Here is a 72,089-nt window from a genome sequence, read left to right as displayed (position 1 = left end):
GACGATTTTGGCTGGCTTTTGGAACCCAAAATGCCGAAGAAATATCAACGTCCTGCACCTACTGAATCCTGCTCGGTATTGATCCCCTGAAGCTATCCTTAACGCCGCACCGAGGTGAGTTCAGCCGGTGTAGCGCCTCGGTGTAACCACTCTCAAATTGCCAAAGAAATATCGACCTCCTGCACCGACTGAAATCTGGTCGATACATTCTCGCTTCATGACGTTTTTGTGGGCCTTTTTGGGGCCAAAACCTAGTTTGTCCTAGGTTGGCCCAGCAAGAAACCCTACCTATATATACGTTTTAGTCATTATCAGCAGACTAAGTCTTTTTCTATTTGTTTTCTTTGCCTCTTTAGTGTAAAAACGAGTTTGATCTTGATCAAGAGATATCTAGCAGATTTAATCATCTTAAAGCGGTTTCTTATCATTTCTTCATCTCATCTTTACTTCTAATCATGATTAACATCACCTCTTGCAAAGGAAATGGTGTGTTCATCATGATTAGTGAGTAGTTTTCTTTTAAGCTTCTAGGTGTGTAGATTAGGGTGCTTAGATGATTGATTTGTGATGTTTAGGTTCTAGATTCTCATTTCATTTCCTTAGTTAGCTGCTCCTAATGCCAGATTTCCTTGGGAAAGTGATATCTGGGTTCATAGGCATTTCATGCACCAAAAGTGTTTGATGAAATGCCTGCTAACTTAAGGGTTTATGTTTTAAATGCCATGGGAATGTTTGTTTGAAGCATAAATGACATATTAGAACTGTTTCTTAATGCTCATTGATTCATATTTCACAAATAAGAATTTGATTTGAAAATGGATTAGTGTAGAGGTTAATGTCTTCATGAGAGGATAAATCTAGATTAGAGTTCTAAGTTAAAATGTTTTGAGAACATGTGATTGCTTGTTATGTCTTTCTGTAAAAGATTCAGTCTTTCTTTGTTAAAGATTGTTTGGTCACTTATTAGGCTTGGAACATTATGCTTGCTGGTTGCTTTGTTATCTCTAATGGTTGTTAGACTTGATTAAGTGATTTGCAAAGGGATTTCTGTCTTGAGAGTGGATTAATCTGATTAAGAAGCCTAGACTAAAGAGTAGCAAGTGTTGCATTATGTTCTTAGCATCATGAATCAGTATATAAAGCACCCTAATCAATGATCACATCTAGAGGTTTATCTTTCATCATTTGTTTTAACATCATTTTGTTTGGTTGCTTGCTTTGTTTAGTAATTAATCATCTTGCTTGCTTGTTTCTTGTTTTATGCTTTCTTGTTACTTTGTTCACACCAAAATCTTTCTTGTCTCACTTGACTTAAGAACTTGTCACATAAACTTGTGCCTAACTACCACACATTTGGATTGATACCCTTTGTACTGCAAGTGACATAAGGGATTGATAACCCATCTAAGACCTAAAAACCTTACTTATCAATTGGCGCCGTTGCCATATTGTGTGGGCATTGTTACCATTAGTTTCTGATATAGTTTTTGAGATCAAGTTTCTTTTGTTTTACTGATCACCTTTCCAGTTCTGGCTTTGCTTTCAGGTTTATGATCACAAGAAGCCAAGCCAGAAGACAAAGAAAACGAGCTGTTCACTTGGAGAGGTTAGGAATGAATCACCAAGTTAGGAATGAGCATCAGGCTCAAGAAGCTGATAACGGTCAAAGAGCTGGTAATGGGATTGGAATTCAAGTTCAACAGGCTCAGGTCCATCAGGGACACGCTCAGGATAACCAGAACCAAGACCGACCTCAAGTTAACCCGCCACAACCCTTCCTCAACCCACCCATACGTCATCAGCCTCCACCAGTCTTTGTTGGTGAGAATGACCGAGCTTATGCACACCAGTATGGAGCAGGAATCAGACCACCTCCTGTCCAAAACAACAACTTTGAGGTGAAGGCCTCTTTGATCAATATGGTTCAAAATCAGAAGTTCCATGGCTTACCTATGGAGGATCCCTTGGAGCATCTGAATCAGTTTGACAGAGTTTGTGATCTCACTAAGATCAATGGGGTATCTGAAGACAACTTCAAACTGAGATTGTTCCCACTCAGCCTTGGAGATAAGGCACATCAGTGGGAAAAGAACCTCCCAAGAGGATCCATCCACACATGGGAGCAGTGCAAGCTTGCCTTTCTTTCCAAGTTCTTCTCAAGCTCAAGGACTGCAAAGCTAAGGAACCAGATTTCCAGCTTCACTAAACATTATAATGAGACCTTTGGAGAAGCTTTGGACAGGTTTAGAAGCTACACCAATCAGTGTCCACATCATGGCTTTTCAGAAGCCTCTCTCCTTAGCACTTTATATAGAGGAGCTGTCCCCAAGATCAGAAATCAGTTGGACACAGCATCAAATGGGAATTTCATGGCAAAAGAAATCAATGCAGCTATGGAACTTATTGAGACCTTAGCCATGACCCAAGACACCTATGGGGAAGATTATGATAGAAGCTATAGAGGAGAAGATTCTGGTAGACACCAAGGGCTGGAAGAGAAGATCCAAATGCTGAATATCAAGCTTGACAAAGCCCTAGCTGCCACTCAAAAGCCTATAAACTATGTGAGTGAGGAGAAGAGATGCTTCACAAATACCAATGAAGAGGGTCTCACTCAAGAGGAGTTGCACTTCATTGGGAATCAAAACAAGTTCTATGGTTACAACAACTTCAATAAACACCAGAACTTGTCTTATAGGAGCAACAATGTGGCCAACCCCCAAGACCAAATATACCCTCCTCAAAGCTTTGTTCAACAGAATCAGTACGAAGGTAACTCCCAAGGTCAACAGGGTTTTCAGCAACCAGCGGTTCAGAATCAAGGGAATAGCTTCATAAATCAAGTCAGCCTACAGCCAAAGGCTCCTCCTCCTGGTTTTGGCCCACCACCTGTTCAACAAAGTCCTGATTTCAATGTTGTTCTGCAACAGCTCTTACTAGGACAACAAAAGATGGTATCCAACCTGGAGACACTAGGCGCTGAACTAAAGGCTATTAAAAAGAACAAGGGCATCTGCACTTCTGAACCACAAGTCTCTCCTTCTAGTAAAGTTGTTCAAACCTCAAAAGATTACTGCAATGCCATCTACTGCAGTGATGACCATTCAGCTGCTGTGCAAGAAATATAAGACCTTCTCTATAGTCAATTCTCTAGTGAAACTTCACAAACTCATGTAGATGAGAATGCCATTATAGAGGATTTCATAGGCTTCTTACATGAACTCAATGAGGACATTGAGAATGAAATGGTGGGGGCAGCTGGTTCAGTTTTTTCTGTTCAGCAAGGGAATGCTTCAAGGTCTATTGCAACAACAGAGCTGCCAACTGGTCAAGCAAAGCCAACAGATAGTGCCTCCACCTCTGAATCAACTCAGATGAAGCCCACCTCCCTCCCAAAGCTAGGCAACCCAGGGAAGTTCACCATCTCTTGCACTCTTGGCAACTTTAGAGTTGAGAATGCTTTGTGTGATTCAGGCTCAAGTGTGAGTATAATGTCTAAAGATATGATGGAGAAGCTAAAGGTCCAGTCTATAACGTCCTACCCTTCTTCTATCACCTTTTGATATGATCGTGACCAGCTCATAGGAGGAGGAACCAGAGGTAGCTGGCAGGATCACTCGTTCCAGAGCTAGAGAGATGGCTAAGGAGGCTCACACACTCATGGCCGCAGAGGACATCGATCAACTGGAGGCTGGAGCTCACATCTTCAACATCTCTATCTTGAACGATGAAGAACCCAGTAACAATGACTAGGTAACTTAGGTGAAGATTCTGTACTCTTTTCCTTGGTGAGGATTTTGGAAGGCAAGGAGGTTCTTCTCCAAGGTTTAACGAGGCAGAAATCATTGCTACGTCGAGTTACTTAGAAGTTGTTACTAATGGGTAATAACGTGCAAAGTCACAATGACTTGTGCACTAGTTGTTTTAGGCGCACCACTTAGGATTTTGAAGGGACGCCTCGCTGTTTTATTTTTAAATCAAACTTCGTGTTGTTTTTATTTCAAACTTCATGTAGTTTTGTATTAGGGCTGCGATTTTCTCTCTTAGTCTATAAATTAGAGAAAATCGCCTAAGTGTTATTCAGTGAAGAATTTTGATCAAACTTTTAATGTGTTCTTCTCTCTTTGATTTCTGAGAATTAAAAACTCTGAAATTCGAATCTCTTAAATACTAATTTGTTTACAAGAGATTCTTCTATCTCTCCATTCCATCGATATCATCTCATCATCACCACACCATCAATCTATCTTCTCACCATCGCCACCATCTCAAACCATCGATCCGCCGCATCACACCACCATCTCCCTCCATCGATCCGATCCACCAGCCACCGTCGCATCTCATCGCATCATCGCTGCATTCCATCCATCATATCGCCACATCTAGCCCCTTGCTTCAGAGTTGATCACCTAGGATCGTATCACCTTTGGTGATTCCTACTCCAAGAAACCATATGGATTTTTAGAAGACTATCCACTTCAAGTTGGTGAATGTGTAATCCCCACTGATTTTGTCATCATGAAGATGAAGAAGACCAAAGAGCTCCCCTTATTGCTTGGAACTTCATTTCTCAACACCACTGGTGCAATGATTGACTTTGATACTCAAAGAGTGGTGCTTTCAAAGGTGGATACGGATGTCTTTTACCTTGTTACACCTCCTTTGGCTGAATTTTGTGGATCAGCTCTTCAAGAGATAGAACCCCCTAAGGTACTTGAGATGAAGTATGTGGGCACTGCTGGGATATTAGGTGGATCCCAATCTCTTTCAGATGTGGAAGATGAGAAAGAACCCCACATCAACTCTGGTTACAAGTATGAGAATAGAGGGCCATTGATCAGAGAAGAAGATATCTTTCTCTCATGGTCTCTGATGTGCTGTGTGTCGTGTTGAGGGTTGTCAAGTTTTACCCTAAATGAAATCAATAGCCGCAAGTGCACAGCTGATCGATTGTAGTACTTAGGGATCGAATCCACAGGGAAGGAGGATCTTTCCTGCAAAAGTCTTCGAAAGAAATATAAAGTAAGGAAGTCTAGAACCAAACAGTTTTGTGGGGATTTTGGTGGTGTGTTTAAAATGTAAAAACGAATCTTAAAGAGAAAATACGGGAATTAAAATGACTTAATAACTAAACTTAGCGAAAACGAGTAAAAATGAGAAAAACGGCTAAACTAATTGCTTAAATGAAAATTGATTGAAAGGGAATGAAAATAGTAAACTAAATCTTGAAAGAAAACGGTGTGAATCTATAAGAAAAGAGGTGCTGGGGTTCAGGGAAGTTTTCTCAGGGGTACGAACGATTCAAAACATTGCTAGAGAGTAAATTTGATAAGATCTTAGCTTAAACTTTTCGAACTGGAGTCACGGACGTATGAATACGCCATTGTCGTGATCATAGAAATCTATCTCTCTCAACCCTGACCAGTAGGTTTCCACTCTGGCCTTGGAAAAGAAGAGATGCGTTATGTTTAAGACTCGTCAGCATTCACAAATCGCTCATAGGTAGGTTTCCACTCCTATGTTTGTTTTGCTCTCCCAAACTAGATCTGACACCGGATGAACACTTTCGTGTCACCAAGCATCTGGATCAGATTGTAGTTCATGACGCTACTCTCATTCAGAAAAAACGAATTCAGAAGAAAAAGTTCTAAGATTTGGCTCAAAAGCTCATGGAATCCTCACCGAACATATAAATCCCCATCGAAAATCCCTTTGTCCCAACAATAAAACTACTCAGACATGATGAACGAAATCAAAAACATAGTATTAAAAAGTAGAATAGAAACCGAAATTGAAAAAGAAAGAACAAGGGTTCAAGAGACAAATCTCTCTCTCCTTAAAACCCAAAACTTAAAAAGTATTCTAAAAAAATAAGAGCATATGAGGGTATGATACGAATTAGGGTTCCTAAGGCATGTATTTATAGTGCTCAAGACATCTCTAGGCGTCACTTAGGGTTTCTCCAAATGAGGGAATCATTTTGGGCTTCAGAAATGGGCCTTCGGGCTCGGAGTTAGCTGGCCGCGGTCAGGATGAGTGTGACCGCGGGAAATGGGTGGCTGGCCGCGGTCGCGGTGCTTCTGACCGCGGGAAATGCTCTGTTGGCCGCGGGTGGAAACGCTTGCCGGCTGGTTTACGGGAAATCTTGCTCTTCGCGTATCTTTTGATTGAACCGTTGGATTGCCAAGCTGTAAAGTGTGCTGGAAATCTGATACTTCCATCTTTAAGATCTCCAAATTTGAGCTGAATCAGACGGTGAGAAGGCCTTCAATCGGGGGTGAACTTTTGACGGTTTGACTCTGAGCTGAAATCTGGTTTTCTATCCATTTTGTTAAGCTTTTTCCGTAAGTTACATGAAAAGAGTCTTGGAACTACAAATACTAGAAAAACGTAATGAAAGTACTTGAAAGCAATTAAAAACATAGAAAAAGTATTTCAAAACGATCCATAAAAGTGGTCAAAATACGGTGTTATCAGTCTCCTACACTTGCTGATCTAAAGATGATGAACACCATGACTGATGGCTCAGCATCAAAAGACAAGAGCATTGAACCTGACCCTTCTATTCAAGACTTCACTCTCACTCCTTGGACCGATGAGGATGGATCTCTGAAGTATAAGCTGGATTACAATGGGAAATCAGGACTGTTTGCTGAGGTCAGGGCATGTCTCACAAAGGCAATATTTGTAAAGACCCAGATGGTATTCAAGAGCTGGTGAGCAAAGGCCTCAAGATGGGATCTCAAGGTCAAGGGTCTAATGGTTCCAAAAGGCAGCAACATAACTCAGCCTCCTTGCTAAGGACCATTGAAATGCTGAAAAGGATCAGTACTCAACCTCACCCCAACTAAGAACAGGTTTTGCAAAGTCAAACTTAGTGACTTTAAACAAAGTGCTCTTGGGAGACACCCTAAGCCTATCCTTGTATATAGTTTCTTTTCTTGCTTTCTTTGGTTGTTTTTAGGATGTTTTAATCTTTTGTTCAAGTGTGTTCAGGTTTTAGAGAGGTCCAGGTGCAGTTTTGAAAGGATTGGAGAAGAGAAAAGATGAAAAATCGGCTGAGGAATGCATTCATATCGACATGATTTCTCTTGGTGTGTTTGCTCGGTGTAAACAAGAACGAGATGCCGAGAAAATATCGACCACCACACCGAGCAAAATGATGTCGGTGCAGTGCAGAAGGAGCCAAGCCTTGTTCCACACCAACATGATTTCATTTGGTGCACTTGTTCGGTGTAAACAGGAAGGAAAAGCCGAGAGAATATCGACCACCACACCGAGTAAAATGAGGTCGGTGTGGTGCATGAAGACTCCAAGTCTTGCTCCACACCGAGGAGATTCACCTCGGTGCAATACCTCGGGGCAAGAAAGGAGTAAACTTAGAAGCACACCGACCTTCACACCGAGTTGATTCACGTCGATATGACTGCAAGATCGCTTCAAAGATTGAACGCAACGGATGGTTTATAGACCGATTTGGCCTTTGACATCTTTAGCAGTATTGTAGAAAATTCATCTAAATTTCCAATGAAGTTTGAATCAGGCCATTCGAATCAGTGGTTAGAAAGTTACACCCGTTCGAACGCGCGCTTGTCTCTCAGCCGAAATACAGACCGAACCATTGTGACTCAAAGAACCAGTCAGAAGGGGGCATTACACTCAGAAACAGTCTCGGAGCTCTTCACAAAAGTTGTAGAAGATCGAGTCAGTGATCCAATGAAGCTAATCTCGAATCATTCTGATAAGTGGTTCGGAAGATAGGTCGATTCTCGCTGAGCATAAGTCGATACTACCTTGGCGCCCCCTTGTCTCAAGTTATCCATAGGACTGTCCAGGCAATTTCAAAGCTTCAGCTACATCCAGGTGTCTCACACTGACAATTAAGGAGTCTCATCTTCAACCAAATAGGCCCAAAATCTCCAGCCCAATCTCCAAGCCTTTAAAGAGGTAACACTCCAACTTGTACATAGCATTTAGAATAGCTTCTTTTCTCTTTTGCATTTTGAATTTTTGCTTTGCACTTCTCTCCTATGCTTTTATAATACAAGGGACTGTGTTATCTAAGTGTGGGGGAGGGGTTTTGTGTCTACTAATCATGTTTGTTCTTTTCTTATTTTTCTATTCCATTTTGAGTCTCATCTTGCATTCATCTATGTGCATATAAAAACCAAAAAAAAATTGAAAAACAAAATCTGAAAATTTTAACACAAAAAAATGATCATGTAGTTGCATTTACATCTTTTAGGATTGAGTCTAGTTTGCATCATATAGGTTGCATCTTGCTGGGAGTAATGATAGTTTTTCCTTGAGAGTACATCACTTTGAGAATTTGGACCAAATATGCTTGTGAAATGATTTCTGTGCTTGCAAAGCTTGAAATGATCTGAATCTGAGAAGCAAGTTTGAATTGAACTCAACTCTAATAAGTGAAAACCTTGAACTTGACTTGAAATTATCTTGTGATGCATTGTTTGAATAAGCTTGTGGATACCTATATATATATTTGAGCTAGAATCCTGTTTTTACCACCCTCTTCCTTAGCTCAAATAGCTGAATCCACATTTGGATCAGTTTTACCTCACCCTAAACCCATCCTTCTTTCAAGCCAATTGTTTGTGTGTGATTGAAAGGCCACCTTGGACCAAACTTAGCAGAAAGTGTTAGGTTTAGGGCGTGATGTCGTGTCAACTGCGTGAGGGAACAAGTTTTACCCTTAACAAAACAAATGAAAGCCGCAAGTGCACAGCTAATCAGTTGTAGTATTTAGGGATCGAATCCACAGAGATTTGTGTGCCTGGTATTCTTCTACGGTTTTTAACTTTATGTCTAGACTAGATTGGTTTTTAAATGTTGGTTGTTTGTCACGAATTAAACTAAAACAAGAGAAAGCAAATAAGTATATCCTAGAAAGCAAGTAAAGAAATCGAATGGAAGGCAAGTAAAGCAAGTAAAATATCGAATGAAAGGCAATTAAAGCAAGTAAAATATCGAACTAAGGAAATTGAAATGCAGGTCTAAGTAAGCAAATAAAAATCGAATGAATTGTAAACTATGGCTAAAACGCTGAGCTTTTGGGAACTCTAAGGGACCATAATCGGTTTCAACACTAAGGTAGATAGATTGGGATTGACGGATAACGATATATGGGTTCTAGAGCTAGAGTACGGCGGTATGACTACGTCATTGTAGTGATCATAACCAACTGTTTCTCGCAACCCTGACCAGTAGGTTTCCACTCTGGCCCTGGAAGGGAGAGAACGCAAGAGCTGCACAAGACTCGTCAATACTCACGATCTCGCCGCAGGTAGGTTTCCACTCCTACGGAAAAATCGCCTGTTTCATTCTAGGGCTGATACTTAATGAAAACTTTCACAACACTAACTATCTAGATCAGATACTAGGTGATCAATCAAGCATACATGCAATAAGAACAAGAATAAACAGAGAACAGGTCGAAATCTCAGATCTATAAACCTATATGTCTTAATCGATTATGAGAGCCCCTTCCGGGAACCCTAAGCCCAACTCGGGATCTACTCAGACATGGCTGAGGTCGACATCATCATTGGTTTTAATAAAAGTAATGAAAAACAGTAAAGAAAAGAGATAAAGAAAGCTTCTCTATTGAAGAACTCGGACTTGAACAATCTTCTACAAAAATCTCATAAAAACGGCTAAAGGAAAAGGGTTTCTGTAAAGTATCAAGGGTTCTCTCTAAAAACGACCTAAATGACATGTATTTATAGTCTTTAATACTCCATGGTCTCTAGGGTTCCGGAATTGAGGCTGAGAATGACTTTGGGCTTCAGATACATGGGCTTTAATTCGGAACTTGATGGCCGCGGTCGGGAGTGACGTGACCGCGGGGATTAAGTGATTGGCCGCGGTCGAGAGGCTTCTGACCGCGGGAAATAGGTTGTTGGCCGCGGTCGCATGACTTGCTGGCCAACTTCGAGTGGCTCCGGGGCTAATAGAATATCTTGAGATCCAACCGTTGGAATGTCTCCAAACCAAGTGCATTTGAAAGCTGGTTGATTCTTCTATAAGTTTTCCAATTTTGAGGGTGATCAGACGGTGAGAAGGTCTTCGTCTCTCCATGAAAGTTCTGACGGTCTGCATTTATCCAAAAGAGTCTTTTTGTTCTATTTTGTGCCTCTTTATCCCAAATTACCTGAAAAGTCTTTTAAAATCCGGAAACATAGAAATCCTTTGAAACCTTTGAAAATGGAGTAAAAACACCTGTAAAAGATATTAAAGTGATCCATAAAAATGATCAAAATCCGGTGTTATCAACTCCCCCAGACTTAGTCTTTTGTTTGTCCTCAAACAAAACAAAGGCTAAATCTCGGTGAGAGGTTTGAAAACGCAGGAACTAAACAAAATCTCAGAGACCAAACTTCTAGACCAATATCAATCAGTATGCATCAATCGGGAATAGCATAGAAAATTCTCACTAGCAATACAGGCGTAACTAGTCCGTTAATCCGTCATGCGAAAATCTATGCACTAGGATCTAACATCCAGTCAACTAGCTCTTAACATTCATTAAAATCTCGGTGGTTCTCATCAAAGAAAGTCTAGGCAAGGCAATCTAGGCTAAGTGTCAAAAAGGGATTACTCTAGGGGTAAGGCTTAAAGTGTTTACGGGTTACCTGAAGATCTGGAGGATGCAGGATATTATGAAAAACCGCAAGAGAGAGTGAAGCTGTTGGTATCCACAATTTTCAGTCACTTTCTTCTTGCCATAGATTCCTGGTCTTCTTCCTCAGGTTCTCTCCTAACTCCCCAGACTTAGATTTTTGTAAATCTTTCAAAACCATAGCTCCTTAAACGAATAGTGGTTGCTTATTGCTCCACAAATTTTGACAATCTAAGACTCATTAGGCTTTTTTTTTAGAGAAAAGGGAACACCTTTAGATATAGAGTCTTAGAGAGCACGAAATTACCAGTCAATATCTGTCTTGTAAAGCTTCATGAAGTTTCTGATACTCTTCCTTCCCGATTCCATTCAGTCTCCTTTGTGTGTGACTGAAAACTGCGTCGCTCCTCTTCTCTCCGACGTTTTTGCAAATATAAACCCATATAAACTAAAGAGAGAATGCATGAGGATTGAACACAAGGGTTTCGGGTTTAGGGTATGGTACCAGATAAAGATAAACTGGTCATCTAGGACGACAAAGAGTGGTAAAAGTGAGGGTAAAAGACGTCCTAGATGTGTATGTCGATGCCTGCCTAAAATCAATGATGAGAAAATTAGATATCAATATTAGGTACAAATAAAATGAGCTAGTATATCCTGTCAGAAAGAATCTCCATGAATAGAAGTCCTCTGGTGGGAGTTCGTAGTGCAAGTACTCTAGCTACCGCCTAGTCTAGTGCTAACCACAAATGAGCTATCATGCATAGTGTAGAAGTGTGCAGGTCTAAATCATCATAGTTTTGCGTCAAACATTCCTGAAAAATACTTAATGTCGAATAGGTTACATATTAAATTTTTAAAAGTACTTGGAATTTAAAAGCAAAAGCAAGAAAATGATTAGTACGGATAGACATCCTCCCCCAGACTTAAATCACACTGTCCCCAGTGTGAAAAAGTTAGTGAGAAGATGGTGAATAAAGGCGAAATAAAATAAGATAAAAGAAAAGAAAATGATGATAGAACCGTGATGGTAGTAAAGTGCTGATCAATCACTCATCCTCTGATATGTCGTCTGCGAACTGGTGCTGATCTTGTAGGAAGGTGACAACGCGCTCAAAGCGTCGTCCCTGTCTCTCAAATCTGCGCTCCAGATCGGAATGAGTGTGCGATGATGTAGATGATGAGGTGTGGCCGGTCGAAACAGATGGCTGAAAGTGAGCACGAGCTGCAGCTGCATCACGCTTCGCCTTGGCCACTATGTATTGGCCAATGGTGAATGGTAGACGAGGTACAGATGGCAGAAAATCATCGGGTTCCAGAGTCCATCGCGGACGTCCTCCGTTACACAATCTCGGGACAGATGCTGAAGGCAAGCTGACTCGGTGCTCCTCAGTGGCAGTGCAATACTTGTAACCAAACCTGTCTGGATCGAAAGCGGCACGAGAGATAGTGTGATCGCGAGAGAGATAAAGTAGATCATACCAGACATCGGGAAGTGGCTCATCAGATGAGAAATCGAATCCTACACCTGTAGTATCGCTGTAATAGCACTCCCGAAAGATGGAGTGATATGTTCATAATTTGCATCATTTAGGTTGCATATTTCATTCTAAATCATGTTTTATTCCATGCATTTTAGGTCCTTAGGGTTTGTTTTAGAACTTAGGAGATGCATTAGGTCCCAATGAGTCTTTGCATGTTTTGAGTGTTCATCAGGTGCATTTGGAGATGAAAAGATGAATCCAGGAGGTGGAATGGTGATCAAAGCTTGAAAAGTGGCAAAAATTGGGTCTATGGAGGTTATCGGCCATTCTCGCTGGCCAGGAAGGTTTTCTCGGCCATTTTCACGTACCACGGGTGGACTTTGTCGACCAAAACACGTACCACGAGTGAAGTGTATCGGCCAAAATCTCCGGGTGCAAGCATGTCTCAGAAATCGCCTGTCCGGGGAACCTTCCGATCCGATTCAGATGGCGGGTGCTTCATAGAAGTTGGAGAGCATTGGATCACGGTCTCATAGCAAGTGGAATCGTGGAATTCGGACGCGTGAGCAGAGAGTTAAACTCGTCGGAAAGAACCCCTGTCTCGCAGGTATTCCGGACCGAGCAGATCAGTTCTGAATGATGCGAAGGACGGTGCACTTCCAGGCCGATTCAGTTTCCGGGGCCTTCATGAGAATCAGAGAACTTTGAGTCTTCTTTCCAGAACGTCCAAGAGCATTTGATTCGGATCTATGAGCAGGAAGATACGGTCTCCGGAATGGACTCATGTCTAGACGCCTCTCTCTGGTCGTGTACATGCACTGCAAAGATGTGCCCTCCAGGAAGCCTTACACTTCCCAAGCACCGAAGCTTCCTTCACCAAAGTTGGAGATAATTGAGTCCTCTGTCTCCTGCGACCGAAATCATTCAATTCGGACAAGTAGCATAGAAGTTACACTCTCCGGAATGCGAAGTGGTCTAAGCTGCTCTGAATGCTGCGAGATGGTCTTGCGACTTGGTTAACCCGCAGGCCTGAAGAAGAACGCCTGAATGCTGATGCTGCGAGTTGAAATGTGCGGGTAAACTATCATTGGAAGAGGTCTGATGCTCCCGAGCAAGAGAAATGCTAAGTCCACAATCGTGCGACTTAGGCATGCGAGTTAGCCGCGCCTGGAACTAAGCCGCACGATCACTCGCAAATCACTCCGACTTGAGCCTGCGACCTAGGTGGAATAGAGACCAACCCGCACAGTTTGTACATTCCCCAGAAACCGCCTTAGTCCTGCGAGTTGGAGAGGAAGGAGACCAAGCCGCAGCAACACTCGCAAAACACTCCTACTTAGGCGTGCGGCTAAGACAAGGCGATTCAGGCTTCACAAGACAAGTCTTCATCTACTGCGACTTAGGTGTGCTACCTGGGACATACTGGACCAACCCGCAGTAATTCCCACCTTATCCATTAAAGCCGGGTCGGGGCCCGGTTTGTTCCGGGCTGACCCGGTTCGTTTTTAAGGAAGTATAAATACTTTTAGGGTTTTTTGGGAATGAACTAAGCTTTATTCCCTTTGTCTCTTGCCTCTTTTGTGAAAAAGACTCCACCAAGAAGAGAAATATCGATTTTTGGCCATTTAATCAAGAGAGTTTAAGAGATTTTTGTGTTTAAAAGCTGCTTTCTTCTTAATCTATCATCTCCATCTCCATTTCTCATCATTAATCATGCTAGTCTTCTCAACTTGCAAAGGTTTAAGAGAGATTAGTATGATTAGTGAGTAGTCACCTTAATGAGGTTCTAGATGTGTAGGTTAGGGTGCTTAAGTGTTAGATTAGGAGTGCTTAGGGCTAGACTCATTGATTCATTTCTCTAAACAGCTGTTCTCTATGCTAGATCATTGATAATCACTTGAGATCTAGATTCTGGGAACTTCATGCACCAAAAGTGTTTGATGAAATTCCTGAAAGAGCTGTATTAGAGGTTTAAGCATTTTCTGCATGATGATGTATTGTTAATTGCTTGAATGATCATTAAGAACTGTTTATTAATGCATATTGATTCATATTTCACAAATGGGAATTTGGTTTGAAAATGGATTAGTATAGGGGTTAATACCTTCATGAGAGGATTAACCTAGATTGGAGTTCTTAATCATTTGAATCATGTCTCATCATTGTCATTAGCATTTCTAGTTTAGCACCAAAGCACCCTAACCAACTATCATGTCTAGAATCTCATGCCTCCATCATATCATATTCACATCATTTGTCATTGTCATTAGTCTTTAATCCTGTTTAAGTTTGTAGTTGTCATTAGTTAACAAAAATCACTCTTGTTTGCTTGAATTAAGAACTTGATCACATAGCTTAGTGTCTATCACCACATTCTTGGATTGATAAACCTCTTTGTGCTACTTTGACAAGGGGATTGATAGCCCTGAGACCATAAAAAGTCTTGTCTATCAATTGGCGCCGTTGCCGAATTGTGGTTTATTTAGCATTAAGCTCTGATCTGTTCTTGAGATCAAGTGCTTACTTTCTTGTTATTACTGATTACTTTCAAGTTCTGTTTGTGATTTCAGGTGTATGAACACTAGGTCTAGATCAAGAAGCTGTGGCCCACCTTTCCCTCTCAACGACAATATCAATCTTTTGGTACCAAGGAGGAGAAGGGACAGACGTGGTAGACAGATTGATCAGGCTGAGATGGCAGAACAAGGAGATCACGTGGTAGACATAGAACAACCAGTTCATGAGCAACAGGCTCAAGGAAATGGAGCTGGTAATGGAGTTGGTCAAGGGTTTCATCAGGGTAATGTTCATCAGGAACAGGTGCACCAACAAGCTTATGTCCACCAGGGACAAGCTCAAGCTCATCAACAGAGGCATCAGGCCAATGTTCAGCAAAGACAACAAGTGCACCACCAACCCCACCCTTTCCAACAACAGCAAAGAAGATATGAGCAACCCCAAGTCTATGTTGGAGAGAATGACAGGGCCAATGCTCATCAGTATGGAGCTGGTATTCAGGCACCACCTGTGCAAAACAACAACTTTGAAGTGAAGGCATCATTGCTGAATATGGTCCAGAATTCAAGGTTCCATGGGTTAGCAATGGAAGATCCCTTGGAACACTTGGATCAGTTTGATAAGGTGTGTGATCTGACCAAGATTAATGGAGTTTCAGAAGACAGCTTCAAGCTCAGACTATTCCCATTCAGTCTTGGTGACAAAGCTCATCAATGGGAGAAGAATCTTCCAAGAGGCTCCATTCAAACCTGGGAGCAATGCAAGCAAGCATTCTTATCTAAGTTCTTCTCCACCTCAAGAACTGCAAAACTGAGGAACCAAATCTCTAGCTTCACTCAGCACAGCAATGAGAGTTTTGGTGAAGCATATGAGAGATTCAGGAGCTACACAAACCAATGCCCACACCATGGGTTTAGTGAGGCTTCTCTTCTCAGCACACTTTATAGAGGAGCTCTTCCCAAGATTAGAAACCAGCTGGATACTGCTTCCAATGGGAACTTTCTGGGTAAAGAGATACATGCTGCTTTAGAGCTAGTGGAGAACTTAGCATTGAGCAATGATACTTATGGTGAAGACTATGACAGATCAAATAGGTCTGAAGGTTCAAGCTCAGAACAGAGGCTCACCAGAGAAGTTAAGGAGTGAATTGGACAAGCTGAAATTCACCACTCAGATGCCAATGCATTTTGTTGGAGAGTATGATGAACCTTCTCAAATCTTTGAGAACATAAGTGAAGAGGGTCTTACCCAAGAGGAGCTTAACTACATTGGGAATCAGAGGTTCCAGAGATATCAGTATGGTAATGCCAATCCAAACCTTTCTTACAGGAACACCAATGTGGCTAACCCACAAGACCAGGTCTATCCCAATTCTCAAGCTCCAAAGAACTTTGTTCCCAAGAACAACTTTCAAGGGTCATTCCAACCCAAGAATCAGTTTGGTCAGAATCAGAGTTTTGGTCAGCAACAGCAACCATTTCAGGGCACTGGATACACCTCACAACAGCAAAAGGCACCACCAGGGTTTGGTCCACCACAGTTCCAACAGCAGGCGCCGGTTCAACAACAGTTTCAACCACAAATGGTTCAACAGCAGCAACAGATGGGTACAGATATGGTTGGTATTCTGCAACAACTACTTCAGGGTCAACAGATCTTTGCAAGTCAGAATGCAGCTATGCAGCAGGAAATCAAGGAACTGAAGCAAAACCAGGCATCAAGCTCAAGGAACCAAGGGCACCTACCTGGAAAACCAGAGCCCAACCCCAAGGAATATGCCAAAGCCATTACACTGAGGAGTGGAAAGGAGTTACCTGGTATTCAGAACAATAATGTGATCATTGAGGACAATGATCAAACTTAGGGGGAGGCAGCCTTAAAGGATGATCAAGTGGCTGAGAAACCAAGGACAGAAAAGGGTATAGAGGTAGCAAAGGAACCAGAACCAGAGAAGAAATATGTGCCACCACCTCCATACCAACCCAAGCTCCCATTCCCAGGGAGATTTAAGAAGCAACTAGTGGACAAGGCAAGAGCTGTATTTGAGAAGGCACTCAAGGAGACACCACTCACAATGCCTCTCATTGATGCATTCTTAATGATGCCAAAGATGGGGAAGTTCTTGAAGGATGCCATTCTGAACAAGACAAAAGAACTTCAAGGCATGGTAGTACTAAGTCATGAATGCAGTGCTATCATTCAGAAGAAGTCCATCCCAAGGAAGTTAACTGATCCAGGGAGTTTCACACTCCCTTGTGCCATTGGACCTCTTCTATTCTCTGGATGTCTTTGTGATCTAGGAGCATCAGTCAGCTTGATGCCATTCTCCATAGCAAAGAAGCTGGGCTTTAGAGTGTTCAAGCCTGCAAGGATCTCACTTATCCTTGCAGATAGATCAGTTAGATTGCCTGTTGGTATGTTGGAAGATCTACCTGTCAAGATAGGTGGTTTTGAGGTTCCAACAGATTTTGTTGTGCTGGAAATGGATGAGGAACCAGTAGATCCTCTTATCTTGGGCAGGCCATTCTTAGCAACTGCAGGAGCTATTATTGATGTGAGAGGTGGGATAATAGAGCTTCAACTTGGGTCTGAAAAGCTCAAGTTTGATGTGAATGAGATGATGAAGAAACCCACCATTGAAGGTCAATGTTTCTATGTGGAGACAATGGATCAGTTGGCTGATGAGTTGCTTGAGGAGCTGAACACTGAGGATCCTCTTCAAGCTGCTCAAACTCAAGAACAAGGAGACAATGGGCTGTTAGCTGAAGCAAGTGAAGGGTATAAGCTGTATCTGGACAATGCAAGAGAGCTGGGTCCTGAGACAAGGTTTTTGGAGCTGGAACAAATTGGCTCTGAAGTTTTTGCTATCAAGGAATCAGTCACCAGCCAAAGCAGCTTGGAACAGGATTGGAATGAGGCTGATGCACCCCCTGTTGAGCTCAAGCCTCTACCAACAGGGCTCAGGTATGCTTTCTTAGGCTTAAACTCCACATATCCTGTCATCATCAATGATAGCCTATTAGAGGATCAAGAGAGTGCATTGCTTAATGAAATAAGAAAGTTCAGGAGAGCCATATGGTATTCTTTGGCTGATATTAGAGGGATCTCTCCTGACATTTGCACCCACAGGATCCACCTAGAGGACCAATCTATGTCCTCTATTGAGCATCAACGACGTCTTAACCCCAACCTTAGGGAAGTGGTTAAGAAGGAGATACTAAAACTTCTTGAGGCAGGGATAATTTACCCAATCTCTGACTCAAGATGGGTGTCTCTTGTTCATGTTGTGCCCAAGAAGGGTGGGATCACAGTGGTGAAAAACGAAAATGATGAACTCATAGCTCAAAGAACCATAACCGGCCATCGCATGTGCATTGACTATAGGAAATTGAATTCTGCTTCTAGAAAAGATCATTTTCCTTTACCATTCATTGATCAAATGCTTGAAAGGTTAGCTAATCATCCTTATTTTTGTTTTCTCGATGGGTACTCTGGATTTTTTCAAATTCCCATAGATCCAAGAGATCAAGAGAAAACAACATTCACATGCCCTTATGGCACTTATGCTTATTGGAGAATGCCTTTCGGTTTATGTAATGCACCGGCCACTTTTCAAAGATGTATGATGCACATTTTCTCTGACATTATTGAAGAGAAAGTTGAGGTGTTCATGGATGACTTTAGTGTCTATGGCTCCTCCTTCTCGGATTGTCTCTCTAATTTGACACAGGTGTTGGAGAGATGTGAGCAACACAACTTGGTGCTGAACTGGGAGAAGTGTCATTTCATGGTGCAAGAAGGGATAGTTCTTGGGCATAAGATATCTGAGAAGGGTATTGAGGTTGATAGAGCAAAGGTAGAAGTAATGGTGAACCTGCAAACCCCCACTTCAGTTAAAGGGATAAGGAGTTTCCTTGGGCATGCAGGGTTTTATAGAAGATTCATAAAGGACTTCTCAAGGACTGCCAGGCCCTTAACAAGACTGTTGTGTAAGGAAGTGGATTTCATCTTTGATGCTGAATGTGAAGAAGCCTTTAAGTTGATCAAGGAGGCATTGGTTAGTGATATGTTCATAATTTGCATCATTTAGGTTGCATAAATCATTCCAAATCATGTTTTATTTCATGCATTTTAGGTCCTTAGGGTTTGTTTTAGAACTTAGGAGATGCATTAGGTCCCAATGAGTCTTTGCATGTTTTGAGTGTCTATCAGGTGAATATGGAGCTGAAAAGATGAATCCAGGAGGTGGAATGGTGAGCAAAGCTTGAAAAAAGTGGAAAAATTGGGTCTTGGGAGATTATCGGCCATTCTCGCTGGCCAGGAAGGTTTTACCGGCCATTTTCATGTACCGCGGGAAGCTTTACCGGCCATTTCCATGTACCGCGAACGAAGTGTATCGGCCAAAATCTCCGGGTTTGAACGAGTCTCAGAAATCGCCTGTCCGGGGAGCCTTCCGGTCCGATTCAGACGGCGGGTCCTTCATAGAAGTTGGAGAGCATTGGAGCACGGTCTCATAGCAAGTGGAATCGTGGAATTCGGACGCATGAGCAGAGAGATAAGCTTGTCGGAAGGAACCCCTGTCTCGCAGGTATTCCGGACCGAGCAGATCAGTTTTGAAGGATGCGAAGGACGGTGCACTTCCAGGCCGATTCAGTTTCCGGGGCCTTCATGAGAATCAGAGACATTTGAGTCTTCTTTCCAGAACATCCGAGATCAGTCAATTAGGAGCTTTGAGCAGAAAGATACGGTCTCCGGAATGGACACATGTTTAGACGCCTCTCTCTGGTCGTGTAAATGCACTTCAAAGATATGCCCTCCAGGAAACCTTACACTTCCCAAGCACTGAAACTTCCTTCATCAAAGTTGGAGATAAATGAGTCCTCTGTCTTCTGCAACCGGAATCACTCAATTCGGACAGGTCTCCAGGAAGTTACACTCTCCGGAATGCGAGATGGTCCAGACAGCCCAGGATGACTAAGTTAAACATGCCGCGATTTCAATGCCACGGTCCACACTTGGCCGTGGCAACTTTTGTGCACCCTCGCCCAATGACACGATCTTCTTGCCACGGTCTACACTTGACCGTGGCAAACACACACTTGGCTGAGAGAAACTTAGCAACCGTTCGGCGATTGACACGGCCTAAATGCCACGATATGAGGCTTGGCCGTGGCAACATCTTGAAACCTTCGGCGATTGGCACGAGCTTAATGCCACGGTCTGGGACTTGGCCGTGGCAAATGAACAAGTGGCTGGAGATAACTTCTACACAGTTTCGGCTTTTGACACGATCTCAATGCCACGGCCTGAGACTTGGCCGTGGCAAGCATATACTTGGCTGGGAAGGTCTTCACATGCATGCGGGTTTTGGCACGGTCTGAATGCCACGGTCTGGGGGCTTGACCGTGGCAACCTTTACACATCTTCGGCGTTTGACACGGTTAACTTGCCACGAGTCCCAGATGAAGCTTGATCAGACCGTGGCATCAAAAGGAACCAAGAACACAAGTAAAGACTTTGATACGGTCAGGAATGCCACGGTCACACCAAGGATGCACCAGACCGTGGCAAACCCTTCTTTGCCCATCAAGGCCGGGTCAGTACCCGGTTTGTTCCGGGTTGACCCGGTTCGCCCAAACCTCCTTTATAAGGTTTTTAGACCTAATTTGTAGAGGGGACTTAATCTACTTTTAGTCTTCTTTCCCCTTTTGTGAAAAAACTACTGAATACACTTTGTTTTAGAGAGTTTAAAATCGATTTGCAGTTTCTTTCCTTCTTGTTCATCATTTCTTATCATCAAAATCAACTTCTAATCATGATTAACAACACATCTTCCAAAGGATCTAGTGTGTTGATCATGATTAGTGAGTAGTTACCTTAATGAGGTTCTAGATGTGTAGGTTAGGGTGCTAAAGTGTTAGATTAGGAGTGCTTAGGGCTAGATTCATTGGTTCATTTCTCTAAACAACTGTTCTCTATGCTAGATCCTTGATAATCACTTGAGATCTAGATTCTGGGAATTTCATGCACCAAAAGTGTTTGATGAAATTCCTGAAAGAGCTGTGTTAGAGGTTTAAGTAATTTTTCATCATGGGAATGATTTGTTAAATGCTTGAATGATCATTGAGAACTGTTTATTAATGCATATTGATTCATATTTCACAAATGGGAATTTGGTTTGAAAATGGATTAGTATAGGGGTTAATACCTTCATGAGAGGATTAACCTAGATTAGAGTTCTTAATCACTTGAATCATGTCTCATCATTGTCATTAGCATTTCTAGTTTAACACCAAAGCACCCTAACCATCTATCATGTCTAGAATCTCATGCCTCCATCATATCATATTCACACCATTTGTCATTGTCATTTGTCTTTAAACCTGTTTAAGTTGTTAGTTATCATTAGTTAACCAAAATCACTCTTGTTTGCTTGAATTAAGAACTTGATCACATAGTTTAGTGTCTTGTGCCATTGGACCTCTTCTATTCTCTGGATGTCTTTGTGATCTAGGAGCATCAGTCAGCTTGATGCCATTCTCCATAGCAAAGAAGCTGGGCTTTAGAGTGTTCAAGCCTGCAAGGATCTCACTTATCCTTGCAGATAGATCAGTTAGATTGCCTGTTGGTATGTTGGAAGATCTACCTGTCAAGATAGGTGGTTTTGAGGTTCCAACAGATTTTGTTGTGCTGGAAATGGATGAGGAACCAGTAGATCCTCTTATCTTGGGCAGGCCATTCTTAGCAACTGCAGGAGCTATTATTGATGTGAGAGGTGGGATAATAGAGCTTCAACTTGGGTCTGAAAAGCTCAAGTTTGATGTGAATGAGATGATGAAGAAACCCACCATTGAAGGTCAATGTTTCTTTGTGGAGACAATAGATCAGTTGGCTGATGAGTTGCTTGAGGAGCTGAACACTGAGGATCCTCTTCAACCTGTTCTCTATGCTAGATCCTTGATAATCACTTGAGATCTAGATTCTGGGAATTTCATGCACCAAAAGTGTTTGATGAAATTCCTGAAAGAGCTGTGTTAGAGGTTTAAGTAATTTTTCATCATGGGAATGATTTGTTAAATGCTTGAATGATCATTGAGAACTGTTTATTAATGCATATTGATTCATATTTCACAAATGGGAATTTGGTTTGAAAATGGATTAGTATAGGGGTTAATACCTTCATGAGAGGATTAACCTAGATTAGAGTTCTTAATCACTTGAATCATGTCTCATCATTGTCATTAGCATTTCTAGTTTAACACCAAAGCACCCTAACCATCTATCATGTCTAGAATCTCATGCCTCCATCATATCATATTCACACCATTTGTCATTGTCATTTGTCTTTAAACCTGTTTAAGTTGTTAGTTATCATTAGTTAACCAAAATCACTCTTGTTTGCTTGAATTAAGAACTTGATCACATAGTTTAGTGTCTATCACCACATTCTTGGATTGATTAACCTCTTTGTGCTACTTTGACAAGGGGATTGATAGCCCTGAGACCCTAAAAAGTCTTGTCTATCAGTTAGTGCACCAATAGTTCAGGCACCAGACTGGTCACTTCCTTTTGAGGTCATGACAGATGCATCTGACTTTGCTGTTGGAGCAGTGCTTGGGCAAAAGAAAGACAAGAAGCTGCATGTGATCTACTTTGCCAGTAGAACACTTGACTCTGCACAAAAGAAGTATGCTACAACTGAAAAGGAAATGCTGGCAATAGTTTTTGCCTTTGATAAGTTCAGAAGCTATCTGGTGGGATCAAAAGTCATAGTATACACTGATCATGCAGCCCTCAGGTATTTGATGACCAAGAAAGATGCCAAGCCAAGGCTGTTAAGATGGGTTTTATTGCTCCAAGAGTTTGATATGGAAGTGCTTGATAAAAAGGGCATTGAAAATGGGGCTGCAGACCATCTCTCAAGGCTGAGGATTGAAGAGAAGGTCCCCATAGATGATGCTTTGCCTGAAGAGTCTCTGATGGTGCTCCATTCCTACTTGGAGTTTGAGGAAGTAGAGAGCATTCAAGAAAGGAGGATGCCTTGGTTTGCAGACATAGTGAACGATCTTGCATGTGGGGTGGAGCCTCCTGAATTAGATGCTTACAAGAGGAAGAAGTTCTTCAGAGATGTCCAGAGATACCATTGGGATGAGCCCTACCTCTATGTTCTGAACAAGGATCAGCTGTATAGAAGGTGTCTTGCTGAAGAGGAGATGCAACTTGTGTTGCAAGAATGTCATGGTTCTGCTTTTGGAGGTCACATGGGGGCGTTCAAAACTGTGGCCAAGGTTCTTCAGAGTGGGTTTTGGTGGCCTACAATGTTCAAAGATGCTCAGTTGGTGGTTTCAGCATGTGATGCCTGTCAGAGGCATGGGAACATATCAAAGAGGAGTGAGATGCCTCAAAACCCCATTCTAGAAGTTGAGATCTTTGATTGCTGGGGATTGACTTTATGGGACCTTTCATTTCATCCTATGGGAATCAGTACATTCTTGTTGCTGTGGACTATGTGTCCAAATGGGTTGAGGCCATTGCTTCCCCTACCAATGATTCCAAGGTTGTTGTGAAGCTGTTCAAGAGCATTATCTTCCCAAGGTATGAAGTCCCAAGGGTTGTTATCTCTGACGGTGGATCTCATTTTGTGAACAAGACTCTGGAAAGTTTATTGAGAAAGTATGGAGTGAAACAAAAGATAGCTACTCCTTATCATCCTCAAACTAGTGGCCAGGTTGAAGTATCCAATAGACAAATCAAAGCCATTCTTGAGAGGACTGTTAGCTCAAGCAGAAAAGATTGGAGCAAAAGGCTAGATGATGCATTGTGGGCTTATAGGACTGCCTTTAAAACTCCAATTGGGACATCACCATTCAGTCTGCTATATGGGAAGAGCTGCCACCTTCCTGTTGAGCTGGAATACAAGGCCATGTGGGCTGTGAAGTTGCTGAACTTTGATATCAAGACAGCTCAAGAGAAAAAGGGTCATGCAACTCCCTGAACTTGAGGAGATTAGGCTTGAGGCTTTTGAAAGCTCAAAGATCTATAAGGAGAAGACCAAGATTCTGAAAAGAGAGTTCAAAAATGGTGATTTAGTGTTGCTTTTCAACTCTAGACTTAAGTTGTTTCCAGGGAAGCTTAAGTCTAGGTGGTCTGGACCTTTTAAAGTTCTTGAAGTGAGGCCTTATGGTGCCATTGTCTTGGAAGGAAAGAATGGTCAGGAATTTGTGGTGAATGGACAGAGAATCAAGCATTACTTAGTTTCACAAGGGAAAGAGGAAGCTACAACAGTTCCTCTTCTTGATCCACCAGCCTGTTAAACAGGTTCTCAAAGTCAAACTTAGAGACTTTAAACAAAGTGCTCTTGGGAGACACCCCAAGCTTATCTTTCTACATAGTTCTTTTGATTTCTTCTCTTTTCTTTTATGTTTTAGAACTTTTTGATGGGTTTTGTGAGTTGGTCTCAGGTACTAGGTGATCTTTGGAAGACATAGCTCAGTGATGAATGGAATGGAGCATGTGAGAGAGCTGAGAGAAGTGTTTAAGGCCAGAAAAACTTGAAGAACGACTCAGTGCTACCTAGGTGTGCGGGTTAGTGCATGAAGAGCCCAGGCCGCAGCAAGACTCGCAATTTACTCCGGCCTGGGCGTGCTACCTGGTGTCAAAGGAACCTGGCCGCACGAAACCATGAGAAGCCCGAAATGTTTAAGTCCCAGTTACTGCGGCTTGGGAGTGCGGGTCAGAAGAGAGGAAGCTAGGCCGCACACCCATTCGCAATTTACTCCGGCTTAAGTTTGCGACCTAGAAGCATGGAAGCCGAGCCGCACCAGAAAGAAGAAGGCCGAGAGTTCTAAGTGCTAAACTGTGCTACCTGGTGCTGCGGCCTGAAACCCAAGGAGGCTAAGTCGCACGATCATTCGCAATTCACTCTGAGATAGTCGTGCTACCTGGAAAGAAGAAGGCCAGGCCGCACTAAACAGAAGGAGTCCAAAACGCCTAAGTCCAAAACTGTGCTAGCTGGTGCTGCGGGTTAAAAGAAAGGAGTCCAGGCCGCATGAAGACTCGCAATTCACTCCGGGTCAGCTGTGCTAGCTAGGAACATGGAGGCCAGGTCGCAGCATGAAGAGAACGGCCAAGGAGCTTAAGTGACAAAACCTGCGGCTTAGGTGTGCTAGCTGGGAACATGAACACCAGGTCTGCGGCATAGTCGCGCTACCTGGAAACAGAGGAAACCAAGTCGCACATGCACTCTCAATTTACTCCAAGTTGGGCGTGCCAGCTGGGAATATGAAGACCAAGCCGCAGCAAAAAGAGGAACGGCCAGAATGTATAATTAACAAAAGCTGCGGGATGGTTGTGCTACCTGGGAACAAAGAAGACCAACCCGCACATCCATTCGCAAATTACTCCGACTTGGTCGTGCTAGCTGGTTGCAATGGATTCCAGGTAGCAGAACTGAGAAAAGATAAAACTGGGCTGAAGGATCTTTACTGCGAGTTAGTCGTGCGGGTTAGACAGAGGATGACCAGGTAGCACAAAAATCTTTCCGGTTCTGCACCACGACGGTCACACGGCTCGATCCCGACGGTTCCCGGACGCAAAAAAGAGAGAAAGGAGGCCGGTCAATGAGAAAAGGACGGGTCAAAGCCTGGACTGGTCAAATAGATCTATTGACCACCAGTCCAAAGGCTTGACCCTGTCCCACACTCTCTCTTCACCACAACAAACCCGAGTTTGCAACCCTTTCACTCATTTCTCTCCATTGTTTTCATCATATCTCTCTCATTTCTCCACCAAAATTGTTGATTCAAAGTGCTCTGAGCTCGTTTTTGAATTGTTAACATCATCCTGATTGCATTTCGAACTCGTTGCATCTTAATCCCAAGGTATTTCATCCTGTTAAAACTCATCTCTTTCCATGTTCTTCAATGGTGATTTTTGAACTTTCAGGTGTGGAATCGATTTTGATAGGTTGTTTTAGACCTTGGGATTATTTTTATAAATGCTAGGGTGCTAGATAGTCTTGGAAAACAGAGCACTTTGTTGGTAATTCCTTGTTCTTCAATTTTGAAAATTGTTGCAAGTAATTAATGAAAGAAATCGATTTTTTTTAAAAAAAAAAAGAAGAAAAAAAAATAGATGAATTGGTTTCTTGCTGAGTCCCTGCTTTGCACTCTTGTTTTTGCATTGCTATGAACTTATTTGATTGATTCTTGGCTTGAGAAACTTGTTCATGTGCTGTTGATATCGATTCTTGCAACAATTTTTTCAAAATTTTGAAGACTTTTGTGAGGCTTATCCTTGTACTAACAATATTTTTGAGAATCTCTTGGCAGATGACTGAAAGAACCAACTCTTTGGCCAGGAATAAGGGTACTGCATCAAAAGGCAAAGGTTTGGTCTCAGGAACTTCAAAGCCAAGAGACAAAGGTCAAGGTGCAAAGAATACCACAAAGCAAGGAAAGTGTGATCCAGCGCCAATAAGGACAAGGCCTGAAGGAAGAGCCTTGATGGTTGCTTCTGGTTCCAAGAAAAAGGGAAACAGTTGGCTGTGGTATCTGAGAGTGAACAGACTGAAAGTGACTCAAGCAGCTCAGTTGGTGGTTCCCAAGGCACCATTGAAGAGGGATCAAAGAAGTTCAAGAAAACTGAACCAGAAACACTTGATTATCTGGCTAAGTTTCAGCAGATAGAGATCCAGCAAGGGAGATTCCCTGATTTGGACTTTCTGAAGAAGATTGGCCTCTATGAAGATGTCAAGACTTTGCTTGGGAACATGGGTGTTGAGTCACTTTTGGAGATGAGAGAAATCGCTTATGAGCAAGAGTCTCAAGAGTTCTTGGCCTCCTTTGAAGCTTTCATTTACTACCCAAGGGATTCAAGAATCATTCAAGGAGATGGGCTTGGACATGTGGAGTTTACTGTGAAAGAGAAGGAGTATTCAGTGTCATTCAGAGAATTGAATGAGATCTTTGGGTTTTCCGCACCTAGAAATGAACTTCTCTCCAACCAGGTCAATCTCAGAAAAGATGAGATCCAACTTCTATGGAGATCAATTGCTTCTGGGAAGTACACAGCTGGAACAGCTAAGTCCTCTTGGATAAGGAATCCAGTTCTGAGATATGTACACAAGATTCTCTCTCACAGCTTCTACTTCAAGATTGATGTTGGAAGAGTTCACAAAGGAGATCTGATGCTTCTTGGTGTAGGGCTGAGACCGCTGATGCCAACACATGAAGATGGGGAACCCTATGAAGGGTATGAATACCCACTTTGCCTTGCATCTCAATTAGCAAGGTCTTTGATGTTCTACAAAAAGTGCATGTGGGGTTCTACAAAGCAAGATGCAAAGCTGGCCCATGGATGGGTGGTAACAAAGATCTTGAAAGCCATGGGGTACAGATTCAAGGAGAACAAGGCAAAGTTTGATCTGATTAATGAAGCACATTTGTGTAAGATTGGCTTCCTCCAAGGAAGAGTGGGTACCAAGGTAGTCTACAACTTCAAGACACTCATCAGTGAGCCAGCCCAAGTTCTCCTACCCAATCCCTCCATCACCACAGTCCAAGTTAAAAGGAACATTCACTTCTTCTTGCTGAAGGAAGAGCTGTACAATGTCCAAACTGATCCACCAATCCTCACATACAAGCAAGCTTGCAGAGAAGAAGCCTCCAAGGGAAAGAAAGCAACCGCTGAAGATGCTACCACAAGTGCAGCTGGTGCTCAAGATGCTGATCTGCCTCCACCTCAAAAACGTTTTGGTGGAAACAGATATCACTTTGATGATTACAACTGGGAGGAACCAGGCACTTCAGGGTTCAGAGCTCAACAAAAGATTGGTATTCTCCAACAATGGTGCAAGTACCAAGACAAAACCATCCACAAGATGGTCAAATGCATCAAGGAGATGAAGAAGAGGATCAAGAAGCTTGAAAACCCTTGCAAAGGTGGGGCTCCAGCACCGGTTTCACCAAGGAACAGAGAGGAAGTTGGGGAGAGTTCCATGCACTGCACAGCCTTGGTCATATATGGAACCACTTGGGTAGATCTTGACGACGGGTCTGATGAGGCCAGCCACCATTCTTGGGAAACACCATCAGGCCACACTTCAAACCCCTCCTACTCATTGGGGTCTGACTTCAACAGCCACAGGTAACACTCAAAACCATGTAAATAGCATGTAGTTTTCTTTTTCTTTTGCATTTTACTTGTTTACTTTGTTTTAACTCCTTTCTCATACTTTTATAACACGAGGGACTGTGTTATTTAAGTGTGGGGGAGGAGTTTCATCCTTCACTAATCATGTTTTCTCTTTTCTTATTTTATACTTTGAGTCTTGAGTCACATTCTAGTTGCATATACATGTAGTCTCATCTAAGTGCATATAAAACAAAAAAAAAATGGAAAAATCTGAAAAATTTACACAAAAAAAAAATGATCATGTAGTTGCATTCTCATTTTTAGGATTGAGTCTAGATTGCATATGCATGTAGGTTGCATCTTTCAGGGAATAATGATAGGTTTCCTAGAGAGTACATCACTTTGAGAACTTGAACTAAATATGCTTGTGAATCTTTTTCTGTGCTTGCAAAGTCTGAAATGATCTGAATCTGAGAAGCAAGTTTGAATTGAACTCAACTCTAATTAAGTGAGAACCTTGAACTTGACTTGAAAATATCTTGTGATGCATTGTTTGAAAAAGCTTGTGGATACCGATATACATACTTGAGCTAGAACCATTGTTTTTACCACTCTTTTCCTTAGCTCAAGTAGCTGAATCCACATCATGGATCAGTTCCCTTACCTTGAACCCATCCTTCTTTCAAGCCAATGTTTGTGTTTGAATTGAAAGGCCACCTTGGATCAAACTTAGCAGAAAGTGTTAGGTTTAGAGCGACAAGGGCAGGTCTCATTGAGTGCTGTGTTCCAACATCAAGGAACTGAGAGTTTTGGCGAGGAATAAGTGTGGGGGAAAAGACTTGTTGGTGAGTGGAAAAAGGTGAGATGAGTGGGAATGAGAGAGTGGAAATAGCTAGGGGAATGAAAGAAAAAGAAATCAGTCTTTGTGTTTTGAGAAAGTGAGCTCTGGTTTATTGAAAAGAAAGAGTCTAGCCTCTAAGTAAAAAGGAAAGAAGCCAAAAGGCTCAAATGTTTTGAAAAGAAAGAAAGAAGAGGCTAGAGGTTGTAAAAGAAAAAGAGCTGTGTAAAGTTTGAGTTCCAAGACTTGAGAGTGAAAGTGAAAAGTAAATCCCCTAGTGAGAGGAAAATGAGAGTGAAAAGTGAGGATTTTTGAGCAAGTGAGGAAGCTTTGAGTAGAGGGTGGGGTGTGATGAGTCTTTGCCCTTGTATGCATAGGTTGCTTTTTACCTTTAGCATTCTGCCAAAGTTTGATCATTCATAGAGAGATCCCTTCGCTGCATGAAACCCACTTGAACACTGATGAGATCATTTTAATCTCATAGCCACTCCCTAGCCAAGCCAGCTTGTTTAAACATTGCATCATGAGATCCACTTGGTAAAAAGCTTAATGAATGTGAAAGAGTTGAGAGAGAGGAGAACTTGTGGAGATTCCTTGTGGAGGTGAGATATATCTGAGTATGGCTTTGCATTGCATAATTGAGCATGAACCTTGAATTTTCATTGTGATCACTTCTCTCAAAAAGGAAATGTGAACTCCCATGCATTCAACCTCTTTCTCTCATTTGTTCTTGTTTGCTTGAGGACAAGAAAAGGACAAGTGTGGGGGAGTTGATATGTTCATAATTTGCATCATTTAGGTTGCATAATTCATTCTAAATAATGTTTTATTCCATGGGTTTTAGGTCCTTAGGGTTTGTTTTAGAACTTAGGAGATGCATTAGGTCCCAATGAGTCTTTGCATGTTTTGAGTGTTCATCAGGTGCATTTGGAGCTGAAAAGATGAATCCAGGAGGTGGAATGGTGATCAAAGCTTGAAAAGTGGCAAAAATTGGGTCTATGGAGGTTATCGGCCATTCTCGCTGGCCAGGAAGGTTTTCTCGGCCATTTTCACGTACCGCGGGTAAACTTTGTCGACCAAAACACGTACCGCGAGTGAAGTGTATCGGCCAAAATCTCCGGGTGCAAACATGTCTCAGAAATCGCCTGTCCGGGGAACCTTCCGATCCGATTCAGATGGCGGGTGCTTCATAGAAGTTGGAGAGCATTGGATCATGGTCTCATAGCAAGTAGAGTCGTGGAATTCGGACGCGTGAGCAGAGAGTTAAGCTCGTCGGAAGGAACCCCTGTCTCGCAGGTATTCCGGACCGAGCAGATCAGTTCTGAAGGATGCGAAGGACGGTGCACTTCCAGGCCGATTCAGTTTCCGGGGCCTTCATGAGAATCAGAGACATTTAAGTCTTCTTTCCACAACGTCCAAGAGCATTCAATTCGGATCTATGAGCAGGAAGATACGGTCTCCGGAATGGACACATGTCTAGACGCCTCTCTCTGGTCGTGTACATGCACTGCAAAGATGTGCCCTCCAGGAAGCCTTACACTTCCCAAGAACCGAAGCTTCCTTCACCAAAGTTGGAGATAATTGAGTCCTCTGTCTTCTGCGACCAAAATCATTCAATTCGGACAAGTATCATAGAAGTTACACTCTCCGGAATGCGAAGTGGTCTAAGCTGCTCTGAATGCTGCGAGATGGTCTTGCGACTTGGTTAACCCGCAGGCCTGAAGATGAACGCCTGAATGCTGATGCTGCGAGTTGAAATGTGCGGGTAAACTATCACTGGAAGAGGTCTGATGCTCCCGAGCAAGAGAAATGCTAAGTCCACAATCGTGCGACTTAGGCATGCGAGTTAGCCGCGCCTGGAACTAAGCCGCACGATCACTCGCAAATCACTCCGACTTGAGCCTGCGACCTAGATGGAATAGAGACCAACCCGCACAGTTTGTACATTCCCTAGAAACCGCCTTAGTCCTGCGAGTTCGAGAGGAAGGAGACCAAGCCGCAGCAACACTCGCAAAACACTCCTACTTAGGCGTGCGGCTAAGACAAGGCGATTCAGGCTTCACAAGACAAGTCTTCATCTACTGCGACTTAGGTGTGCTACCTGGGACATACTGGACAAACCCGCAGTAATTCCCACCTTATCCATTAAAGCCGGGTCGGGACCCGGTTTGTTCCGGGCTGACCTGGTTCGTTTTTAAGGAAGTATAAATACTTTTAGGGTTTTATGGGAATGAACTAAGCTTTATTCCCTTTGTCTCTTGCCTCTTTTGTGAAAAAGACTCCACCAAGAAGAGAAATATCGATTTTTGGCCATTTAATCAAGAGAGTTTAAGAGATTTTTGTGTTTAAAAGCTGCTTTCTTCTTAATCTATCATCTCCATCTCCATTTCTCATCATTAATCATGCTAGTCTTCTCAACTTGCAAAGGTTTAAGAGAGATTAGTATGATTAGTGAGTAGTCACCTTAATGAGGTTTTAGATGTGTAGGTTAGGGTGCTTAAGTGTTAGATTAGGAGTGCTTAGGGCTATACTCATTGATTCATTTCTCTAAACAGCTGTTCTCTATGCTAGATCATTGATAATCACTTGAGATCTAGATTCTGGGAACTTCATGCACCAAAAGTGTTTGATGAAATTCCTGAAAGAGCTGTATTAGAGGTTTAAGCATTTTCTGCATGATGATGTATTGTTAATTGCTTGAATGATCATTAAGAACTGTTTATTAATGCATATTGATTCATATTTCACAAATGGGAATTTGGTTTGAAAATGGATTAGTATAGGGGTTAATACCTTCATGAGAGGATTAACCTAGATTGGAGTTCTTAATCATTTGAATCATGTCTCATCATTGTCATTAGCATTTCTAGTTTAGCACCAAAGCACCCTAACCAACTATCATGTCTAGAATCTCATGCCTCCATCATATCATATTCACATCATTTGTCATTGTCATTAGTCTTTAATCCTGTTTAAGTTTGCAGTTGTCATTAGTTAACAAAAATCACTCTTGTTTGCTTGAATTAAGAACTTGATCACATAGCTTAGTGTTTATCACCACATTCTTGGATTGATAAACCTCTTTGTGCTACTTTGACAAGGGGATTGATAGCCCTGAGACCATAAAAAGTCTTGTCTATCATGGAGTAGCGTCCTCGCAACCATGTAAATCATGCTTCACCTTTACCATATTCTGCGCTATGATCCAGGCAAAGCAAGCAAGTCGTGGGTCGTCCATAAACGGAATCTGAAGTGTAATGAACTCAGTCTTCAAAACACCTCCCATGTTGGCTCTAGAGAAGATCGTGTGTGCTAAGAGTTTGTGCACAACTCTCACTGCTGGATGAGTAAGAAGGGCTGACTTCGATCTCCCGCTATCATAGACTCCATGACCCATCTCTCTCCACAGGTTAAGATCAGGTTCATCTTCAAGGTAAATGCCATCAGTGTATGGAAGCTTAAGAGCTTCACAAACCTCAGAAATGGTGAGAGAGAAAGGCTGTCCGCGGATAGAGAATGACAAGATGCCATCTAATGCTCTGGGGTTCCTCCTCTTCGTGTGGTGGAGTGTGATAGTCGTTAAGAACTCACGGACTAGCTCAGGATAAGTCAGAAGGTTGAGCTCCATGTAGGGTCTCAGCTTAAGTGCATCGATGTACCAGATCACATCCTCTCTGATTCCAAGCATTTCGAGTGTATGATAATCAATGCAAGGCGTGGGTTTGATGTTCAGCTTCTTGAAACGTCTTGCATAGTCCACCCTTGGGTTTGTCTCCCTCCCAATGTATCGAATCTGTGGTGACTCAGGAGCTGCTCGTGTTTCTCTTGAGTGCTGGAGCAATCTAATCACATAGTTTCTTCTTCTCGGTCTGGCTTGGTTCAGCATGTACTCTCCCAGAGTAGCATCATCGGGAATGTCCTCAGAGCTGCCACTAGTGCGACGGCTCCTTCGGGATCTGGTTTGGTCCATTTTTCTGCAAAACGAAATGATTCTTGGAAAAAAAGTGAATATGGATGCTGATTTTAACACATTAAGATCTGTTATACTAATACTAGTATAAAGAGATTAATTAAAACCATTGGCAAGCAGAAAAGATATTGAATCAGAGAATTCAAGTAGTTCATGACTAAATTCGGATTTTTGATGTTCTTAACATAGAAATCTTCTAAAAATCGGTTTTGATAAGCAATTTCCATGTAAATTCTAAAGGTTACCCAATACTAATCACTAATCACACAAGACTCATTCAAATTCATCAATTTTGCTGTTCCAAATTCGATTTTTATGAAGCATGTAGAATCCAAATTTCAAAAATCTCAATTTCTCTTAAGCTAGGTGTTAAAATCGATTTTTAGATAACCTAAATGGATAGTATATCATTCTTAAGCTATTTCCACCATCAATAGACCAAGATTTGGGTTTTTTAAAGAAAACCCTAAGTTCTAAAATCAAGTAAAAATGGCGAGTTTGAGGTTCATACCTTGCTGGAAACAGAGAATTGATGGCAGAATTGAAATCAGCTTTGAAAAAGAGTGAGGTTGGAGCCAAAAATCTCTTAAAAAGCTTAAGAATTGAAAAATGTGTTCTGTCTCCTAAATCTCCAAATCTTTTGGAAGAGAAGAGAAGAAGGAGTTTTGATCCAAAAAATTTGTTTCTTTTCTCTAAAAAGCGTTTTTGTAGCAAAAACGGAAAATTTCTGGAAATTTTTAAGTTTACGGGAACTTACCTTTTTTGTTCGTACATTAGGAAAGTTTAAAACTTACGGAGGATCTTTTCGTGTTTTCCCGGGAATATTTCAGGACATACCGGGAATCACCAGGTAACACCGGGAATCACCAGGTAACACCAGGCAACACCGAAAAGCGGCAGAAATCCACGGCGTCACCTCAAGACCAACGGCCGCGGTCAGGAGACGCGCGACCGCGGTGATCGAGGGCTCGGCCGCGGTCACATTCACGGTGCCGCGGTCGATGCTTCCTTGGCCGCGGTTCGGTCAGTCGCGACTGCGGCTCTTCCTCCTGCGGCCTTTGTCCAATCTTCTCGTCTTTGCCGGGCCGAGCAGCTAAAAACCTACCTTTTTCTTCTTGGTTTTTCTAATTTTCTGATTTTTTTTTTGTGTTTTTGTTTTATAAAATACCTAAAACTTAAAAAGAAAAAGAAAGCATAAATTGTAAAAAGGAAAAGAAAACTAAAAGAAAGAGTACCTAAATGGATTGCCTCCCATTAAGCGCTTTTGTTTTAAGTCGTTTAGCTCGACGTAAGCATGAGGAATCAGGCTGATTTGAATGGCACTCCACTTGATGTGCCTTTATCATTTCCGGTCGCTGGAGGTTTTACTTCTTCTCCTTGAGGAGCCGTCTTCTTTCCTTTACTCTTCTTTCAGACTTTAATATTGTTTAAAACCCTTTTTGTGTTTTCGATCAGCTCCTGGATTTGGTCCTCACTGGTTTCTGTTGCATCTGGTGGAATGATGATCTTGATCTTTGCAAATGCTTTCGGCTTCTCCTTTTCTTTCTCTTTTGGCCTGTTTCCTTTGCTTGGAAAATCGTCTAAGATAGTCGGATAGTACCTTTTTCGATCCACATTGATAAAAACAGCATGCCGGTTTGCGTGATCGATTACTGCTCCTACTGTAGCTAGGAATGGTCTCCCGAAAATGAGTGGCCTCTCCTTGTCTTTATCCATCTCCAGGACTTGAAAATCTGCTGGAACAATCTTGTCTCCCACTAGAACTTGTAGATCATGAATTGCCCCTTCAGTATCTTTTTGAGATGAATCTCCAAAAATAACTTTAACCGTCGACGTCCTTAAGGTTTTTATGCCCAATTTTTCGGCAAATGTCTTAGACATGATGTTGACATTGGCTCCGGAATCGCACAGGCAGTCTGTAAACTTGATTCCTGAAATGAAACATTGGAAATAAAAGGTCCCGGATCATTGGCTTTTGTAAGGCTTTGAAACGGTGATCGTTCAGGTACCTTAAACGGTGGCTGCTTGGGATCGATATCTTTGTACAGTGGTACAAAGATTGGGGTTTCTTCTTTCTTTCCATCGGTTCCGGCCTCTTCTTCGGGCAATGTGGTTATGGCGTTGCAAAACTTCTTAGGGTTATCTTCAACTCTTCTTGGAAGAACTCCACTTTGCCTCTTCATAGAGTCGGCTGTTTGGGCGACTTGCACGTCTAGCTTTTTGACGTGCGAAGATAAAGATTCGAACTTACCGTTCAGATCATTGTACATGCAGTCAACTTTCACGTTCACGTCTTTAGATGCTTTTTCGTTCGTCATAACGAGCTGTTGGATAGACTGTTCAAGTCTACCGATGTGTGAAGCTAGCTGGTTCGTCGTGACTCCCTGCTGTTGTACAAATTGATTCATAAAACCCGTACCTTGGTAGTTATATGGCTGTCGCGGTTGATATGGTACTATTCCTCCAACGTTTCCACCTTGAAACTTGTTTTGGAAGGATTTTTGCTGAGGTGGGTAGTACTGGTCTTGAGGATTCTCCACATTTGGATTGCGGTAAGAGAGATTGTTGTAATTTGCATTCCGGAAGTTGTTGTTGAAGCTATTGTTGGAGCGATTTTGATATGGCACCAGTGCTCCTACGTAGTTCACATCTTCTTCTTGAAAGGCTTGATTAATGTGATCGATATCACTAGGTCCTTCATCTTCTGCGCCATTGTTGGTTTCACAAGCATGGATCGGGCGATTGTTGCTCTTCAGAAGCTGGCTCACCATGTTCTTCAACTCGGTTATCTCCTTGTTGTCTGTTCCGACCTGCTTCATCAATCGATCGTATTCAGGACAATCATTGCTATTGGCTTGAGCCAAATTTTCGATGAGAGCTCTTCCTTGGGCTATCGTCTTTTGTCCAAAATCTCCATTGCTAGCTGTATCAATTGAAAGTTTGTATTTTGGTTGCAAACCTCGGTAAAATGTGCTCAGCAGGCTTGATCCATGAAATCCATGGTGAGGACAATCACGTTCATACTCCTTAAAACGCTCCCAGGCTTCATAGAAAGATTCAGTTGGCCCTTGTTGAAAGTTTGAGATCTTTGTTCTTAACTGATTCGACCTTGACTTAGTGTAGAAGTGGTTCAGGAAAGCAGTTCTACATTCTTCCCAATTAGTAATCGATCCTGCAGGCAAAGATTTCAACCAAAAGTGAGCTTTATCTGCTAATGAAAAACGGAACAACTTACACTTTAAATAGTCCGGTGGAACTTGATTTCTTCTCATCATGCTGCAAATTTCTTCAAAGAGCTCAATATGGTCCATTGGATGCTCAGAAGGAACTCCATGTAAATGATTTTGCTTCACCAAATGAGATGATTTGTGGCTTGACTTCAAACTCATTCCGGTACGGAAATGGTACTTGAATCGCAGATCGATTCTGAAAATTTTGAGTAGGTGCATCAAAATCAGCTATTCGATGATTTCTGGCTTGTCTTCGTTGTTGATTTGCTTGCTGAACAGGGCGGTTAATGCGTCCATTCAGCTGCATTCCTTGGTTGTCACCATCGGCTGCATTGATATGTGCATCAGGGTCTTCACGCTCTTCTCTATCGCGATTATGGTGGTTTCTTGGAAGAACCTCATCCTCCTTTTCATTCTGTCGAGCATGATCACCTCCTCTGTGATCATTCTCTTCAATTTCTCCATGTTTGGACCCGTCTTGGTCCATATTTAAATTTCGATTAATAGGACCTCCAGGCTGGTCGTTGTTGGCCATTCCTTGCGTTCGTCTCAGTCTTCGAAGTTCTCTTTCGTGTCTGTCTATCTCGTCTAGAATTGGAATATCTCCTGCAGGTCTACACCTGGTATTCATGCAATTCAGAGAAAAACAAAAGAAGGGAAAGATAGTTCAGCAAAACTTTAAGAAAGAACTAGAGATCAGGTGTCTAGAACAGAAGTTAAAACAAGAAAAATAACAAAAGGCAGCGAAACAAATCCCCGGCAACGGCGCCAAAAACTTGATGTCGTGTCAACTGCACAGCTAATCAAATGAAAGCCGCAAGTGCACAGCTAATCAGTTGTAGTATTTAGGGATCGAATTCACAGAGATTTGTGTGTCTGGTATTCTTCTACGGTTTTTAACTTTATGTCTAGACTAGATTGGTTTTTAAATGTTGGTTGTTTATCACGAATTAAACTAAAACAAGAGAAAGGAAATAAATCTATCCTAGAAAGCAAGTAAAGAAATCGAATGGAAGGCAAGTAAAGCAAGTAAAATATCGAATGAAAGGCAATTAAAGCAAGTAAAATATCGAACTAAGAAAATTGAAATGCAGGTCTAAGTAAGCAAATAAAAATCGAATGAATTGTAAACTATGGCTTAAAACGCTGAGCTTTTGGGAACTCTAAGGGATCATAATCGGTTTCAACACTAAGGTAGAAAGATTGGGATTGACGGATAACGATATATGGGTTCTAGAGCTAGAGTACGGCGGTATGACTACGTCACTGTCGTGATCATAACCAACTGTTTCTCGCAACCCTGACCAGTAGGTTTCCACTCTGGCCCTGGAAGGGAGAGAACGCAAGAGCTGCACAAGACTCGTCAATACTCACGATCTCGTGATGTTGATCTGATGTGGGTGTCGAGGGTGTGTCAAGTTTTACCCTAATTGAAATCAATAGCCGCAAGTGCACAGCTGATCAATTGTAGTACTTAGGGATCGAATCCACAGGGAAGGGGGATCTTTTGCTGCAAAAAGCCTTTGAAATAAGTTAAAGTAAGGAAGTCTAGAACAAAAACGGTTTAGTGGCGGTTTGGTGGTGTCTTTAAAATGTAAAAACAAAATATTAAAAGAGAGTACGGAAATTAAATGGCGTAATAACTAAACTTAACAAAAATAACTAAAAATGATAAAAACGGATATTCTAATGCTTAAATGAAAATGAACTAAAAAGGAAAGACAATATTGAACTAAAGCTTAAAGAAAAATCGGTGTAAATCAATGGAGAAAAGGCGTTGGGGTTCAAGGAAATTTTCTCTGGGGTACGAACGATTCAAAACATTGCTAGAGAGGAAATTTTGTAAGATCTTAGCTTAAACTTTTCGAACTGGAGTCACGGACGTATGAATACGCCACTGTCGTGATCATAGACAACTATCTCTCTCAACCCAGACCAGTAGGTTTCCACTCTGGCCCTGGAAGAGAAGAGATGCATTATGTTTAAGACTCGTCCTAATTCACAAATCGCCCATAGGTAGGTTTCCACTACTATGTTTGTTTTGCTCTCCCAAACTAGATCTGATACCTGATGAACACTTTCGTGTCACCAAGCATCTGGATCAGATTGTAGTTCATGACGCTACTCTCATGCAGTAAAAACGAATTCAGAAGAAAAAGTTCTAAGATTCAGCTCAATAGCCAATGGAATCCTCATCGAACATATACATCCCCATCAAAAATCCCTTAATCCCAACAATAAACTACTCAGACATAGTGAACGAAATCAAAGACATAGTATTAAGAAGTAGAATAGAAACCGAAATTGAAAAAGAAAGAACAAGGGTTCAAGAGAACAAATCTCTCTCTCCCTAAAAGCTAAAGCAAAAACAATGAAAGTATGAAGTAAATAATTCGGTTCTCTAAGGTTCTAGGGCTCCTAAGACATGTACTTATAGTGCTCAAGACCTCTCTGGACGTCACTTAGGGTTTCTCCAAATGTGGGCTTCAGAAATGGGCTTTTTGGGCTTGGAGGTTGAAGGCCGCGGTCGGGAGTGCTCTGACCGCGGGGAATGTATGGTTTGCCGCGGTCGGGATGCTCCTGACCGCGGGAAAATGCTTTTTGGCCGCGGGTGGAAGTGCTGGCCAGCTGGTTTACGGGACATCTTGCTCTTTGCGTATCTTTTGATTGAACCGTTGAATTGCCAAGCTGTAAAGTGCACTGGAAAGCTGATACTTCCATCTTTAAGGTCTCCAAATTTGAGCTGGATCAGACGGTGAGAAGGCCTTCAATCATGGGTAAACTTCTGACGGTTTGACTCTGAGCTGAAATCTGGTTTTCTATCCATTTTGTTAAGCTTTTCCCTAAGTTACCTGAAAAGAGTCTTGGAACTACAAATACTAGAAAAACGTGATAAAAGTACTTAAAAGCAATTAAAAACACATAAAAAGTATTTCAAAACGATCCATAAAAGTGGTCAAAATACGGTGTTATCATCTCGCTGCAGGTAGGTTTCCACTCCTACGGAAAAATCGCCTGTTTCATTCTAGGGCTGATACTTAATGAAAACTTTCGCAACACTAACTATCTAGATCAGATACTAGGTGACCAATCAAGCATACATGCAATAAGAACAAGAATAAACAGAGAACAGGTCGAAATCCCAGATCTATAAACCTAGATGTCTTAATCGATTATGAGAGCCCCTTTCGAGAACCCTAAGCCCAACTCGGGATCTACTCAGACATGGCTGAGGTCGACATCATCATTGGTTTTAGTAAAAGTAATAAAAAACAGTAAAGAAAAGAGATAAAGAAAGCTTCTCTATTGAAGAACTCGGACTTGAACAATCTTCTACAAAAATCTCATAAAAACGGCTAAAGGAAAAGGGTTTCTGTAAAGTATCAAGGGTCTCTCTAAAAACGACCTAAATGACATGTATTTATAGTCTTCAATACTCCAGGGTCTCTAGGTTCCGGAATCAAGGCTGAGAATGACTTTGGGCTTCAGATACATGGGCTTTAATTCGGAGCTTGATGGCGCGGTCGAGAGTGACGTGACCGCGGGATTGAGTGGTTGGCCGCGGTCGGGAGGCTTCTGACCGCGGGAAATAGGTTGTTGGCCGCGGTCGCGTGACTTGCTGGCCGACTTCGAGTGGCTCCGGGGCTAATGGAATATCTTGAGATCCAACCGTTGGAATGTCTCCAAACCAAGTGCATTTGAAAGATGGTTGATTCTTCTATAAGTTGTCCAATTTTGAAGGTGATCAGATGGTGAGAAGGTCTTCGTCTCTCCATGAGAGTTCTGACGGTCTGCATTTATCCAAAAGAGTCTTTTTGTTCCATTTTGTGCCTCTTTATCCCAAATTACCTGAAAAGTCTTTTAAAATCCGGAAACATAGAAATCCTTTGAAAAACTTTGAAAATGGAGTAAAAACACCTGTAAAAGATATTAAAGTGATCCATAAAAATGGTCAACATCCGGTGTTATCAGGGCGACAAGGGCAAGTCTCATTGAGTGGTAAGTTCCATCATCAAGGAACTGAGAGATTTGGCCAGAACTAAGTGTGGGGGAATAATTGTTGGTGAGTGGAAAAAGGAGAGATGAGTGGAAACAAAAGGAGAAGGGTGAGAGCTAGGGGATAGAAAAAGAAAAGAAATCACTCTTGGAAGTTTTGAGTCAAAGAAAGTGAACTCTAGTGTTTTGGAAAGAAAGAGTCTAGCCTCTAAGTGAAAGAAAAAGAAAAGAAGTCAAAGAGCTCAAATGTTCTAAAAAAGGAAAGAAAAAGAGGCTAGAGGTTACAAAAGAAAGTGAAAAAGAGCTGTGTAAAGTTTGAACTCCAAGACTTGTGTATGAAAAGGAAAAGAGAATCCCTTAGAGAAGAATGAGTGTGAAAAGTAAGCAATTGATGAAACTTTGAGTAGAGTGTGCGGTGGGATGAGTCATTGCCCTTGTATGCATAGGTTGCTTTTTACCTTTAGCATGCTGCCAAAGTTTGGTCATTCATAGAGAGATCCTTTTGCCGCATTGAACCCACTCAGACATTGATGAGATCATTTTAGTCTCATAACCTCACCCTAGCCAAACTCTGTTTGTTTAAACAATGCATCATTTGATCCACTTGGCAAAAAGCTTAATGAATGTTAAAGAGTTGAGGAATAGGAGAACTTGTGGAGATTACTGTTGAGTTGATACATCAAAGTATGGTTTTGCATTGCATATTGACCATGAACTTGAATTCTCTTAGTGGTCACTTCTCTCAAAGGAAATATGAACTCCCATGCATTCAACCTCTCTCTCTCATTTGTTCTTGTTTGCTTGAGGACAAGCAAAGGACAAGTGTGGGGGAGTTGATATACTCATATTTTGTCATGTCTAGGATTGCATTTTTGTCCAAATATTGAGTCTCATGCATACATTTAGGTAGTATTACATATATTTGTCTTTGCTTTTGTCTTTAGTTAGGAATTGCATTAGGTCCTAGAGAGTTTTGCACTTTTGGAGAGGTTACAGGTCATTTGGGGCTAATTGGGAGCAATTGGGACAAAAGCCATGGAGAGACCATCACCTTATGTGCATCAGACTCGGACAAATGTTATGGAGCCGACAATCCCTCAACTTTATCACCTGAGAAGGAGGAATTGCACCAGGATTCAGCCTCTGTAGTCTTCATACCGAATCAAGAGGGTCGCGTATAGTTTCCAGAAAACTTGAGATCGTCCTATTTGGAGTTGTGAGCTGAAAGTTACGGCGATAAGAAGCAGTACATGTCTCGGAGCGGATAAAGGACCAAAGCAACGCGCATCAAAGAACCGGTGGAACGAAGCCCTTGCCGACGTCATCTGAACCCAAACCCTTCACCAAATGTGGAGCTGAAGGAACCATCTGGCTCATGGAGTTGACCGATCAAGGTTTGGACCAGTGAGCAAGGAGTTATGAAGGATATGGTGTAAGCGGTCTACATTCATATCGAGAAGGAGTACCGACCAAAATCTGGTCGGTATTACCTTGGAACCTTGACGATTTTGGCTGGCTTTTGGAAGCCAAAATTCCGAAGAAATATCGACGTCCTGCACCAACTGAATCCTGCTGGGTATTGATCCCCCGAAGCTATCCTTAACGCCGCACCGAGGTGAGTTCAGCTGATGTAGCGCCTCGGTGTAACCACTCTCAAATTGCCGAAGAAATATCGACCTCCTGCACCGACTGAAATCTGGTCGATACATTCTCGCTTCATGACGTTTTTGTGGGCCTTTTTGGGGCCAAAGCCTAGTTTGTCCTATGTTGGCCCAGCAAGAAACCCTACCTATATATATGTTTTAGTCATTATCAGCATACTAAGGCTATAATGGTAACCATCAAAAACCAGTTTTCAAAAAAAAGGACCAAAAACCACCTCTCTGTTACCAATCAGAAATTTTCCAAAGCTTCATTTCCGTTTTTCTTTTTTTTTAAATATGATTCACGGATTTGTCCAGCGAGTAAAACGAAATACCGCAAGTAAAACATGTAACGCTCTATTACCCCTGCGGTATAAGCAAAAACCGCTGTACATAACCTTTTTCTTTTTTTTTTTAATTTTTTTTAACTACAAAAGTTTCTATATATGATTAAAGATATACATATAACATTTTCACTTCTTCCCTTCTTCCCTTTAACCAAAAAACGTACATAATCAATTAAAAAAATATAAAATCTTTTAATAAATCAAATACATATAAATAAAATGGGCATATTTTGTTTTCTCTTTCTTTTCTAAATTTTTTTAATTAATAAAAATTATTAAGATATAGCAAAAAAAGTAAAACTATCTCACTTCTTTCTTTCATTTTTATAAACAAACATTATCATAAAAAAAGAAAAAAATAAAAAATTTTAAATAAAATCAGCTTTAAAATAAGTAAGAAGAATAAAGTATATCAACTTACATGTATATGAATCGACTAATTCTCTAATTAGAGTACGGTCAGTTTAATTTAGAAATATATAAAATTAGAATAACACCAACATAAAATTAATTGTAATTACCAAATCAAACTGATCTCCTATCAGTTATAAACAATTTTTATAACTTCTAAAATTATTGAATACATTAGTAAATGTGTAAAAAAAATTGTTTGTGGATAAATCAAATACTTGATGGTATTTTTTGTTGTATTTTTGTTTTAATTGTTATGATTTTTTTTGTTTTTTACTTGATTTAATAGTATATATATCAAAAAAAAAATTATATGATTAAATTTTGATATTTAATGTTCACAAATATATAATGTTTTTACATAAACAAACAATAATACAATATACTAATTCAATATCATATTTATTTATAACTTGTAATTCGTATCGTGTTTTAATTTTTATTCTTCAAACATTTTACTGTGGACCACAAATTGTTTTTTTACCAATCAAACATTATTCTGTACCGCTTATTTGATACAAACCGCACTTGTTCCGCAAATATATTTTTCCGCACGTACCGTAATTGAACCGTACCGCACTCTAAAACCGCTTTTCCCTCACAGCCAAAAACACTATCACCATTCGGACCCTAAGTCTTTTTCTCTTTGTTTTCTTTGCCTCTTTAGTGTAAAAACGAGTTTGATCAAGAGATATCTAGCAGATTTAATCATCTTAAAGCTGTTTCTTATCATTTCTTCATCTCATCTTTACTTTTAATCATGATTAACATCACCTCTTGCAAAAGAAATTGTGTGTTCATCATGATTAGTGAGTAGTTTTCTTTTAAGCTTCTAGGTGTGTAGATTAGGGTGCTTAGATGATTGATTTGTGATGTTTAGGTCCTAGATTCTCATTTCATTTCCTTAGTTAGCTGCTCCTAATGCCAGATTTCCTTGGGAAAGTGAAATCTGGGTTCATAGGCATTCCATGCACCAAAAGTGTTTGATGAAATGCCCGAAAGAGCTAACTTAAGGGTTTATGTTTTAAATGCCATGGGAATGTTTGTTCGAAGCATAAATGACATATTAGAACTGTTTCTTAATGCTCATTGATTCATATTTCACAAATGAGAATTTGATTTGAAAATGGATTAGTGTAGAGGTTAATGCCTTCATGAGAGGATTAATCTAGATTAGAGTTCTAAGTTAAAATGTTTTGATAACATGTGATTGCTTGTTATGTCTTTCTGTAAAAGATTCAGTCTTTCTTTGTTAAAGATTGTTTGGTCACTTATTAGGCTTGGAACATTATGCTTGCTGATTGCTTGATTATCTCTAATGGTTGTTAGACTTGATTAAGTGATTTGCAAAAGGATTTCTGTCATGAGAGTGGATTAATCTGATTAAGAAGCCTAGACTAAAGAGTAGCAAGTGTTGCATTATGTTCTTAGCATCATGAATCAGTATATAAAGCACCCTAATCAAAGATCACATCTAGAGGTTTATCTTTCATCATTTCTTTTATCATCATTTTGTTTGGTTGCTTGCTTTGTTTAGTAGTTAATCATCTTGCTTGCTTGTTTCTTGTTTTATGCTTTCTTGTTTCTTTGTTCACACAAAAATCTTTCTTGTCTCACTTGACTTAAGAATTTGTCACATAAACTAGTGCCTAACTACCACACATTTGGATTGATACCCTTTGTACTGCAAGTGACATAAGGGATTGATAATCCATCTAAGACCTAAAAATCTTACTTATCAGCGATGAAGATGGGGATTCTTCCCCAGATCCATTGTTCTTTCTCCTTTTTATCTTATTAACTTTTCTGTTTCATTCTTTTGCATTCTTTTATGTCTTTCATCATTCATTGCATCATGTAGATTAGTCCCAGAGAGTCAAGTTGTTTGAAGATATTGACAAGCATATATATCGATTAGGAATTCTATTGTTCTAGACCATATTCTAGATCTCATCTCTTCTAAGTTGTTCATAAAGCATGAGAGTAGATTCATGACGTATTCTCTGAGCCTAGGATTGATCAGAGCCACGAGACTGCTGTATCAGATCATCCGTACCTAGCTTCAGAAGAACATAGTCGCTACAGGAGTCGAAAGCTACCTATAGAGAAGATGTGAGCAGACGAATTCAATGTCTAATGCATGATCTTAATTTTAGCATGAGAGTGAGAGTTAATTGCTAGATCTAAGTGATTAGTTGATTAAGGTGACGACAGTTGGTTAATCATACATATGTATATTCTAGTTCCATGCAGATTCCTAGAAACAGATGAAGATAAATCGCCGGAAAGCTAATTGGAAATGCCATCATACATCGATTAGAATAAACCGGAGAAGTCTAAATCGTCACCTATGAGTTTAAGAGTCTTTAGTTTGAGTCAATATGCTTTAGATGTTCTTTTAACAATTCATCTTGCATTGCATTTCTTGTGAATATTAGATTAGGTTTAGTTTAGGACTCTTAACCAAAAACCCCAAAACTTTTATTAGTTTATGACTTTGCTTACTTCCCAGCTTGTTGTTTCTCGCAGATTAGACATCCTCCCTGTGGATCGACACCCTAAGTCCTACAACGTACATCTGTGCACTTGCAGACACTACGGTTTTATAAATTTAAAACTTTTGGAGGACCAACGGGCTTGTTAAAAAAATAATCCTAGGCCCGCAAGCCCATCAAATATGAACAACTTATAAGAGATGAGATCCAGAATATGGTTTACAAACTTAGAAATTCTAATAGAACATGTATGCCTATCGAAAACTCTTAAACAACTTGACTCTCTGGGACAGATATACATGATGCAAGGAATGATAAAAGACATGAAAGAATGCAAAAGATAAAACAGAAAAGTTAATTAGATAGAAAGGAGAAAGAACCATGGATCCAGGGAAAAATCCCCTTCTCCATCGCCTAACCCTAGAAAAACATACACAACTTTATCTAAAGTAGCATCAAGCTCTTCAGTGTTGTTTGTGATCTTTCTCATCTCTTCATTCATCTCTAGCTTGTCTCCGTCAGAGTACCACTTGCTATCTATGAAATCTTTCTCCAAATCTTCAATCAGGACACTACACCCTTGTATTTCTTTAAGTGCATGACGGAGGGTGATTGTGTTCTTCGCCTCTCCTTCAACGTCTTTAAGCCTCTGCTCTAGAATTGCATCATCCTTGAGCTTTTGTTCCTTTAGAGTCTTCATATGATCAGAGAGACATTCGAGCTTCCTGTTAAAATCAATGTACATGGACTTCAATTTCAAACAGAGGTTAGATTCAGCAATAACTTAAAAATTAAGAAACTCATCCAGCTTGGTGTCTAATCGATATAGTTGGAGCCTAAATCGATCATTCTCATTATTCTGGTGCAGAATCTGATGAGGTAAGGGATGAGATGGTCGACGGTTCACCAGGTGTGGCGAATAGGGCTCATCTTGGTGGTGCAGAGCTCGCGAGTCTCCTTGGTGGTGGTTCGGATGAGGTTCTGATCCAGGTTGTTGGCCTAAAGTTGTCGTTTTTTACAAGCCCATTGGTCCTGATGTTTTAAATTTATAAAACCCTGGTGTCTGCAAGTGCAATGATGTACGTTGTAGGACTTAGGCTGTCGATCCAGAGGGAAGATATCTAATCTGCAAGAATCAGAGAGTAAGCAAAATCATAAACTCATGAGGGTTTGGGGTTTTTGGTTAAGAATCCTAAGCTAAATCTAATCTAATACTTACGGTTAATAAAATGCAATACAAATGAATTGTTAAAAGAATATCATAAGGGAGTTCGACTCAAACTTTAGACTCTAAACTCATAGGTGGCGATTTAGACTTCTCCGGTTTACTCTAGTCGGTGTCAAAGCATTTCCAATTAGCCTCCAGGCGATTTATCTTCATCTAATTCTGGGATTTGCATGGAACTGGAATAGACATGTGTATGATTAACCAAATCTAGCCATCTTAATCAATTTATCACTTAAATCTGACAATTAAATCTCTCTCTCATGCCAGAAATAAGATCATGCATTAACAATTAAATTTGTCTGCTCACATCTTCTCTACCGGTAGCTCTCGACTCTTGTAGAGACTATGTTCTTCTGAAGCTAGGTATGGATGATCTGATATAGCATTCTCGTGGCTCTGATCAATCCTAGGCTTAGAGAATAGGTCGTGAATCTACTATCACGCAATATGAACAACTTAGAGGAGACGAGATCCACAATATGGTTTAGAAACTTAGAAATCCTAATCTAACATGTATGTCTATCGAAAACTCTTAAATAACTTGATTCTCTGGGACAGATCTACATGATGCAAGGAATGATAAAACTCATGAAAGAATGCATAAGATGAAACAGAAAAGTTAATTATATAGAAAGGAGAAAGAAGAATGGAAAAATCCCATTCTCTATTGCCTAACCCTAGAAAAACAGAGTTTGGTGGCTCAAAATCTCATTAAAGGAGCACACACCCATTTATGACTGCTAAGAAATGTATTTAGTCCTAAGGTCTTCCAGGTCTCATTTAGGGTTTCTCTGAAGAGAAATGGCGAAATGGGCTTTGATGTTGGACCTTTGTGGCTTGGATATGGTCCACTGGGGGTGAGAGTCTTCCGGGGCAGGCAAAACACTACTTTGTCGCGGGTGAGAGTCTTCCGGGACTGGTGAATTTGGTCAAATTTTTCTCCATGTATCTTTTGATTGCACCGTTGGATCTTCCTGATGTAAACTACTATGGAAAGCTGGTTGTCTCCAAATTTTAGCTGGAGCAGACGGTGAGAAAGTCTTCATTTGAGGCTGAACTTCTGACATTCTGACTCTAAGCTAAAAATGTGGATTTCTTCCATTTTGCCATCTATTTCTCTAAGTTTCCTGAAAAAGAGCCTTGAAACTACAAATATAGAGAAATCTAATAAAAGTTCCTAAAATTGATTAAAACCTTTGAAAAGGCATTTGAAATCAATGAAAATGAATACAAATATTGTGTTATCAGGTCACCTGAAGAAGTTCTAGACCGAGGCCACACACCGAGGGGTCTTGAAACTGGGTTAAAAATGAAGAATATCCCAGGAACATGTGTGAACTCTAGCTTTGATCCGGTTAAGGTCTTTGAACGTGAAGCAATCTTGTTTGTGATCTGGGTCCATGACAAGAGGCCTCGGTATGTGTCACACAGAGGGGTCAGGTCTAGGTATGGCCTATTTCATTCGGACATAGCACCTCGGCATAGAACAAGTCGTGTGGTGAGGGCAAGGTTTTACATCTTTGGTGTGTGTGATGTGCAGCTCGGTGTAGTCAGGCCAAGGGGTCTAGGTCAAGATGGTCATGTGACATAGGGCCTCGTTGTAGTGAGGGCGAGGGGGTTTCCCGAGGTCAGTTCTAACACTTAGGCAAATCCCAGATCAATCGCCACAGATGCTTTAGCTTGACACTTAGTCGTTTGGGGACTAGGGTGGTGAGCAAGCATGCCTCGGTGTTATATGACTGAGGGGTCAGACAAAAGTTGGGACCAAAAGCTTCACAAATAGACCTTGGTGCACAGAGATACTGAGGGGTTCAAACTGAGGCACAAGAAAAACACTTAGTGCTCAGCAAGCTCTTTGAACCCGGAATGACATGCTTCTCTTCTATTCTATGTAACTTTCCGTTCAGTGATCCAAATGACACAAGACCAAGTCCTCAAGATAGATGACTCAAACAGATAAAACGTTTGTGAAGGACCCAACTGCATATGGGGAGATCAAGGGTTCCCGGATGGCCGATCTTTGAGTGTACTGCACTGGTCTGAATTGGCTTCTAGACGTGTCCTTCTTCCGATTAAAATATCTCCCAGCTCACAGCTCCAAATCTCATGAATCCAATCTTTATGGAAACTAAATTCAATGCTCCCAAACTTATATGCAGACCCCAGAAGCCAGATCGGATGGGAAGGCTTTGCAGTAATGGTGTCTTTGAGGCATATTGGATTGCTCCGGAATGAATGCGAGACAGGATTGTCTTTCGTTGTCTATATCGTTCAGCTCACTGCTCCAAATCCATTGATTCGAACTGTTCTGGAACCTTGACTCAATTATCTTGATTGCTGCTGAAGACCCTGTACGCTGAATCGGATGGGAAGACCTTCCGGTAATGCAATCTTTGAAACGTATTGGCACAAGAGACTTTTGGCTGAGGCTCATGTGCGCAGTACGCGTTTTGGCCGAGAAATCCTACCCGCGGTATGGTTTTTAGCCGAGGAAAATCGACCTGTAGTACAGTGTTTTGCCGAGAGACTACTAAATGCCCTTTTTCACCATTTTTGATCATTCAAACACCATTTCTCCACCTGGTTCACATCTTCCACTCCGATTAACCTCCAAAAGAACCTGTTTGACACTCCTAACCACGCAAAACTCTTTTGGACCTAATGCAAGGTCCTAAGTCCTAAATTAATGCTTAAAGACCCAAAATGTATGAAATGAGACCATGATTTGGAATAAATATGCATACGAAATGAGGCATTTTATGAATATATCAGTCCTGTGTCGGCAAATAATGTTTTTCCAGACAAACTTCTTGACGACGTTTCCATGTATCTCCGAAAAGGCTTTTGCTTTGAACCAATTGGTGAAGTAGTCCGCCATGACAAGGATGAAATGCTTTTGAGTTGTGGATCGGCAAAAGGGGCCTATAATATGCATCGCCCATCACTAAACAGGAAAGGGGTAGTAGATTAATCATAGGACCATGCCGTTGACATTTCTTGCATTTGGCGACAAATTTTTCGCAATCCGAAATCATTATGGGCAAGAATTAGCTCGCTTTTTTATCTTGAGGGCGAGAGACCGACCTCTAGAGTGATTTCTACCCAATCCTTCATGTACTCTCTTTAAAATTTCCTTGATCTCTTTGCGAAATGCGCAGATGAGAAGAATTCATGTCGTGCTCCATCAGAATAAGCCGTCTCTGATCATCATATACAGGGTTGCAGGCATCTTTAGTCCACATGCTTCTCATTTGTCCAGTGGTAGCTCTGCATCACTATGTATGCTATAATTTCTTGCCTCCAATGCGGAGGTACGTCATCGTTGTTTTCGTCCATATGTAATGGATCGTGACAACCTTCGGGGAGAAGTTCGGCTTCGTTTTCCTCTTCTTCAATGAGGTCGACCTCGTCAATCCGACCATCAGAGTCAGACGGTAAATTGTTTCACCCGAACTATGCTTTTGTTGACGTAATGATGGTTCAAGTTTGGTTCAGCCTCATAATCCCTTCGCCGTGTAGCAGTGTTGCAATCCTTTATAGTCTTGATGCTTGGTCCTGGAATACTTTCCATCGGAATCCTTCGCTTGCGATGTGGATCCGAATTCAATGCAAGAGCTGCTAAAGCATCGGCAGGCGCGTTATTTCCTTGAGGGATCTAAGTAAGGCTAAATGTGTTGAACTCTGCTGCGAGTTGCTTCACGAGTTGTAGGGAGGCCTCCGTTCGATCATTTTTGGTGTCATACTCCCCGCTGAAGTGACTAACGACGACTTGAGAGTCACAGCAGGCATGAATGTGTTGTGCACAAATACTCTTAGCAAGTCGGAGACTGGCGATGAGTGCTTCGCATTCAGCTTCGTTATTGGAAACGGAAAACTCTAATCAAAATGATTGTTCCAATAGTTTTCTGGTCGAAGTTTTCAGCCGAATTCCGACTCCAGACCCCTTGTGGGATGTGGATCCATCAACGTGAAGTTCTCACCTTTCTGCTTCGGGTAAATCAGTCTTGACCAGTTAGGGTGAAAGTTCAATAACAATAATTGGCTAACACATGTGATTTCGCGCTAGTCCGTTTCTTGTACTCAATGTTGTACTCACTTAATTCAGTAGCCAATTTGGCAAGACGTCCTGACTAGCTTGGACTGTGCAAGACTGCGTAAAGCAGTTCGTCGGTGAGTGATGAGGACACCAGCACAAAACAACTCCAAGACTTGAAAATTCCTGTCATGTACGAGCCACTAAGGACTTGATCAGGCACAAGGAACATGAGGGAGGGATGCAAGAGGAGCATGAAGATCTCATCAAAACAATGGAACGACTCAACATAGCAAGCCATGAAGATGATGCCGTGAAGATGAAGGCACCAAGCCCATACTCGAGTTTAGAAATGTTGCCGCTTCTAAAGACTCATCTAGGCCCAACATTGCTAGTGATTTCTTAAGTCCAAGAAAAGGACAACCCCACTTCGAGCCACCTCTAACGCAAGGTAAGGATTTAAATTTGAATTCATTAACGAGTTTCCTTTTCTTGTTTTGCAGGTTTTTCTTTTGGTCCTTTTGTTATTTTTCGTTTTTAGATTATAGGGTTTTCGATTTGTTCTTTTACTTTTCACAGAGTCTGTATTGTTTCATGCTTTCCTTTTTTGTTTTGTGTCGACCCTAAAAGGTCACAGCTGACAGAATATTTATAAAGTCCCATATGCAGCTTTGTAGACTCACGTTTTTGCCTATTATCAATAAAGAGTGAACTTTCTTCTTTAATAAAACCCTAGAGCTACAAAGACTTGTGCGGCTGCCCCTTGTCTGTTGTGTTTTTTGATAACAACGTATTTGTACCCATTTTCACCATTCATTTCAAATGCTTTTTCAAAGGTTTTAATCAGTTTAAGGAACTTTTATTATGATTTCTCTATGTTTGTAGTTTCAAGGCTCTTTTCAGGACTTAGGGAAAAAAAGATGGCAAAATGGAAGAAATCCACATTTTTAGTTTAGAGTCAGACCGTCAGAAGTTCAGCCTCAAATGAAGACTTTATCACCGTCTTATCCAGCTCAAATTTGGAGATGTGCACCTATTGCACTGATGAGCTTGTGTTTTTAGTTTTTGTTGTAAGTTCTCAAGTATTGCGAGTGGATCAAGAGAAGATAAGAGCAATTCAAGAATAGCCAACACTGTTGGGCCTCAGGGGTGCTCGTCTTTTGCAAGCCCATTGTTCCGGAGTTTTAAATTTATAAAACCCAAATGTCTAAAAGTGCACAGATGTAGGTTGTAGGACATAGGGTGTCGATCCAGAGGAAAGATGTCAATATGCAAGAAAACACCAAAATGGGAGAGTAAGCAAAGTCATAAACTCATGGGGGTTTGTGTTTTTTTGGTTATGGATCCTAAACTTAACCTAGTCTAATATTTATCGGAAATAAAATGCAATGCAAATGAGTTGCTAAAAGAATATCTCAACGGTGTTCGACTCAAACTATAGACTCTAGACTCATAGTGGGCGATTTATACTTCTCCACTTTACTCTAATCGATGTCAAAGCATTTCCAAATAGCCTCCGAGCGATTTATCTTCATCTATTTATGGGATCTGCATGGGACTGGAATACACATATGATTAACCAACTCTCCCCATCTTTATCAACTAATCTTTTAAATCTGACAATTAACTCTCACTCTCATGCCAAAGATAAGTTCATGCATTAACTATTGAATTTGTTTGCTCACATCTTCTCTACAGGTAGCTCTCGACTCCTGTAGAGACTATGTTCTTCAGAACTAGGTATGGATGATCTGATACAGCACTCTCGTGGCTCTGATCCATCCTAGGCTCAGAGAATAGGTCATGAATATACTCTCATGCAATATGAACAACTTAGAAGAGATGAGATCCAGAATATGGTTTAGAAACTTAGAAATTCTAATCGAACATGTATGCCTATCGAAAACTCTTAAACAACTTGACTCTCTGGGACAGATCTACATAATGCAAAGAATGATAAAAAACATGAAAGAATGCAAAAGATGAAACAGAAAAGTTAATTAAATAGAAAGGAGAAAGAAGAATGGATCCAGGGAAAAATCCCCTTCTCCATCGCCTAACCCTGGAAAAACATACACAACTTTATATAAAGTAGCATCAAGCTATTCAGTGTTGTTTGTGATCTTTGTCATCTCTTCTTTCATCTCTAGCTTGTCTCCGTCAGAGTACCACTTGCTATCTTTGAAATCTCTCTCCAAATCTTCGATCAGGACACTTATACACCCTCGTCTTTCTTTAAGTGCATGACGGAGGGTGATTGTGTTCTTCGCCTCTCCTTCAACGTCTTTAAGCCTCTGCTCTAGAATTGCATCATCCTTGAGCTTTTGTTCATTTAGAGTCTTCATATGATCAGAGAGAAATTCGAGCTTCCTGTTAAAATCAATGCACATGGACTCCAATTTCAAACAGAGGTTAGATTCAGCAATAGCTTGTAAATCAAGAAACTCATTCAGCTTGGTGTCTAATCAATCTAGTTGGAGCCTTGATAACACCTGATTTTGTTTTAGAAATTTTTATTATGATTTCCATGTATTTGTAGTTTCAAGGTTTTTTTCAGGAAACTTAGGGAATATGATGGCAAAATGGAAGAAATCTACATCTTTAGCTCAGAGTCAGACCGTCAGAATTTCAGCCTCAAATGAAGACTTTCTCACCGTCCGATCCAGCACAAATTTGGAGACAATCAAGAGGAGACAACCAGCTTTCCATATCAGTCTACATCACAGAGATCCAACGGCGCAATCAAAAGATACATGGAGAACAAGTTGACCCAGGTCACCAGTCCCGGAAGACTCTCACCCACGGGAAACACATGTTTTACCTGCCCTGGAAGACTCTCACCCCCGGTGGACCTTAGGACGAGCCAGAAGGCCCAACATCAAAGCCCACTTCGCCATTTCTCTTCAGAGAAGCCCTAAATGAGACCTGGAAGACCTTAGGACCTATAAATACATTGTTTAGCAGCCCTAAACGAGTGTGTGCTCCTGTAATGAGATTTTGAGCCACCAAACTCTGTTTTTCTAGGGTTAGGCGATGGAGATGGGGATTCTTCCCCAGATCCATTGTTCTTTCTCCTTTTTATTTTATTAACTTTTCTGTTTCATTCTTTTGCATTCTTCTATGTCTTTTATCATTCATTGGATCATGTAGATTAGTCCCAGAGAATCAAGTTGTTTGAAGATATCGACAAGCATATATATCGATTAGAATTTCTATTGTTCTTAGCCATATTCTGGATCTCATCTCTTCTAAGTTATTCGTAAAGCATGAGAGTATATTCATGACCTATTCTCTGAGCCTAGGATCGATCAGAGCCACGAGAGTGCTGTATCAGATCATCCATAGTCGCTATAGGAGTCGAAAACTACCGATAGAGAAGATGTGAGCAGACGAATTCAATGTTCAATACATGATCTTAAGTTTAGCATGAGAGCGAGAGTTAATTGCTAGATCTAAGAGATTAATTGATTAAGGTGACGACAGTTGGTTAACCATTGATATCACCGTATTTTGACCACTTTTATGGATCGTTTTAAAACACTTTTTCTATGTTTTTAATTGCTTTTATGTACTTTTATTATGTTTTTCTAGTATTTGTAGTTCCAAGACTCTTTTCAGGTAACTTAGGGAAAAGCTTAACAAAATGGATAGAAAACCAGATTTCAGCTCAAAGTCAAACCGTCAGAAGTTCACCCCCGATTGAAGGCCTTCTCACCGTCTGATCCAGCTCAAATTTGGAGACCTTAAAGATGGAAGTATCCGCTTTCCAGAACACTTTACAGTTTGGCAATCCAACGGTTCAATCAAAAGATACGCGAAGAGCAAGATGTCCCGTAAACCAGCCGGCAAGCGTTTCCACCCGCGGCCAACAGGTCATTTCCCGCGGTCAGAAGCACCGCGACCGCGGCCAGCCACCCATTTCCCGAGGTCACAGCCATCCCGACCGCGTCCAACTACCTCCGAGCCTGAATGCCCATTTCTGAAGCCCAAAATGATTCCCTCATTTGGAGAAACCTTAAGTGACGCCCAGAGATGTCTTGAGCACTATAAATACATGTTTTAGGAACCCTAATTCGTATGCCTTCATATGTTCTTAGTATTTTAGAATACTTTTTAAGTTTTAGGTTTTAGGGAGATAGAGATCTGTCTCTTGAACCCTTGTTCTTTCTTTTTCAATTTTCGTTTCTATTCTATCTTTTAATACTATGTTTTTGATTTCGTTCATTATGTCTGAGTAGTTTTATTGTTGGGATTAAGGGATTTTCGATGGGGATTTATATGTTCGATGAGGATTCCATGAGCTTTTGAGCCGAATCTTAGAACTTTTCCTTCTGAATTCGTTTTTACTGCATGAGAGTAGCGTCATGAACTACAATCTAATCCACATGCTTGGTGACACGAAAGTGTTCATCCGGTGTCAGATCTAGTTTGGGAGAGCAAAACAAACATAGGAGTGGAAACCTACCTATGGCCGATATGTGAATGCTGACGAGTCTTAAACATAATGCATCTCTTCTTTTCCAGGGCCAGAGTGGAAACCTACTGGTCAGGGTTGAGAGAGATAGTTGTCTATGATCACGACAGTGGCGTATTCATACGTTCGTGACTCCAGTTCGAAAAGTTTAAGCTAAGATCTTATCAAATTTACTCTTTAGAAATGTTTTGAATCGTTCGTACCCCTGAGAAAACTTCCCTGAACCCCAACGCTTTCTTCCTTATAGATTCACACCGTTTTTATTTCATGCTTTAGTTCAATATTCTCATTCCTTTTTAATCGATTTTCATTAAAGCAATTAGATTAGTCGTTTTTCTCGTTTTTACTTGTTTTCGTTAAGTTTAGTTATTAGGTCATTTAATTCCCGTATTTTCTCCTTAAGATTCGTTTTTACATTTTAAACACATTACCAAAACCCTCACAAAACTTTCCTGGTTCTAGACTTCCTTACTTTATATTTCTTTCAAAGGCTTTTGCAGAAAAGATCCTCCTTCCCTGTGGATTCGATCCCTAAGTACTACAATCGATCAGCTGTGCACTTGCGGCTATTGATTTCATTTAGGGTAAAACTTGACAACCCTCTCGACACAACACCACTCACCATCAATCATACATGTGTCTATTCTAGTTTAATGCAGATTCCCAGAAACAGTTGAAGATAAATCGCCTGGAAGCTAATTGGAAATGCCACCATACATCGATTAGAGTAAACCGGAGAAGTCTAAATCGCCACCTATGAGTTTAAGAGTCTTTAGTTTGAGTCGATATGCTTTAGATGCTCTTTTAACAATTCATCCTGCATTGCATCTCTTGTGAATATTAGATTAGGTTTAGTTTGTGACATCCTCCCTGTAGATCGATACCCTAAGTCCTACAACGTACATCTGTGCACTTGCAGACACTAGGGTTTTATAAATTTAAAACTTAAGGAGGACCAATGGGCTTGTTAAAAAACAACCCTAGGCCCGCAAGCCCATCATGTTTTTGGCGCCGTTGCCGGGGAGGCATGAAGTCGCTGGAGGTCTAAACCTGGAAGGTTGAAGCCGCAGACGACTATATATATGTCGAGTTTCTGCCAAAGCAACATAGGAAGTAAACCAAATTCATAAACACCCTAACTTTTTCTTTTTCTGTTTATTCTTTCTTCTGTTTGCCCTAGTTTCAGAAACCTTTAAAGCATGGATCATTCAAGGAGAAACCCTAACCCCGAGCGAAGGTCCTGCGACCTGTGTGAAGTTCCCTGCGCATGTGAATCACCCTCCATGCGTGATTTTGATCATCATCTTCGGAACCCTAATCTGAACCACCACCATGGAGCCTCGCGACCTCCACACCACCGAGATGAGCCCTATTCGCCACACCTGGTGAACCGTCGACCATCTCATCCTCTTCCTCATTAGATTCTGCACCCACACGCTGAGGCTGATCGATTTAGGATCCAACTGAATCGATTAGGAGCTATGCTGAATCAATACCTTGATTTCAAGTTGTTACGGAAGCTACCCTGTACAAGAGGATTGATGACCTCACTCACCATGTGAAATCGCTAGAAGATCTGCACTCTCAAGACATTGCTGCCCTAAAAAGGAGGAAATATGCTTTTGAGGAAGAGCAGCCAAGACAGAAGTATGATATCCTTCATGGATCCATCGATGCCAAGGCTGCTAAGCTAGAGATCAAGGAGTCCAATGAAATCGCTTCATGGTACAGAGGAAAGACAGATGGTGAACTTCAAGAGATTGAATTTCGTCTGAGCAAGCTTGAGCACAAGAGCATGGAAACCAGTTCTGACATCAAGCATCTCTCTAGGTGCCAAAGAGACACCAACCTTGTTGTGAGGAAGATCTTTGAGAATCATGAGAAGGATTTTCTTGTTCATGGTCAACAAAAAGAAGAAAGACCAACCAATTCTGATGCAGGAGATCCCACAATGGACACCCAGAATAATCCTGAAGACATCCTGGAAGATCAAGAAGGAGAAGCAGCTAAGCAGCCTTCAGAGTTCCTTACCGCGGCCGCGAGGACTTCACCCGCGGCCGAGCCCATCCTCACCGTGGTCGCGAGAGTTTCACCTGCGGCCAGACCCTTCTGAGCCGTGGATGCGACGTCTCCACCTGCGGGAAACCACCATCTCACTCCAAGTCTGCATCACCGAGACCCTGACGAACCTGAGGAGAATGACTCTTACATCCCATGCATGAAGATCAAAGAAGAAGAACCAGATGTCATAGATGTGGAGGATGAATCACCTGAGAAGATTGAAATGCCATACATAGATTCAATCATTAAGTTTGATTCTGCAAAGTTCTATTGTGATTCTTATACTGCATTTGAGGCACTAGATCATCCACAGGAAAGACCAGTTCGAATTCTGCAAAAAGTTCAAGACAAATGTCAATTTCTTATCTCTTGTGACATTAGAGGTGAAAGATTCTTCAATATTCTTTGTGATTCTGGAGCTTGCATTAACATGATGTCCAAAGCAACTGCTTTGTGACTTGGTATTAAGCACATCTCAAGTACCAGGGCAAAGATCAGCTTAGCAGATGATTCAAGTGCAACACCAAGAGGGATAGCCCGAGACATTCCTCTAAGGATTGGAGATTGCATTACACCTGTCGATTTATACATAGTGAAGACCAAAGATGACTCTTATCCAGTCATTCTTGGATGGCCTTTCTTAGCAACTGCTGGAGCCATCATGGATTGGCCCAACAGACGAGTTTCTTTTGCCAATATCGACAAGGACATCTTCTATGAAGCTACACCACTTAAGAGCAAAAGAGGACAGCAAATAGTCCAAGCATTTGAACCAGAAGAACTCTGGAGTGATGATGAACCTGCAAGACAGAACAAGAGGATCTCGAAAAGGACTTGTCTTAGAACAAGATCCTATTTGAACTAAGTCTTTTTCTTTGCAAAAGTCTAGCTAAGGACTATAAACCAAAGCGCTTGATGGGAGGCAATCCATTTTAGGTACTTATTTGTTTTTGTTTAAGCTTTCTTTTTCTATTAAAAGTTTTGTTTTTCTTATTTTAGACAGGCCTTAGTATGCTATAAAAAAAATAGGAAAGAGAGAAGAAAAGGAGCTGACCGCGGCCAAAGGAGGTTCGGCCGCGGCCAGCAGGTGTTTTACTGCGGCCGCGATGTTCTCAATCGCGGCCAGCGCGTGTCCTACCGCGGCCGGGATGTTTTAATTCGCGGCCAGCACATCCGGCCACCTGGGCCACTTCAACTCCACATTGGCCACTTCCAATTCATCTTTGGCCACTTTCACCACTACCACCACCTTGTTCAAATCAGTTTTGGATCCCTTGCATCCAAGTTTGATCAAGCATCACCACCATAACCACCTCACAATCCATCACCACCACCAGGTAAGTTTTATTTTCCTTAAACTTTTTAAATATTTCACATACTCTATTTCTCATCCTTACCTGATTTATTTCACACTAGGGGCAGTGTGATTTAAGTCTGGGGAAGGATTTAATCCCTTTCTAACCATCTTTTCTTGGATGAGCCATTGCATTCTGCATTTTCTTTAAAATGTTTCAATTTTTTCGATTTTCTTAAACCTTTTCAAAGTCTTTGGAGTTTCAAAAAGTGTTTTCAAATATCAAAAACATTTTGAGGGAATGATGACAAAATCAAATGATGATAGCCAACCTGTTTGCTTCTACACCAATCACTCATAAAAGCTCTTTCATGGTTTAGTACTAGACTAGGTGGTAGCTAGAGTACTTACACTACTAAATCCCACCAGAGGACTTCTATTCACGAAGATCTTTTCTGCCAGGATATACTAGCTCATTTTACTTGGACTTAATCTTGACATCTAATTTTCTCATCATTGGTTTTAAGAAGGCATCATGATATACATCCAGGACATCTTTTCCTTATTGATACCACTCTTTGTTGTCCTAGATGGCCAGTTCATCTTTAGCTGGTAGCATACCCTTAACCGAAACCTTTATGTTCAAACCTCATGCATTCTCTCTTAAGTTTATATCGACAGATATGTGCAAAAATGCCGGAGAGGGAGGAACAACATTGTTTTCAGTCACTCACGAGAAAGACTGAAAGAGACCAGAAGGGAGTGTGCCAGAAATCTTATGATGCCTCAGAAAAACTCATTTTTTTAGGGTAATTTTCGTGCTCCCTAAGACTCCAAGTCAAAAGGCAGTTTCTCCTTTCTAAAAAAAAAAACGAAAAAAGAGAAAAAGAAAGAAAGAAAAGGAAACTAAAAGCCTAAAGAGGCTTAGAAGCCGAAATCACTTGAGCCAAGGCAATAGGTATTTACTTAAGGAGTTATGGATTCACAACCTGGACAAAAATCCAAGTCTGGGGGAACTATAAGGAGAACCTGAAGAAAGGAGATCAGAAATCTTGAAGCAAGAAAAGTGTGACTGAAACTGTGGGGGCATTTATCAGTTCCATCCTCTCTTGCTGTTTTGCATAATATCCTGTCTCTCCAGAAAAAGATAACCCTAAACACATCAGCCTTACCATTAAAAAGCATTTTTGATACCTAACCTTGAATGCCTTGTTTAATATCCTTTTGATGCGAACCACTGAAACCTTTAACGAATGTTAAGAGCTAGTTGACTGGAAGTTAGTTCTAAGTGTGTGGATTTTCGCATAACGGATTAACGAACTAGTTATGTTTGTATTTTGGTGACAATTTTCTAGCCTTGATCTGATTGATGCATTGTCCATAATTAAGGTCTAGAAGTATGGTTGCTGATATTTTTGAGTTCCCTCTCATTTTTGTTGAATGATATTTTTCCAGATTAGATATTGTTTTGTTTGAGGACTAACAAAGTCTTAAGTCTGGGGGAGTTGATAACACCTGATTTTGACCACTTTTCATCATTGATTTCAAATGCTTTTTCAAAGGTTTTATTTTGTTTTACGAACTTTTATTATGATTTCCATGTATCTGTAGTTTCAAAGCTCTTTTCAGGAAACTAAAGGAATATGATGGCAAAATGGAAGAAATCTACATTTTTAGCTCAGAGTCAGACCACCAGAAGTTCAGCCTCAAATAAAGACTTTCTCATCGTTGATCCAGCTCAAATTTAGAGATAATCAAGAGGAGACAACCAGCTTTCCATAGCACTTTACATCACAAAAATCCAACGGTGCAATCAAAGGATACATGGAGAACAAGTTGACCCAGTTCACCAGTCCCGGAAGACTCTCACCCGCAGGAAACACATGTTTTACCTGCCCTGGAAGACTATCACCCCCGGTGGACATTAGGACGAGCCACAAGGCCCAACATCAAAGCCCACTTCGCCATTTCTTTTCAGAGAAGCCCTAAATGAGACCTGGAAGACCTTAGGACCTATAAATACATTGTTTAGCAGCCTTAAACGGGTGTGTGCTTCTGTAAAGAGATTTTGAGCCACCAAACTCTGTTTTTCTAGGGTTAGGCCATGGAGATGGGGATTCTTCCCCAGATCCATTGTTCTTTCTCCTTTTTATCTTATTAACTTTTCTGTTTCATTCTTTTGCATTCTTCTATGTCTTTTATCATTCATTGCATCATGTAGATTAGTCCTCGAGATTCAAGTTGTTTGAAGATATCGACAAGCATATATATCGATTAGGATTTCTGTTGTTCTTAGCCATATTCTAGATCTCATCTCTTCTAAGTTATTCGTAAAGCATGAGAGTAGATTCATGACCTATTCTCTGAGCCTAGGATCGGTCAGAGCCACGAGAGTGCTGTATCAGATCGTCTATACCTTGCTTCAGAAGAACATAGTCGCTATAGGAGTCGAAAGCTACCTATAGAGAAGATGTGAGCAGACGAATTCAATGTTCAATGCATGATCTTAAGTTTAGCATGAGAGCGAGAGTTAATTGCTAGATCTAAGAGATTAGTCTATTAAGGTGACGACAGTTGTTTAATCATACATGTGTCTATTCTAGTTCAATGCAGATTCCCAGAAACAGATGAATATAAATCGCCCAGAAGCTAATTGGAAATGCCACCATAAATCAATTAGAGTAAACCGAAGAAGTCTAAATTGCCACCTATGAGTTTAAGAGTCTTTAGTTTGAGTCGATATGCTTTAGATGTTCTTTTAACAATTCATCCTGCATTGCATCTCTTGTGAATATTAGATTAGGTTTAGTTTAGGATCTTAACCAAAAACCCCAAATCTTTTATTGGTTTATGAGTTTGATTACTTCCCAGTTTGTTGTTTCTTGAAGATTAGACATCCACCTTGTGGATCGACACTCTAAGTCCTACAACGTACATCTGTGCACTTGTAGACACTAGGGTTTTATAAATTTAAAACTTAAGGAGGACCAACGGGCTTGTCAAAAAACAACCCTAGACCCGCAAGCCCATCAAGCCTAAATCGATCATTCTCGTTGTTGTGGTGCAGAATCTGATGAGGTAAGGGATGAGATGTTCGACGGTTCACCAGGTGTGGCGAATAGGGCACATCTCGGTGGTGCGGAGCTCGCGAATCTCCTTGGTGGTGGTTCGGATGAGGGTTCCGATCCAGGCTTCATTTGAGGGTGAACTTCTGACATTTTAACTCTGAGCTAAAAATGTGGATTTCTTCCATTTTGCCATTTTTTCCATAAGTTTCCTGAAAAGAGGGTTAAAACTACAAATATAGAGAAATCATAATAAAAGTTCCTAAAACTAATTAAAAACTTTGAAAAAACATTTGAAATCAATGGTGAAAATGGGTACAAATATGGTGTTATCAACTCCCCCAGACTTAGAGTTTGTTGGTCCTAAGAAAAACAAGATCAAATCTGGAAATATATCATCAACTGATATCATAGAAAACTCAAAAATATCAGCAACCATACTTCTAGACCTTAATTATGGACATTGCGTCAATCAGATCAAGTCTTCAAAATTTTCACCAAAATATAAACATCACTAATCCGTTAATCCGTCATGCGAAAATCCACGCACTTAGAACAAACTTCCAGTCAACTAGCTCTTAACATTCATTAAAGATTTCAGTGATTTTCATCAAAACAATTTTAAACAAGGCATTGAAGGCTAGGTTTCAAAAGGCTTTTTAGTGGTGAGGCTTGATGTGTTTAGAGTTACTTTTTTCTGGAGAGACAGGATATTATGCTAAACAGCAAGAGAGGATGGATCTGTTGATGTCCACAGTTTCCAGTCACATTCTTCTTGCTTTAAGTTTTCTGATCTCTTTTCTTCAGGTTCTCCTTATAACTCCCCAAGACTTGGATTTTTTCCAGGTTGTGAATCCATAACTCCTAAGTGAATACTTATTGCCTTGGCTCAAATGATTTTGGCTTCTAAGACTTTTTAGGCTTTTGGTTTCCTTTCTTTTTTTCGTTTTCTTATTTTTTATTTTTTTTGGGAAAGGGGAAACCGCCATTTCACTTAAAGTCTTAGCGAGCACAAAAATTACCTTTAAGAATGAGCTTTTTAAGGCATCATGATGTTTGTTGAGATTGCATGTTACACTTCCTTCCCGGTTTCATTCAGTCCTTCTCTTAAGTAACTGAAAACTATATTGTTCCTCCCTCTCCGTCGTTTTTGCACATATATGTCGACATAAACTTAAGAGAGAATGCATAAGGTTTGAACATTAAGGTTTGGATTAAGGGTAGGGAACCAGCTAAAGATAAACTGGCCATCTAGGACAACAAAGAGTGGTAACAATAATGTAAAGATGTCCTAAATGTATATCATGATGCCTTCTTAAAACCACTGATGAGAAAATTAGATGTCAAGAATAGGTTCAAGTAAAATGAGCTAGTATATCCTGTCAAAAAAAATCTCCATGAATAGAAGTCCTCTGGTGGGATTTTGTAGTGTAGGTATTCTAGCTACCGCCTAGTCTAGTACTAAACCTTGAAAGAGCTTTTTATGAACTGATGGTGTAGAAGCAGGCAGGTTGGTTATCATCATCGATTTTGTCATTATTCCCTAAAAATGTATTTGACATTCAAAAACACTCTTTGAAACTCAAAACACTTTTGAAAAGTTTTACGAAAAAAAAAAAAATTTAAAGAAAATACAGAATGCAAGGACTCATGCAAGAAAAGGTGGTTAGTAAGGGATGGAATCCTACCCCAGACTTAAATCACATTACCTGGTGTGAAATAAATCAGGTAAGGATGAGAAATAGAGTATGTGAAAATTTTAAAAGATGAAGGAAAAGAAAACTTACCTGGTGTTGGTGATGGATTGTGAGGTGGTTTTGAGTGCAAGGGGATTTTGATGATCTTGATTTGACAAATGAGGATGAAGAGATATGGGTTGGGAAAAAGTTCAGGAACAAGGAACACTTTAAAGTTACGTTGGCCATCTATGCGCTGAAGAAGGTAGTGACGTTCGAATTCAATAGGCATGCGAAGAAGTACACAATCGCAAAATGTCCATCAAAGATATGTGATTGGAGAATGTTGGGGCATCAAGTTGGCGAGTCTGTGTTGTATGAGGTTAGGAAGGCGTGCTTGAATCATACATGCCACCCGGACACAAGACGAAATTTTTCAAAGCATGCCACTTCTAAAGTCATGGCGGCTCTGCTGAAGTCTAAGTGCCAGAACGCAATAGTTGCGAGTGAGCTACTTCCAATTTTTCTGTCCAAATATAATATTACAGCCTCTTACTGGAAATGCTGGAAAGCTAAGGAGCTGGCTGTATACTCTGCGCACGGAAGAGAGGAGACTTCTTTCAAATTATTACCGATTTACCTCCATGTGCTCAAGTATGCCAACCCCGGCACCATAACGCATTTGTCAACTGATAGAGATGAAAAAGGTATAACAACGTTTAAGCCCGTATGTATGGCATTGTCTGCCTGTATTTCTGGATGGAAACATTTGAAACCGGTAGTTGTTGTTGATGGAACGCACCTGTTTGGTAAGTATAAGGGTTGTCTATTAACGGCCAGTGGACAAGATTCTAATTACCAGGTTTTTCCAATTGCGTTCGCCGTTGTCGATGCAGAGTCTGACCAGACATGGAGGTGGTTCTTTGAGAAGTTGGTAGACATTATTCCACATACCTGTGAGCTTACTATTATCTCGGATAGGCAAGGTGGAATTGCCAAAGCTAAAAAGGAGTGATATCCACAGGCACACCACGGTGCATGTCTGGTCTATATCGAGAGAAATGTTCACGCTAAACACAAAGGTTCCGGTCAGAAGAGTTTGGTCGGAAAGGCAGGAGAAGCATTCACAGTTTTTAACTTCAAGAGACTATATGCAAGGCTGAAGGATGTTGATTATAGATGTTGGAAGTATGATATATTCATAAATTGTATCATTTAGTGTACATATTTAAGTCCAAATCATGTCTCATTTGCATATATTTTAGGTCTTTAGGAATTGTTTTAGGACTTAGGAGATTGCATTAGGTCCGAAAGAGTTTTGCATGGTTTGGAGTGTTAAACAGGTGCTTTTGGAGCCTATTTGGAGTGGAGAACATGATTCAGATGAAGAAATGGAGTTGAAATGATCAAAAATGGTGTAGAGGAGCAATTTTGTGTCTCTCGGCAAAATGCTGTACTGATGGTCAAAGATTCTCGGCTAAAATCCATACTGCGGGTAGATCTCTTGGCCAAAACACGTACTGGCTGGTTACGTTTCTCGGCCAAAAATCTCCGATGAAGATACATCTCAGAAATCATGTTACCGGAAGCTCTTTCCGGCCAATTCCGCCTCCGAGGTCTTCACAAAAGATACAGGTTATTGAGTCTAAATTCTAGAACAGTTGGACTGAGGGCTTTTGGAGTAGTGGGCAGAAATATATGGTCACCGGAGGACAAACCTGTCCCGAACTCATTCCGGAGAAATCCGATACGCCTCCAAGACGTCGTTACAGGGAAGCCTTCCCCTCCGATCTGGTTTCCAAGGTCTTCATGGAAGTCTGAGAGCACTGAGTCTAGTTTCCAGAACGCTTGTAATCATGAGATTTGGAGTCGTGAGCTAGGAGATATTGCAACTGCAAGGAAGACATGTCTAGAAGCCGATTTGGACCTGTGCAATGCACCTCAAAGATTACCCCTCCGGGAACCATTGAACTCCCCGGATGAAATTGAGTTCTTCAACAAAGTTTGAGTTGGTTGAGTCACCTTTCCTTTAGACTTAGAATTATGTCATTTGGAGTTGGGAGCTGAAAGTTGCATAGAACAGAAGAGAAGCATGTCAATCCAGGTTCAAAGAGCTTGTTGAGCAACAAGTGTTTGAGGAAGCCACAGGGACATTGCCACGGTAACATACAAGGCGTGGAAAACTTTTATTTTGTTCTGGATTTGGCATGGCTGTTTACCACGGCAAGCTTTAAGGTGTGGCAACAAGTGTTTAAGGAAGCAAGTTCATTCGGTTTTTGCCACGGCTTCATTGCCACGGCTAGTTGTGTAGCCATGGCAATTTCCAAACTACATAAATCGATGATATGTTCATAATTTGCATCATTTAGGTTGCATAAATCATTCCAAATCATGTTTTATTTTATGCATCTTAGGTCCTTAGGGTTTGTTTTAGAACTTAGGAGATGCATTAGGTCCCAATGAGTCTTTGCATGTTTTGAGTGTCTATCAGGTGAATATGGAGCTGAAAAGATGAATCCAGGAGGTGGAATGGTGAGCAAAGAGTGAAAAAGTGGAAAAATTGGGTCTTGGGAGATTTTCGGCAATTCTCGCTGGCCAGAAAGGTTTCACCGGCCATTTTCATGTACCGCGGGAAGCTTTACCGGCCATTTCCATGTACCGCGAATGAAGTGTATCGGCCAAAATCTCCGGGTGTGAACGAGTCTCAGAAATCGCCTGTCCGGGGAGCCTTCCGGTCCGATTCAGACGGCGGGTCCTTCATAGAAGTTGGAGAGCATTGGAGCACGGTCTCATATCAAGTGGAATCGTGGAATTCGGACGCGTGAGCAGAGAGATAAGCTAGTCGGAAGGAACCCCTATCTCGCAGGTATTCCGGACCGAGCAGATCAGTTTTGAAGGATGCGAAGGACGGTGCACTTCCACTCCGATTCAGTTTCCGGGGCCTTCATGAGAATCAGAGACATTTGAGCCTTCTTTCCAGAACATCCGAGATCAATCAATTCGGAGCTTTGAGCAGAAAGATACGGTCTCCGGAATGGACACATGTCTAGGCGCCTCTCTCTGGTCGTGTAAATGCGCTTCAAAGATGTGCCCTCCAGGAAACCTTACACTTCCCAAGCACTGAAACTTCCTTCATCAAAGTTGGAGATAAATGAGTCCTCTGTCTTCTGCAACCGGAATTACTCAATTCGGACAGGTCTCCAGGAAGTTACACTCTCCGGAATGCGAGATGGTCCAGACAGCCCAGGATGACTAAGTTAAACATGCCGCGATTTCAATGCCACGGTCCACACTTGGCCGTGGCAACTTTTGTGCACCCTCGGCCAATGACACAATATAAATGCCACGGTGTGAGGCTTGACCGTGGCAAACACACACTTGGCTGAGAGGAACTTAGCAACCGTTCGGCGATTGACACGGCCTAAATGCTACGGTGTGAGGCTTGGCCGTGGCAACATCTTGCAACCTTCGGCGATTAGCACGAGCTTAATGCCACGGTCTGGGACTTGACCGTGGCAAATGAACAAGTGGCTGGAGATAACTTCTACACAGTTTCGGCTTTTGACACAATCTCAATGCCACGGCCTGAGACTTGGCCGTGGCAAGCATATACTTGGCTGGGAAGGACTTCACATACATGCGGGTTTTGGCACGGTCTGAATGCCACGGTCTGGGGGTTTGACCGTGGCAACCTTTACATATCTTCGGCGTTTGACACGGTTAACTTGCCACGAGTCCCAGATGAAGCTTAATCAGACCGTGTCATCAAAATGAACCAAGAACACAATGATGTCTTTGACACGGTCAGGAATGCCACGGTCACACCAAGGACACACCAGACCGTGGCAAACCCTTCTTTGCCCATCAAGGCCGGGTCAGTACCCGGTTTGTTCCGGGTTGACCCGGTTCGCCCAAGCTTCCTTTATAAGGTTTTTAGACCTAATTTGTAGAAAACACTTAATCTACTTTTAGTCTTTTTTCCCCTTTTGTGAAAAACCACTTAATACACTTTGTTTTAGAGAGTTTAAATCGATTTGCAGTTTCTTTCCATCTTGTTCATCATTTCTATTCATCAAAATCAACTTCTAATCATGATTAACAACACATCTTGCAAAGGATCTAGTGTGTTGATCATGATTAGTGAGTAGTTACCTTAATGAGGTTCTAGATGTGTAGGTTAGGGTGCTAAAGTGTTAGATTAGGAGTGCTTAGGGCTAGATTCATTGGTTCATTTCTCTAAACAACTGTTCTATATGCTAGATCCTTGATAATCACTTGAGATCTAGATTCTGAGAATTTCATGCACCAAAAGTGTTTGATGAAATTCCTGAAAGAGTTGTGTTAGAGGTTTAAGTAATTTTTCATCATGGGAATGATTTGTTAAATGCTTGAATGATCATTGAGAACTGTTTATTAATGCATATTGATTCATATTTCACAAATGGGAATTTGGTTTGAAAATGGATTAGTATAGGGGGTTAATACCTTCATGAGAGGATTAACCTAGATTAGAGTTCTTAATCACTTGAATCATGTCTCATCATTGTCATTAGCATTCCTAGTTTAACACCAAAGCACCCTAACCATCTATCATGTCTAGAATCTCATGCCTCCATCATATCATATTCACACCATTTGTCATTGTCATTAGTCTTTAATCCTGTTTATGTTTATAGTTGTCTCTAGATTAATCAAAACCCACTCTTGTTTGCTTGAATTAAGAACTTGATCATATAGCTTAGTGTCTAACACCACATCTGGATTGATAAACCTCTTTGTGCTACATTGACAAGGGGATTGATAGCCCTGAGACCCTAAAAAGTCTTGTCTATCAATTGGCGCCGTTGCCAAATTGTGGTTTGATTAGCATTAAGCTCTGATCGGTTCTTGAGATCAAGTGCTTACTTTCTTGTTTTTACTGATTCCTTTCAAGTTCTGTTTGTGATTTCAGGTGTATGAACACCAGGTCTAGATCAAGAAGCTGTGGTCCTCCTTTTCCTCTAAACGACAACATCAACCTTTTGGTACCAAGGAGGAGAAGAGACAGACGTGGTAGACAAATTGATCAGACTGAGATGGCAGAACAAGGAGATCACGTGGTAGATATAGAACAACCGGTTCAAGAGCAACAGGCTCAGGGTAATAGAGCTGGTAATGGAGTTGGTCAAGGGCTTCATCAGGGTAATGTTCATCAGGAACAGGTGCACCATCAACAAGCTTATGTCCACCAAGGACAAGCTCAAGCTCATCAACAAAGGCATCAGGCCAATGTTCAGCAAGGACACCAGGTGCACCACCAACCCCACCCTTTCCAACCACAGCAAAGAAGATATGAGCAACCCCAAGTCTATGTTGGAGAGAATGACAGGGCCAATGCTCATCAGTATGGAGCTGGTATTCAGGCACCACCTGTGCAAAACAACAACTTTGAAGTGAAAGCATCATTGCTGAATATTGTCCAGAACTCAAAGTTCCATGGGTTAGCAATGGAAGATCCCTTGGAACACTTGGACCAGTTTGATAAGGTATGTGATCTGACCAAGATAAATGGAGTTTCAGAAGACAGCTTCAAGCTAAGACTATTCCCATTCAGTCTTGGTGATAAAGCTCATCAATGGGAGAAGAATCTTCCAAGAGGCTCCATTCAAACCTGGGAGCAATGCAAGCAAGCCTTCTTATCTAAGTTCTTCTCCACCTCAAGAACTGCAAAACTGAGGAACCAAATCTCTAGCTTCACTCAGCACAGCAATGAAAGTTTTGGTGAAGCATATGAGAGATTCAGGAGCTACACAAACCAATGCCCACACCATGGGTTTAGTGAGGCTTCTCTTCTCAGCACACTGTATAGGGGAGCTCTTCCCAAGATTAGAAACCAGCTGGATACTGCTTCCAATGGGAACTTTCTGGGTAAAGAGATACATGCTGCTTTAGAGCTAGTAGAGAACTTAGCATTGAGCAATGACACTTATGGTGAAGACTATGACAGATCAAATAGGTCTGAAGGTTCAAGCTCAGAACAGAGGCTCACCAGAGAAGTTAAGGAGTTGAGGAGTGAATTGGACAAGCTGAAATTCACCACTCAGAAGCCAATGCATTTTGTTGGAGAGTATGAGGAACCTTCTCAAATTTTTGAGAACATAAGTGAAGAAGGTCTTACCCAAGAGGAGCTCAACTACATTGGGAATCAGAGGTTCCAAAGATATCAGTATGGTAATGCCAATCCAAACCTCTCTTACAGGAACACCAATGTAGCTAACCCACAAGACCAGGTCTATCCCAATTCTCAAGCTCCAAAGAACTTTGTTCCCAAGAACAACTTTCAAGGGTCATTCCAACCCAAGAATCAATTTGGTCAGAATCAGAGTTTTGGTCAGCAACAGCAACCATTTCAGGGCACTGGTTACACTTCACAGCAGCCAAAGGGACCACCAGGGTTTGGTCCACCACAGTTCCAACAGCAGTCGCCGGTTCAACAACAGTTTCAGCCACCAATGGTCCAACAGCAGCCACAGATGGGTACAGATATGGTTGGTATTCTGCAACAACTACTTCAGGGTCAACAGACTATGCAGCAGGAAATCAAGGAACTGAAGCAAAACCAGGCATCAAGCTCAAGGAACCAAGGTCACCTACCTGGAAAACCAGAACCCAACCCCAAGGAATATGCCAAAGCAATTACACTGAGGAGTGGCAAGGAATTACCTGGTATTGAGAATAACAAAGTGATCATTGAGGACAATGATCAACCTGAGGGGGAGGCAGCCTTAAAGGATGATCAAGTTACTGAGAAACCAAGGACAGAAAAAGGTAAAGAGGTAGCAAAGGAACCAGAACCAGAGAAGAAGTATGTGCCACCACCTCTATACCAACCCAAGCTCCCATTTCCAGGGAGATTTAAGAAGCAACTAGTGAACAAGGCAAGAGCTGTATTTGAGAAGGCACTCAAAGAGACACCACTCACAATGCCTCTCATTGATGCATTCCTAATGATGCCAAAGATGGGGAAGTTCTTGAAGGATGCAATTCTGAACAAGACAAAAGAGCTTCAAGGCATGGTAGTACTAAGTCATGAATGCAGTGCTATCATTCAGAAGAAGTCCATTCCAAGGAAGTTAACTGATCCAGGGAGCTTCACACTCCCTTGTGCCATTGGACCTCTTCTATTCTCTGGATGTCTTTGTGATTTAGGAGCATCAGTCAGCTTGATGCCATTCTCCATAGCTAAGAAGTTGGGCTTTAGAGTTTTCAAACCCTCAAGGATTTCTCTTATCCTTGCAGATAGATCAGTTAGATTGCCTGTTGGTATGTTGGAAGATCTACCTGTCAAGATAGGTGGTTTTGAAGTTCCAACAGATTTTGTTGTGCTGGAAATGGATGAGGAACCAGTAGATCCTCTCATCTTGGGCAGGCCATTCTTAGCAACTGCAGGAGCCATCATTGATGTGAGAGGTGGGATAATAGAGCTTCAACTTGGGTCTGAAAGGCTCAAGTTTGATGTGAATGAGATGATGAAGAAACCCACCATTGAAGGTCAATGTTTCTATGTGGAGACAATGGACCAGTTGGCTGATGAGCTGCTTGAGGAGCTGAACACTGAGGATCCTCTTCAAGCTGCTCTAACTCAAGAACAAGGAGAGAATGAACTCTTGGCTGAAGCAAGTGAAGGGTATAAGCTGTATCTGGACAATGCAAGAGAGCTGGGTCCTGAAACAAGGTTTTTGGAGCTGGAACAAAGAGGCTCTGAAGTCTTTGCTATCAAGGAATCAGTCACCAGCCAAAGCAACCTGGACCAGGACTGGAATGAGGCAGATGCACCCTCTGTTGAGCTCAAGCCTCTACCAACAGGGCTCAGGTATGCATTCTTAGGCCTAAACTCTACTTTTCCCGTGATCATAAATGATAACTTGCTGGAGCATGAGGAACGTGCATTACTTAGTGAAATAAGGAAATTCAGGAGAGCCATAGGGTATTCCTTGGCAGATATTAGAGGAATCTCTCCTGATATATGCACCCACAGGATCCACCTGGAGGACCAAGCCATGTCCTCTATTGAGCACCAACGTAGACTTAACCCCAACTTTAGGGAAGTGGTTAAGAAGGAGATACTAAAGCTTCTTGAGGCAGGGATAATTTACCCAATCTCTGACTCAAGATGGGTGTCTCCTGTTCACGTTGTGCCCAAGAAAGGTGGGATCACAGTGGTGAAAAACGATAAGGATGAACTCATAGCTCAAAGAACCATAACTGGCCATCGCATGTGCATTGACTATAGGAAATTGAATTCTGCTTCTAGAAAAGATCATTTCCCTTTACCATTCATTGATCAAATGCTTGAAAGGTTAGCTAATCATCCTTATTTTTGTTTTCTCGATGGGTACTCTGGATTTTTTCAAATTCCCATAGATCCAAGAGATCAAGAGAAAACAACATTCACATGCCCTTATGGCACTTATGCTTATAGGAGAATGCCCTTCGGTTTATGTAATGCACCAGCCACTTTTCAAAGATGTATGATGCACATTTTCTCTGACATTATTGAAGAGAAAGTTGAGGTGTTCATGGATGACTTTAGTGTCTATGCCTCCTCCTTCTCGGATTGTCTCTCTAATTTGACACAGGTGTTGGAGAGATGTGAGCAGCACAACTTGGTGCTGAACTGGGAGAAGTGTCATTTCATGGTGCAAGAAGGAATAGTCCTTGGGCACAAGGTCTCTGAAAAGGGTATTGAGGTTGATAAGGCAAAGGTGGAGGTGATGGTGAATTTGCAAACCCCCACTTCAGTTAAAGGGATAAGGAGCTTCCTGGGTCATGCAGGGTTTTATAGAAGATTCATAAAGGACTTCTCAAGGATTGCCAGGCCCTTAACAAGACTGTTGTGTAAGGAAGTGGATTTCATCTTTGATGCTGAATGTGAAGAAGCCTTCAAGTTGATCAAGGAGGCATTGGTTAGTGCACCAATAGTTCAGGCACCAGACTGGTCTCTACCTTTTGAGGTCATGACAGATGCTTCTGACTTTGCTGTTGGAGCAGTACTTGGACAAAAGAAAGACAAGAAGCTGCATGTGATCTACTATGCCAGTAGAACACTTGACTCTGCCCAAGAAAAGTATGCTACAACTGAAAAGGAAATGCTGGCAATAGTTTTTGCCTTTGATAAGTTCAGAAGCTACCTGGTGGGATCAAAGGTCATTGTGTATACTGATCATGCAGCCCTCAGGTACTTGATGACCAAGAAAGATGCCAAGCCAAGGCTGTTGAGATGGGTTTTATTGCTCCAAGAGTTTGATATGGAGGTGCTTGATAAAAAGGGGATTGAGAATGGTGCTGCAGACCATCTCTCAAGGCTGAGGATTGAAGAAAAAGTCCCCATAGATGATGCTTTGCCTGAAGAGTCTCTGATGGTGCTCCATTCCTACTTGGAATTTGAGGAAGTAGAAAGCATTCAAGAAAGGAGGATGCCTTGGTTTGCAGACATAGTGAACTATCTTGCATGTGGGGTGGAGCCTCCTGAATTGGATGCTTACAAGAGGAAAAAGTTCTTCAGAGATGTCCAG

At 41.3% G+C, this 72,089-nt stretch overlaps 1 protein-coding gene and 4 non-coding genes across 5 annotated transcripts; 2 read left to right on the top strand and 3 right to left on the bottom strand.

The window, feature by feature from the left end:
- Nucleotides 1-2,174: 2,174 nt before the first annotated feature.
- On the bottom strand, nucleotides 2,175-2,281 carry LOC112085767. The gene has a single exon (XR_002899065.1). It is a non-coding gene; the product is annotated as a small nucleolar RNA R71 (small nucleolar RNA).
- Nucleotides 2,282-15,447: 13,166 nt separating this feature from the next.
- Nucleotides 15,448-15,554, bottom strand: LOC112085603. Its single transcript, XR_002898904.1, has one exon. It is a non-coding gene; the product is annotated as a small nucleolar RNA R71 (small nucleolar RNA).
- A 20,022-nt stretch (nucleotides 15,555-35,576) lies between these two features.
- On the top strand, nucleotides 35,577-35,682 carry LOC112085726. Its single transcript, XR_002899025.1, has one exon. It is a non-coding gene; the product is annotated as a small nucleolar RNA R71 (small nucleolar RNA).
- A 25,202-nt stretch (nucleotides 35,683-60,884) lies between these two features.
- On the top strand, nucleotides 60,885-63,550 carry LOC112085495. The gene is made up of 2 exons (XM_024154715.1): nucleotides 60,885-60,972; nucleotides 62,688-63,550. Exons 1-2 carry the CDS (start codon nucleotides 60,885-60,887, stop codon nucleotides 63,548-63,550), a joined length of 951 nt encoding a protein of 316 aa, XP_024010483.1.
- Nucleotides 63,551-68,243: 4,693 nt separating this feature from the next.
- Nucleotides 68,244-68,350, bottom strand: LOC112085578. Its single transcript, XR_002898881.1, has one exon. It is a non-coding gene; the product is annotated as a small nucleolar RNA R71 (small nucleolar RNA).
- Between the last annotated feature and the right edge of the window lie 3,739 nt (nucleotides 68,351-72,089).

The sequence above is a fragment of the Eutrema salsugineum genome, unplaced genomic scaffold (genome assembly GCF_000478725.1).
Source record: "Eutrema salsugineum unplaced genomic scaffold, Eutsalg1_0 scaffold_3, whole genome shotgun sequence".
In the NCBI taxonomy this organism is placed as follows: domain Eukaryota; kingdom Viridiplantae; phylum Streptophyta; class Magnoliopsida; order Brassicales; family Brassicaceae; genus Eutrema; species Eutrema salsugineum.
Note: the sequence above shows the minus strand (reverse complement) of the source record. Positions and strands in the feature narration are given on the sequence as shown.

What these genes read in the sequence shown, in the direction of transcription:
- LOC112085495 (XM_024154715.1), top strand. Translation starts at nt 60,885, where the DNA reads ATGTTCGACGGTTCACCAGGTGTGGCGAATAGGGCACATCTCGGTGGT. An exon ending in TGGTGGTGGTTCGGATGAGG is followed by an intron (nt 60,973 to 62,687) that starts GTTCCGATCCAG and finishes TTTGAGTGCAAG; the next exon opens with GGGATTTTGATGATCTTGAT.